Raw genomic sequence first — 72,089 nt, forward strand, 5'->3', positions numbered from 1 at the left:
AAGACAGGTGCATGGTGAGTCAAGAGGATAAAAGCTTGTTATGGCATAGGAGATTGGGGCATATAAATTTCAAGAATCTTGCCAAGCTCAGTAAAAGGGAAGTCGTGAGAGATCTTCCAAAGATTAAAAGGCCTTCAAATCATGTATGTGGTCCATGTCAAAAAGGTGAAGTGAGTTTGGAGTTTGTTCCCACAGAAAATCAAGTGGCTGATATCTTCACAAAACCACTGTCCAAACATAGTTTTGAGATTAAGAGTAAAGCTTGGGGTTGTGGCTCCAAGGGGGAGTAAGTGAGAAAATTCATAGAACATCATCTCTCCATAGGATAGGAAGGTGCGGTGGGCACTCCTATGGAAGAGTCTATGTAGGGGGAGCTCTATGGTAGGGGGAGCACAAAGCACCCTTTGTACTTGTTGTCAAAGGGGGAGAGAAAAGAGAAAAGGAAGTTGAGTTGCCAACAATTCCAAAGGGGGAGATTGTTCTTCCATTTGCCTAAAATGAAGGTGTTGTCATTGTTGGCAACTTAAGTGGGTTTTGATATGGTACAGCAACACACAAAAAGGTTCCGAGAGAAAGAATCCAATTCAAATAAAGAAAACTCAAGAATCCCGTTTTTGAGGGTATCTGTCCAGTTTTGATCAACCTCTTCATCGGATGGTCATCCAGTGTCCGATTGAGCCGATTTTTGGAGGAGAGCTTCACGACTTCTTGATATTCAAATCCAACGGTGGGATTGTTCATTGGAGATCTCTAAGTTAGTCCGATTGGTACGTCAAAACACTCCTTGTTTAAGTCAGATAGGAACTCTGAGTTTGACTCAAACTCTGAGTCCAGTTTTGATCAACCTCTTCATCGGATGGTCATCCAGTGTCCGATTGAGCTGATTTTTGGAGGAGAGCTTCAAGACTTCTTGATCTTCAAATCCAACGGTGGGATTCTTCATTGGAGATCTCAAAGTTAGTCCGATTTGTACGTTAAAACACTCATTGTTTAAGTCAGATAGGAACTCTGAGTTTGAATCAAACTCGAGTTAAATTAATCTATAAAAGGAGAGCAAAAGAGAAGGACGTTTTGAGGAGCTTGGGAATAGCGTGGAGGTCGAACCAGAAGACGTTGGTTGGCTATGGAGATCTGAAGCATGGGAATAAGAAGTCTTTTGTTTTGCTGAACAAGAAAGAAAGTGAAAGAGAAGAAAAGAGAAGAAGCAGAAGAAAAGAAGGGAACATGGTTGTATGGCTTTTTTAAAGAGAGAAAACTGAAAAAGATTGAAAAGAAAAAAAAAAAAAGAGTTGGAGAAAAAGAGAAACAAGTATTGTTACCATGCATCTTACACAAGTTGAGGTAACCCGTATTCACAAGTGATTGTCTATTATTTTCGAGGTTATGTTTAGTGATGAAGAATCTATCTCATGAATGTAATTTGGGGAACTTGAATTATTGATTTACATTGTGACCTAGCAAGTTGGAGCTTGTCTAGGGGGTTGGGGTTGGTGCCTTTGTCTGAATTGCATTTTAGACTATAACAGGGATTGGTGTTCCTGGACTGTTGTAGCAGTCAAAATAATGTGACCTAGCAAGTTGGAGCTTGTCTAGGGGGTTGGGGTTGGTGCCCTTGTCTGAATTGCATTTTAGACTAAAGTAGGGATTGGTGTTCCTGGACTGTTGTAGCAGTCAAAATATCTAAGAGTGTATTGAGTAATATACGAAACCCTAGGTTGGGTATTATTCCGTGGATGTAGGCAATTTGGCCGAACCACGTAAACTCTGGTGCATTGCGTTTTTGTTTATTTTTCTTTGTTGCACATATTGGAGTGCCTTGATTGCAGAGTGGTGGTACACGGCCTGGTGGCCCAAACACCATAAGGGGGATTTTGGAGGCCCCTGGGTCCCCCCCCCCCCGGGGCCAAGGCGAAAAAAAAAAAAAAAAAAAAAAGAAAAAAAAACTGTCTTGTAGACCCAACACATTATGGTGAATTTTGGAGGACATGGCCCCCCCCCCGCGGGGGAGGGGGGAAAAAAAAAAAAAAAAAAAAAAAAAAAACCTTGATTCATATATCATGAACAAATTCCTTTTCGAAAGCTTTGTTATGTACATCCATCTTGATAAACGAAAATTGACAGTGTTGAAATGTGTCGGTAACGGCACTTTCTTTAAGGTATTTAAACGCCCCGAATATTGCACATAGGTCTGGGTGCGTTTTCACCCGCAAGATCAATCAACCCCTCCATCATAAACAGTGCACCATGTAATTGATGGACTAAGGGAACATAAAGCTACATTCACCAATATGTTTTCTATGATATAATTTACAGAAAACCAATGTTTCTCAAGAAATGTTCGTGCGACCTGAATAACAATCCCCTCTCACCTTTATATAAGAGAGTAAAAAATATCACCACAGGTTATCTCCAATGGATATATCTCTTCCTTAAGGCATGCCTCATAGCCATCAAAGTAGCCTTCCAAAAGAGACACCTATTGGCCATTTAGGTGTCTTTTAGGAAAAGACCCAACCTTTAGAAAATTACATTTTTTGAATTTTCAAATAAAACTATGAAAGTTACAACAGATATTTGTTCTTATTCAATGAATGCAGGTAATTTATATGCTTGGAAAGGATCCACAATTCCAGAAAAGTATCATTGCAGAAAGTGCCCCTATGGTTAGAATTCCTTGATCTTATGATATGAAAATCTTTTATAGATGCGATGTTAGATTGATCTGTCTTCAACAAGAACTGAATGCTGCATTTATATAAATTCTCCTGTGGGATAATCCTGACCTTAGATGTTGGTTATCTTACTTGGGGGAGGGACATATTTATTTTTCTCAATGATGTTAGAGACATATAACTTTGTTTTCTTTTATTTTAGTTTGTACTTTATTGGGTCTATGAGGTGTACAAATATAAATCTTTCGAACTCCTGAGTTCCATGCTCAGTTTAGTTTTTCTTTTCTTGTTGGGAAGAAAAAAAATGATGCATTTATTTGGATATAAGGCGTTGAAACCATGTGCCTGTTTCATGCATCATTTACATGTCATGCCTGAAAAGGCGTTCACATGATACGATATCTTATATATCTAACTCTAAGCATTCAGACATTGCTCTAGTGCAGGTGCTTGTCAATCACAATACTGCTAGTGCTAGTGAAATCATGAGCAACTTCTCCATTCATTTGGGATTACTCCAGTCTTTTCTTACAAAATTAGACCTTAACCTGGTATCATTGTGTCAGGTGGTAACTGCTCTTCATGATAATTGCAGAGCTATTCTTGTAGGTGAAAGGACCTTTGGCAAGGTATGAATAACATGTCTGTAAATTATTGACTTTTGTGATATTTTTTTGAAATATTTTGTAATTTTAATAGCATTGTACTGTAGTCCTATGGTTCATACCCAATGGACACTAGAGTCATCAGGATTCATATGCAAATCCTACATTCCCAAAAGCTCATATCTGCATATCCTTCAACCTTGACTCTAGAAAGGGGTGTTCGTGAGGTCTTTAACCTTCCAATTCAGAGATCTAGCTTTGAGAACCATTAAGTTAATAGGAAAACTTTTGTGATGGGGGCATCAAACATCCGCTCATCACTCACTACTACTAGAGATGGAGGTGAACCCCTCAGAATCATTCGGCTTGGTTCGGTGAGGCATACAATGAGATTTACTAGAAAAGCGTCAGTTGGACCGTTGGAATTGTGGTCCACACCACACTTAATTTTTGTTACATTAGTTATGTTTGGGATTTCTGGGAGATTAGTTTATTGTAAGGATAGACTAGGAAATTTTCCTCTTACTCAGTTGGGATATTATTCCTTTTATTCCTGAGGGATATTTTAGGAAAGATCTTTATTTTTGTTTACTAAGAGCACCAGAGTTCGATCATTGGAAAAAAAAAATCAGAAAAAAGGAAAGTCAGAACACTACTGCAGCCCTCTCTCTTTCTGGCAGAAGTTCCTCCCCTTATCCCCGACAGTAAGTGCTTATTTTCTTCTTCTTTGTTGGTTCCTACCTGGAAAATTCCCTTACCCTTCTTGCTAGTCCTACTATTTTTCTCTCCAAAACCCTGTTCTTCTTTCCCCAATAATTATTTTTCTCATCTCCTACACCCTCGTGGCTGGTATTTTCCTGCACTGGTATTTTTCTGGGTTCCCCCTCTGCTTTTTATTTCTTTCTCTCTCTACCTGTCGACAGCCCCCTCCCTGCTGTGTCTTCTCGTTTACTCTTACTTCTGCATCCCTTCCTATCCTTTCCTGGCCCTCTTAGTAGTAGCAAAATTATTTTCTGCAAATTATTTTTATTTTCCAATCCCAGTTTTCTTATTTTTTTGCCTCCACAGTTGGTCCCTGTGGCAGTATTGTTTTCTGCCTGGTATTCTTTTTATGTTGCTCTGCCTTGTTACTTCTATCCACCTTGCTTTCCTTTATATATAGTAAACCCCTTGTTGTTTTGTTATTACTTAGGCTGCTGATTACATCATTGCAAGCTTTGTTAATTTGATTTCTTTTGGTGCTTGGGTAGTTGTTAGTGTTAGTTGGGTTGGGATTAAACTTCATTCTTTGGATGCAATCTTTTATCCTTTATTGAATGGAAAAATTAATCATTATAGCCTGCTGTAATTTTTATTACCTTGAATATAATGCCTCTAATCTCTTTGTGTGTGGATTAATCATTCATGAAATCTAATTTGTTTCCTTTTAGTCTTTATGATACTTGCATTTTTCTTATATTCCTTATTGCTGGGCAAAATCATATCATAGACATCTTTGCTGGAAGAGTGTAAGTGCTGTGCAATCCCCTCCCCTAACCCCTCCTAGTGTTTTTGTTAGCTTTGGATCCTGTTCATTGTAGAAAACCCTAGTTCCTAGGGCTGTCCTACATCATTTGGATATATTGAGGATCTGAAAGCATTGAAATATATCTAATTTGTAGGCTATATCCTAGGAAAGAAATGGGACTGCCAATTCATTGTGCTGGTTATTGATTGTTTAACATAGGAGCCAGAGTCTGATGTCGATGATGGAACTCTAGTTCATTGTACTATATTTAACTTTTCCAATTTGTTAAAACAAATTAACAGGGTATGATTCAGTCTATTTTGAACTCCATGATGGATCTGGTGTGGTTGTCACTGTTGGGAAGTATGTCACACCAAAGCACATCGACATCAATGGAAATGGAATAGAGCCTGATTTTCAAAGTATCCCAGGTAATAATATCTTTTGATTTGTTTACGGTTCAACCTAAATAGGAAATGTATAATCTGCGTTGGAGGATGGATCAAAACAACATGCTTTTCTGATATTTCTTTCACGGGTTGGAGGATGGATCACCCACTTTTAAATACATGATTGGTCTCAATTAATGTTAGGTAACACACTTGAATAAGCATGTTGTTTCATGTGCAACAGCTGTGTTCTAGACAATGGTTTCTTTAGATGTGTAAATCATGGTATAAAAGTAGAGAGAGATTGAGAATCAAAGGAGCCTCAATTGATTGAGGAATTCTACAATTACTTCTATATTTATAATATAGTTTCCTAATTACAATCAATTTCAAAACAAAGAAGAGTCAAATATGTATTCAAACCAACATAGCGCCTGGTGCTAAATCTCGAGCCCTACTTTTGTTTCCCAAATGACCTCTAACACCCCCTCAAGATGGAGAATAAACATCAAATATTCCCAGTTTGTTATAAATATGCCTCGCTTTTTTGTGATCATGAGCCCATGTTTAGGATCTCTCTTAAGGTATCTCAATATGTGCACAACTACATCCAAATGAGTGGTACAAGGGTTAGACAAGAATTGACTTACAACTAGAAAAACAATGTTAGGTAAAGTTGCAACCAAATATAGTTTTAACTTTCCAACCAATCTTGGATACTTCTCTCTCTCTCTCTCTCTCTCTCTCTCTCTCTCTCTCTCTCTCTTATATATATATATATATATATATATATATATATATATATATATATATATATATATTGTTGCTGGCTAGCTAGTGTATCCTTTATAGATTTAAAGCTAAAACCTCTGCTTTCATGCTTGTGCTTCATTTAAATAGCTCAGTCATTTATGAATTAGTGATGGGATATTTTATTTTTTATTCATCTTTAACTTTTTATGCATTGGAATTTGGAAGCATGTTAGATTAATTGGCAGTGTCATGGTGCTATCATAGTCTTTCTATGTTGTTAGCCATTGAGGTATACTTCTATTTACTAGGGTTTTGCATAAAAGGGTGCGAACTTGGTGCCAAAGGCTTCCACACAGGCAAAGGCCAATGGCAGCGTCCTACGCTGTTTTGATGCCTTGATCTCAGCTGATCTTAGCAACCACCATGGAAAGAAAAAGATTAATGGCGACAATGACTGATTATGATGACAAGATGGAGAAAAACGAGCTTCCTAAATCAGTAAGTAGTATTCTCGAGAATCTATCTCCAAATGATGCATATTCTTCTATACTCTTATTGTTTTATTTGATGGATGAATGAGTCAAAGAGCTTTGAGTTTACATTATGTTCAGAGGGATAACATCAACACGGCATGAGATCTTCAATGGAGGAAAATTGTTGTGAAATTATTTGGATACTAGCTTGCATGCTTACGAACTGATTGATGAAATGTTTGTCAAATCTATATTGTAGAACTTGGTTCAAATGTAAAGATTGACAATGGTATTTTGTGGAGGGTTTTTTTTTTTCATTGCTGATACTGAGTCCTTAGCTCAATATGGAAGAGCACCTGGAGATAAACCAGGGGATGGTGGTTCGATTCCACTGGGATTCGTACATTATTGTTCTTTTTTTATTTATTTGTTCATTTTCTTGGAGAACTAAATTGGGCAGAAGCATATTGAATTGTCATACCAAATTTTATTCTGATTCTCTGACTTGGTTTTGGATAAACTTGTAGACCTTATAAAGAGATCAGAAAAGATTAAGTACTTCCAGTTCATCTATATCTTCTGCCATCTATCATCTGAATCATCAGTCAATACATGTTTAGACTTCCAACTCTCTCTAATCATCTGAGTCTCTTGCTTCAATGAATCAAACATGGATTGTTTTTCATCTGTTTCAAATCCATTGAGACCAAAATTGGTCAAAATCCGAAATGACAAAGATATTTATAAATCTTTGGTATTTGAAGCTTCTGAATGAAAATTTCTGCATCAGATTCACAGTAAGCCCAAGAGGCAGAACCAGAATTGCTATCATTTGGCTCATAAACCGTATAGTCTGAACTCATTGGATCTTCTTGAACTTTGATAAAACACTGTAAAATGAAGGAGGTCTAAATGTTGAATGGAAAACTAATAATGAAAGCCCAAATGATATAAGCTTGACCCAAATCGTTCCAATTCCAAGTTCTCACTCTGATGCTTCTCTTACCTTTTTCTTAACTTCTTACAGGCTATCTTCAAAGCTGGATAATCAACAACGCCACCAATAGGAAGCATTCTCTGCTTCCCTCCAAGCATTCAAATCAGAAATCTCAATGTACTGGTTCCAATTTTTCTAATTTGTATTCCAAACCCAGATCACAAATCCTCACATCGTCTTGGGTTTAGCAATGTCTACGACTCCTTCCCAGCATAAACAGAGCATTTAGGAAACTCCTATTGATATGAACAATCCCATGAACACATGGTAGGTCCATGTGGCTGATGTATTTATGAAAGAGAGCTTGAATTTTTTAGAGCTCCTCAACTGCATGTCCTCCTCTCTTTCTCATCTGGGTCAAACGCACTTATCAATATCTCATGCTTTGAGGCTTTTGGAGAATTCACTTTCCTTGCAATGGAAACTCTGAAGGCAATTCAGCCCCATGGTTCCAGCAAAAAATGGGAAGAAGAGACTGGAGCTGGAGTGGAGGTAGTTAGGTGTTTCTCTAGGAAGAAATGCGTTCTCTGTCCAGCTATGACAATTATGAAAGTTACTGGCTTTTGGATATGTGGTGTTCTGGAATCAAGTCTATGTGGAGACATCAAGTCATGCTAAGCTGTCTGAACCTAATGATCAGAAGGCTAAAATGGTCTCATGGAGATAATAAAAGCCTAGCTCTTCTTTATTCTTCACCTTTTTTTGGGGGTTTCCTTCTGGTGGTGTCAGCTTTTCTGTGGTTCTTTCTTTCCTATTCTTTTTTTTTTAAGGAAAAAACAATAATTTATTCTGAAAGAGAGGGAGTGAGGAGTGAGTAATTTACTAACAGTTCATATTTATGAAATGCTTCATTTCTCCTAGCTAAAATTGTGTCATTATCTTTCAACTGTTCGCTTGAAGAGCTGCCTGAAAAACATCAAAACTCAATATAGATTATTAACATCCTGCAAGCCGCAAGAACATGCTCAGAGTAGCAAGTACTTGCATGTGAAACCAGAAAATATAGAACATTTATCCAAACTAAGTGCAAAGATCTTCATTGAAACTAGTAACTCCATTGAGATAGTATAAGTGATCCTGAACTATTGTAATAGCTCTTCTTCAAGACCCCAATAGTGCTTTTGAACCATAACCATGATCAAGAAATAAGAAAGAAATAAACATTACCAAAACAGAAAACAAAACCTATAATAGAAACTACTAACAAGCAAAACAATGAAGGGGGAAATCCTACTAAGCAGACTGTGATGCAGAACTTAAATTAAGACTTAAACTTTAGTCTTCAAAAAAGAACCCTGGTGGGATCGAACCATCATAACAGAGATAATATAGATTGTGATGCAGAACTTAAATTAAGACTTAAAATTTAGTCTTCAAAAAATGAACCTTGATGGGATCGAACCATCATAACCTAGATAGTATCTAGGTGCTCACCCAGTTGAGCTAAGGATTCACCTAAAATAGACACATGCTAGATCCATCCAAAAAACAGAATGTAATAAAAACCATGGATTGCATATCATGTCCAACTCCAATTTCTAATCAGTACAAGTATTAAACACAACAAATATGTGGAATTAAAGATGCAAAAACAATGACAATGAAACCATGGGTCTGAATTGTCAATCAAAATAAACAAAATACTATTGTCAATCTTTACATTTGAACCAAGTGGTACAAGTCATACATACAAGTCTTACAAACATTTCATCCGTAGGCATCCAAGTTGATGTAGGTTACATGGTTGATAAAGTTAGAAGTTTTTATTTTTTTTGTTTCATTGGTCATTTTCTTCCATTTATTTTATTCATAGTAGGAGTGATATAGGTCCCAAGCATGGAACGAACATTCGTTCGTTTCGCCGGGTTCGCCTGGCAGCGAACCCAGCGAAAGGGCGAAATATCGCCAAAATCTCGGCGATATTTCGCCAATCGCAATAACTTCATCTCTCTTCATTTAATGCTCTTTATTTAATGCTTTATCAAATACCAACTTTACATCTTTGCAAATTTCAGACTTACAGTCTCGGTGCAAATACCCATGTAAGTCTGTAAAGTTGAAAAAGTTAACAAATATAATATATGATATTTTACAAAAGTAAAAGCCGTGTCTTTCACTCTTTCTAACTCTCTCTCTCTCTCTCTCCCACTCTTCTTCAGTTTGTCCGTCCCTAACCTCTCCGGCGGGTGAAAGAGCTTGAAATGGAGTGTGAGACAAGTTCTTCCAACTCCCTAGCTCCGGATGCTGAGGCTGCTACTTCCTATGATCAGGTGGAAGAGCTTGAAATGGTACATAGAAAGAAGAGCTGCTGAAAAATCCATCTTTTGTTTTTGTTTTTTCAAATCTAATCTGATTTTGGTAGAGGCCCAACGGAGGATGAGAAGAGAAAAGAGAGGTATGAGGAGATTGGTCTGTTATTTATTGTAAATAGGTGGTTTTTTCTTCAGTAATCTAGTGTGTGACGAAGTTCTCCTTCTTCTCCGGCCATTTTCTTGCGATTTGCAGGAAAATCGTTGATTTTCCGGCGATATATGCGATTTCTCGGCGATATAAGTCAAATATCGTTTCGCCCCTTGGTATCATTTCGCCAGGGGGCGAAACTGGTGAAATTCACCGAAATAACTTTCCATGGTCCCAAGACCTACGACAGGTGGAAGCCTAATTTCCAAGGAAACCCCTAATTTTGCTGCCCAGCAGCACTGAAATTGTATAGTAGTACTCCGCAGTTGTTTTCAGTCTCAAACCTTTTTTTTTTGTCAGGTAAGGGTAATCTTGTAATTATTCCAATTTTAATTCAGGGGCAGTTTAGTCCTATATGCTTTCTATTTAAGTCACTAAGTCTGTCTTTTCTTTAGGTTGACTTGCAAATTGTAATAATCAGCCTCAGTTGGGAGTCTTAAGCAAAGGTCAGCTTTAAGACCAAATGTTAGTCCAAGTCTAAAATCTAAAATCAGTTTTAAGTCTTAATTAATTCTACTTACCTTGATAATGTTAATGAAATTCTCCCAGCTTTACTGCTATTATCTGAATCAGAGTGGTGTTTCAGCTTTGGTAAGGTATTTTCAAGGATCTTATAAAATGGTTCTTGGTGAAGACAAGCTGAGATTGTTCTTTTGTATGAGAATTCAGCCTACATCAGCACCCTTAATGCATCCAAAGTATCTAACAAGGCTTCCCCATCCAGATCCCATCCCCCTTCTCTCTTTCCCCTTAAAATTCTTTTTGAATCCCTGTACCCCATTCAATCATTCTTGGCCTAGAATTCAAGAAACACTATAAGAACCCAAACCAGCCAGCAAGATCCTTTCAAATTTCAACAACTCAACCCCCTCAGAGACTTGAACTTTTGAACCAAAACCCCTTCAATTGTGACCATCAAACCCTATATATTCAGATTCTTGATTTGAATCCCTGAGTCACTAAAATAAAAATAAAAAATTCTATACTTTGAAGGTTTACCATTAGAATTCAACCAAACTCGGTCAGCATCTCCTAGGGCTTACAACCCAGGTTTTGTTCAAGTTTCAGGCCAACAGAGAACCTTTAGTCCCCCGAACCCATCCCAAGGAATTTTTCCTTGCTCTCCCCATTTCAAGACTTCACATATTTGGTGTTGAAGCCTAACCAAATCACCTTGGAGTATTACCTAACCTACCCAAATGATATCAATGGGCAATTTTATATAAATTACCTCAAACTTCAGTCTCAAAGTCATCCTATTCTCCCAAAACCCAGTAGACCTCTCATAAGTCCTGGCTGCACCTAACCAAACCTAACCCTTTTGGCCTGGAGCTGTATCTAATACTTGATCTTGGTTAGGCCCGTAGCAAACCAACATTAAGGTTTGGCTCTTGTCTGCAGCATTTGAGTGTGTGAGTGTGAGTAGGATTAATTCTTTTGAGTCAACTTTAGGAATTTGAGTCTTTTAATATGTTATAGTACCCGCGTCAATCAGAGATGAATTGAGTCAGGAATGATAGTTTTCTCTTAAAAGTTTTGCTGCTATGGACTGTTGAGCAGTGCATAAGGGATTGTATCCCACACCTCTTATTTTCTCTTCTGTGAAACATAATCCAAAACAAATAGTTGGCTGCTGTTCAATGTCTTTTTAATGAATAAAATGCTAGAACATGGTCCTTTTGCAGGGTTAAACTTTTTTTGGTCCTGTGATAGTGTCACACTTTTAAATGTCTAGCTTGATACAGCTTTTCTGATAAGCTGCTATACTCATGTTGAATTTCAACTGCAGCTTTGGGTATTCCGGTCGGAATGTTTTTGGGAGAAACCATAAACTTAACATCTCTTTGGAAAGGGGACAAATTGATTCAATGTTTCGCATAAATTATCCAGACCCATGGATTGAAGGAGAGGAGAAACCAGAAACTTAACATCTCTTTGGAAACGGGACAAATTGATTCAATGTTTTGCATAAATTATCCAGACCCATGGATTGAAGGAGATGATAAACGTACATCTAGATCAATCATGATTCAGGTGACCTACAACTCCTATTCATGTCAAAATCATTATTAGATACATCTTTTATTTAGAGACATGGTAAGGAAAAGAAGGCTTAATGAAAAAAGAACAACTATGATTTATTCACCCGAAAGAGGGACAGCTGAGATTTAAAGAAGTTAAAAGTAATGTGAGTTTTCATGGCCTTCCTCATGCATCCTCATGCAGCATCACAAATTTGTGCCAATTTATGTAAGTTCAATAAGAAGATGTGGAAGATGTCACAATAGACTTGAATACAGTTAGAGAACAACTTCACCTTGTTCATTTGTTTCACATAGATACCTTGTTAGCATGATTTTTCACTGTAATGCATCCAAGTAGAGAGAGAGAGAGAGAGAGAGAGAGAGAGAGAGAGAGAGAGAGAGAAACAGTTAGAGGGTAACATCAAACAATAGAAGCCCAAAAGTACCTTAACAAACTCATACTATCTGCTGCATCTTCTGTTATGAAAGACTAGGCTGGTTGATTAGTATGGGTGCCGAAATCCCAAATCCCATCCAAACAAGTGTACCTATCCAACCATTGATGAAGGATGATATTTTTAATAATGCTATCCTCTACTGTCATGGATCCTCAGAATAATCAAACGTACCTTGGCTTATCTTTTTTCATACAGAAATAATCTTCATTAGATGCAGGGTACTTGGAATGCTGAAAAGGCGACCCTGCTTCCCCACAATCAACAAAAGACGGATTTGATGACACTAAATTTCTCTACAAGAAAGATAGAAAGAAATTCCCAAATTGTAGATTCAATACTATAATGCTGAAGACTGCAAACCCAAACCAATAATTTAAAGTCTTGTCAATTACTACGTAGTATATAAAAGAGCAGTTGTCAATAGCAATATAATCATCTTTGTAAAGGAAAAGCATTGGTAGGCTGCATCTGGTGGATGGGGCCAGAATATACCACAAACACTTTAAGCTCACCTTGCTGAGGACCCAACCGTTTATTTTAGGCACCATGACCAAACATGTACTTGCAGTTCTTATGCCTTCCTGGGGAGCTACTAGCATAATAAAGGTACTCCATTCAATATTGATAGATTTGTAAGGCAAGAAAAAAATTTAAAAGTTAACTAATAAGTTAAGAAAATCATCTTTTGAAACTATAAAAGCATATGGATAACACATACGTGAAGATTCAGAAGAGAAGAGGAGGGAAAAAAAGAAAGAAAAAAAAACAAGAACTCAATCCATGTCCCCATTATTTTAGCAGAAGTAAATGAAGAGACAAGAAGGAATTCCCTGTAATCTATAGAATTCAATATTACTACTAGCAATGAATCTTGATGGGATTGAACCATCAATCGCTAGAAAATACCTAGGTGCTCTTCCATTTAAGCTAAAGATTTACCTACAAAACACATGTTAGATCAATCAAAAGAAGTCTATATTACAAAAACCACCTATATAAATATATATACAGAAACCATATTAGAAAAATAAATCTCTTTCAATAATGATCATCCTACTATATTTCAGAATCACACTTTTTCTTTTTTTTTTTTCTTTTTTTGTTGTTGTTGTTGTGGAAGTTCCAATAGTTAGAATCATTTTTAGAAATCTGAAGATTAGTTTACACTCTCCTTGGCATACTCTAATAGGTTCTAGACTTCAAAAAACTCTCATTTTACTTGTACACATAGACACATTGTTATGGGATGCCATATAAAGAGAAAATGTATCTCTTAGGTGTTATTTCTTGATCTTGTAACGTTTACTTTACATTGAAATGAAAATGACATCACTTAAGAGTGTAAAATATAGTAGAACATTTCTCTCTATCCCTCCTTATAGTAATTTCCTATGTAATATCTTAAAATTAGACCACCTAGGATTACACCGTTTGTAAGTTTTTCGTTGCATTTAATGAATCTTTTCTTCTCACTAAAAATTAGAATTTGTTTTTGCTTCTCTCCCATTGTTTTCATCTGAGAATGGGTCCAGCAGAGTGAGCTTTGCAATAAACAAGGGTTTTTGAGTTCGCTTGTCCCATTGAGGCATTACATCGAACACTTCTATTGCTAGCCAGTAACCAACAACATTAGAAGATACAAATGTATCTCTTTAATTTGTTTTGGATTAAGCAGCAAAACAATTGAATGTGAAGATCGAGAATGAACAACAAACAACAAACTAACATTAATACACTTAATAGAAAAGAAAACAGGTTCAATATGTTTAATGAAAATAGGAAGCAAAAGAGTCGCTAGCAACCAAAAGAAGAAAATGATACCTGCCGGATTTGCAATAGCAATCCGGCTCTGCGTGTAGTGAGCGCAATGAAGAAGAAGAAAAGGAAGGGGTGGATGGGTTGGAACAATCTTAACCAGCAAAGAAAAAATTAGACACGTAAAATCTTACCATCTATCAATATTGAACTGATTGAAATCTTCGACAAGTTTTAAAACCCTACATTTGTTTATCCCGCAATTCCGGTATAATCTTGGTCGATTAGTAGTTGAGTCTACTATTTCGGAGAAAGAAGGTCTGATCACTACAACCTATTCAACAAAAACTTTAATCTTTTCTTCGATTTGAAGGACGCAGCACGTATACAGTCGAAGACCAAATGTAAAGCACTGTTTTGGCTACTTTTGTAATACCTAAACTTGTATTAGCTATTCTCGTTGACGTAAACTAACGGTGGTTAATTTTGTAAAAGTAAACCTACTAATGGTTAATCTCGTAATTTTCCCAGTAATCTTCCATAAAAGTAACAAAATACTGAAAATATAAAGTGGAAATAATAGGACATGGCCCCCACACATTAGAATGAACAAGAGAAAAAGGTTTGTCTACCAATTATTAACTTGAGACGGATAGCTTGTACAATGAAGCTTCCCAAACTGGCATTACTCACAAAGCAAAGAAGAAATGGAACTAAAGTGTTTATCCTCTAGAAAGTCATAGAACAATTGTAGGTGGTGGTTGTTAATTTATGAAAAGACAATAATTCAAAAGGAAACTCAAGGTAAGTACAAAACAGAAAACAAGTATAAAGTGGGGTGTGATTGGTAGTTCTTATCCCTTTAACATTGTCATGGGAACCATTGGTGAGTGTTACAATGGAAGAAGATGGGAAAAAAGATGAAAAGTTACTGAAGCACCAATAATATGTTTACATGTCCCTGAGTCAATGATCCAGGGACGGAATGCAGAAACACAGGTGATAGCATTAACTATCTTAACAAAGATGGCAATGGGAGGTGGAGACTGTAAGTGCCTGGAACTGGGAGAAGGTCCATATTCTTCATCACTCATTTTCATAGTCTTCCCTCAAATAGTGGAATGACAACAATGGATGACATACATAATGTAGTGTTTAGCAACCCGAGGTGACTTGCCATGAAGCTTCCAACAAAATCTCTATATATGTCCTGGTTTTTCACAATGATGACAACTCTCGACATTCTTTGTAGTTTCAGTGGATCTTTGAGTATTGGGGTTTCTACTTGATCCTTCATTCCCACGTTACGAGTACCTCCAAAACTTGACCCACCACTAGAGCCACTGTTTGGAGTAAAAGATGCCAATGCAACATTGTTGGAGGAACTAGACTCATCTGTATTTTCTTTAGACACACGAACTACATGGCAAAATGTTTCAAATAGTGAGGACACCATACCTCTTCCTAAAATCTGTGCTCGAACTGAGTTAAATTCCTTCCTAAGCCCTCCTAATAAACCCATAAATACCAGTTCTTCCCATTGATTTTGCATCTCAACAACAACCAATGAAATACATATAATAGAATTCAGTTATTCATACATTTTCTCATAGTCTGCAATTTATTGAGTCACAGATCTGTCCTTCTAATTAGACCTATAGAATTCTTGTGAAACCTCATAGATTCGGGAAATTTTATTCTCTCTAGATTACAAGACATATAGGTAGTCCCATAAATCCTTCATCGTGTCAATATGTGTAACAAAGTCAATAGTATTTCTCTCCATGGAGTTCAACATCTATCCTAAGATTTGGGCGTTTATGGTCTTTCATGTATCATTCCCAGTGGATGTAGTAAGATGGTCTTGTTGTCCACGACTAGTCAATTCAACCTGGACTATCTTTTCCATTGATAGAAATTGATAGCCCCTTCAAGTTATTGTTCAGAAATACGATGGGATGTTGATGCCATGATTTCAGTAATAGATTCTTAGGTTAAGATATGATCTAATCTTTCTCCTTGTCCAGACAAGAGACACTTTAATTGCAATAAAGTTAACCTTGAAATTAGATCAACATAAATATAGAACCAAACAACAACTTTGAACCTAACCAATAATAGAACTAAATCAGATCTAAACCAACAAAATCAATGACTGAAGCTAGCAAAATAGATTGAACCAACAGGTTTAAACCATCAAACTAAACTAAATAAACATATTGAATTCAACCTTAACACCTTCTCTTCACCAAATCCAAGAAAGTTTCTCCGCCATATTGCAGAGAAGTCCTCACCAAGAAAAAGGAAGAAATTCGGCACAACTTTGGCAACAATAATGCAAAAGGGAATCAAATACTTCTCCCCCTGAAGAAAAACATAAAGATTGTACGAACCTCTATCAAGACTTACTAAGAGTTGTGCCTCTTCACAATCGATCAAACTCAAACAATATTTTTCAACCAAGTTTTCTCATAAAGTTGCAGCGTGAGGTGTTGCTTCAAATATTTGATTAAACATCAACGAGAGTGCAGCATAAGGTGCTGCCCTCCCCCCCCCCCCCCCCCCTTTAACATTTGGAATCCTACTCCTACCAAGTGTGGTTCCTTCTCTTACTCTAGAAATAGTTTTTCTTTACCAATGATGTTTAGAATTGAAAAGTAAAGGAACACCTACAGCTCTGATACCATGTAAATTACGGTATAGCAGTAGAGTAAGAGAGACTGAGATGAAGAAGACAAAGGAAAAGGTTGTAGAAAAAAAATGAAGAAGAGGAAGAAAATTGACAATGAGAGGAGCCTTAATCAATTGAGGATCTCCATAAAATTACTTCTACATTTATAATATTGTTTCGTAATTACAATCAACTTCAAAACTAAGAAAGAAGAGTGCAATATGGACTCAAACCAATACCCTACTCGAGATTTAGTGTTGGCACTATTTCGAGCCCCACTTTTGTTTCCCAATGCCTCTAACAAGATTAATGAAGCCTTTTGAGTCTAGGTTACAATGCAAAAGGAATTAAAGCATTTAAAGTTGAATTGAGTGAGTTATAGCCCAAATAGGGGTCAAATTTCTTGTTGCTATCAAAATGCACAGGTCGATTAGATAGATCACCTATATTTCTAAATTTGTGAAAAGAGACCTTTTACCATATTTCTCCTCATAAGTGAGGACTTAAAACCTAAGTGGGAACTAGAATTGAAGAAACTTGTGAGCGGTGGACACTTATGAGCAGTGGAGGGTGGTTCAATAATATAAGTATCATTGAGATCCCTAGAAGAATGTTACTCAGGGTTGGAGGAGTGTGGTGGTGGTGTATAGGAACCAGTGTAGCAATTCTAACATGGAAAACATAGGCGCTAATTTAGGTAGGGAACTTGAAAGGGATCAATTTGCGACTTTGGTAGAGGAGGGACAATAGATACTTGGGCAACAAATTGAGGAGTCAAATTTACCAACCACAACCATCAATGCCAACTAGGCAATGTGAATGGAAATGGGAAAATTTCCAAGACAATAGGGATTTAAATTTAAATACCTCTGATGATATGGAGTAACGATAACTTACCAAGTATCACAAGTTAATGCTAGCTGGGCGACGTACGTGAATGGTAACGGGAGAATTTCTAGGAGGGTCAATAGGGAATTAAATTTGAATGTTTCCAGTTATATGGAAGAGGATCTTCATGAAAGTGCTCGAACTACTCATAATGAACTAAGAGTCTACTACATTCCAAATACTTTGACATGAGCTAGAGAAAGATCAAAGAAGAAGGTCCCATTTTAGCTAGACAAGGTTCTAGTCTTAGTACAACGCAGTTGGGCTGGGAAAATGTTTATCCAAATAAGATGAATGTACTTGATTTGACGAAGCTTGGTTGAAGAAGGGATGTTGGCAAAGACATGGTGCTCCACAGCCACTCAAAACCACCAGATATAGGTGACATGAACAATGGAGGAAGTGATTCAGATTATAGCACTGAATCAAATGACAATGTTGATTTAGATGATCAACCAAAGGATAGATCTGCCAACGTGCAAGTACAATTCAAAGACTCAAGAGTGAAGATGTACTTTGCTTGAAGACCATGCGTATGAATTAGGAAAGTACCAAAATGTAATTGCATGCATTTCCCAAGTTAGGATTTTCGTAGAATTAATCATATGGGAAAAGAGGACTATTGAGTCAGTCCTTAAAGATGTAGACGAAATTTCAAAATTATTTTTAGAAGCCCTAAAAATACCCAAAAATTGTCTACAAGAGGTCATGACATAAAATAGCCTTATTGACCGATAGCATCCTAGAAAGCACATTGTACATACTATGAGAGCCTCCTGGTCAACCACCAGCCCACGATCGAAGGTCTTGATTGACTGTGAATCGATCATTAAGATAGCTGGCCTCAACGTCTAGATTCTAATGGTTAGAACGGTCTAGTCAACGTAGAGTTAAAAAATACGATTGTTTTATTGTGTTGGAACCCCTTTTGGCTCAACCTTTGGGCTATAAAAATGGTACATTATGACTGTCAAAGAGGCATGAATGCCCAGGTGTTAAAAGCTCTCATTATTGTGCCTTTTCTCTAGCCACTTTGCCTCCTCAATATGCAAATGCCTTTAGAGATTCATTCCATTTTCTTGAAGAAGGCAGAAGTATTAATATGAAGGTAGAAGTTGAAGGTTGACGATGATTAATCACTGCATTCATCTTATACAAAGGGAAATGCCACCCATATATAAGGTATTTGTAGGTTTTTTCATTTTATTCTATTTATTTATTATTAGGTGCTCTTGCCTTGACCAAGAGGTTTGTAGGAGGTGTTGTGTCCCCACCACTACATTGAAAAGAGCATACAAGTGAAATCATTCTAGAGGTCTCGAAGAGAATGGATGTAGATTTGTTGGAATTGAACCAGTATAAATCTTTTATATTGTGTCTATTGCATCTTTATTTGTTTTAACTTTTAAATTGTTAATTAATTATAAAGACATGGCGATATCACTAGTTTCAGTCTATTCATTCCCCCTGCCCTCAAGGATGACTTTCACTACTAACCGGGTAGCAGCCAAGTTCTTCCCGCATCTTGCAGGCCAAAAAGATTTTTTTGGAAGATAGAAGTTTGAGTGTGACAAGAGTAGTAAGCTTTGTGGATTGCTAATGTAGACTAACCATGTTGTATGGGCATTAAATTGTTTTCTCTAATTATACAAATCACTATTCTACGAGTGCTTCTTCTTAAAGGTCATTAAATGTAAGTAAATAAGAATGTCTGCCAATAATCATCTTTCCAAGCGCAAAATATCCAGAATTCTTGCTGTCACTGGGTTGCTCAATTGGTAAGACCAACACCTCTTAGTGAAGAGGTTGTAGTTTTGATTATACCTAATAGTATATTATGTAATACTCCCATCCCCAATATATAGAACTTGCCTATTCCAAAAAATAAATATATACTAAATTCTTTTCAAGCCTTGGTCAATATTTATTCCACTAAAGGACTTTAGTTTCTGAAGTTCAGTGAAAGGAAAAGAATTTCCTTCCCAGGCTTCACTTAACAAGTTGAGCTTCTTCCTAGTTCATCACTCACGGGAAAAATCATCCTAAGATTTTGGAAACTTTTTACTATTTTAAATAAATTCTACCATCATGACCTATTATTCCATCGTAGAACATAAAATTGATTTGACTCTTCATGTTAATAATAGAAGTTGTGCTTTTGATCAAGATAGCAAAGTTCCGCAGTAGTGTTCTGTGCAGTTTTAAGCTTGGAAGGAGGATACTAGTGGAAACATGAAAATGGGAATAATCAGTCTAATATAAGTAGGACCTGAAATTGAGTAAAATCTTTAATGCCAAAGGATTAATGCTTGTATAAATTGGGATTTTACTTCAAAATTTCATCCGTGAATTGAAAGTAAGTTGGGTAGATTGGGTTTTAGATTGGCAAGTATATTCATAAGATCTATGAATTGAAGTCCAGACCTTTGATATACCTTTGAGTGGCCTTAATAGCAACGCCTTGTACTAACCTAAAATTGGGGCTATATTTTGGGAAGGATGCCACTTGAGCAAATAACCAAAATAAATGAGAACCCAACAGCTCTTCACTGACTGTTCGATCTCTCGTACTTTGTAAATAAAAAACACTTTCAACATCCAAGAAAATATTGCAAGATGATCTTAATCCCTTCCCAAAAAGGTCCCAAAAGTTAGCTTATCCAATTTCACATCACCTAGTTTTGTTTGACTTATGCTTTTGAATTATTCTTTTACCCCCTTGAGGAAGCAATTGCTTTTATATGTGTCTAGATATTCTTCAGGCATAACGAGGCAAACTTCAAGAGGATGAAGAAAAATCAAGGAGAATTAATGTTTATGTTTCTACAGAATAAAACCCATATAGATCCTACAATGTCTGTAATACCTCTACTTCTCTCATCTTCAATGAAATCAACATTTACAATTAATACCATAGACAAACGGATGAATTAACTGAAACCAGTGGGTGTTTGAATTGATGCACAAAGTATTGCACAAAAACTTAATGAAGAAAAAGTCCACATTCTACAGTCAATGTCTAATTGATGTATTAGATGTATTAAGAGATCGAAGAGAGATCAATCTAGTATTAGAAACATAGAGGTAGAAATAGACCAAAAAAGTCTCAATAAATGAACAAGAGTTGTGTTTCCATGAAACCTATGTCTACTATTTTTACTAGATAACAAGCTATTTTGTGGTGGATCTGACAGTGTTTTATATATTGCACATGCACAAAGGAGCCGGAATTGGAAGCAAAGACAGTTGGGGAACCTAATGGGATATTATCCACAAAATAGTTCATATCCATCCCTTAAATTAAGTTGTGAATGAAACGTATCATGGAAATAACAATCCTACTCACTCGTAATCCTTATCATATTAGCGAAAGAAAAATATTGTCTTGAGTTTGAATGCAAGCGTCAATATAGACACTGACACAAGAACTTGAATGGTCAATCAAATAAACTGTAGAACACACACAACTTACCAAACAAAATGCTCAGGCTGATTAAAATGGCTATCCCACTTGTCCCAATTTGATTCAAGATCTGAATTGACAAAAATTAGTTGTAGAAGTGACTAAAAAGTATATGTTACAAACCATAAAAAGTTCCAATTAACCATTGCAGGAGATTAAGAAAGAATAGAAGTTCTTCAAGGGTACACTATAAATATTTCACTGGCAGCAATTATCTTGTCCACGGTATGTATCTTGAAGTGGATTATCCTCGTCACACCCATGCACTCAAATGGGCTGGGTAAATGATGTTGAATGCCCCCCATTGGATCACAAACGCAGTACCATAACCAGACACCTCATTCGCAACACAAGTCCTAGGCAAGAGAATTAAGGATTTAAACAACTTGCACTATCAAATACTTACAGAGTTGTAATGGTAACTAATTACTTGATCCCATACAAGTTCCAAATTAAACAAGATAACACAATCCAAATGGAAGTAGCAAAGAATTTATAATTAACATTGTCTTGATATACTGTAAAACTCCTAGTCCACTAGATGACTTTTGTGTAAGCATGAATGGCATGCACACAAGGCACTATGGTCAGCATCCAACTGCTCAGCAGCCCCAACACCACCATCCACTCCACAATCCTGAGTAACTTGCTCCACATGGACTCCTACATCTATACCATCATGTTAAAAAATAAATAAATAAAAAAAAAAAAAACGAGGTGAGCTATGAGAGGCACAAACACATCCAAATACATGAGCAAGCTACAACCTACGACAACCCCTTGGGGGTTTGTCTTCATTCATCATCTCATATCACATCAACCAGGGGTTATTGGATCTAGCCTTCGCTTTTCCTTTACCTCAATTGGGTTATTGCAGTCATTTGGCTCCAATGCTTCAAAGTAGATCAACTGAGTGATTAAGGGATTCAGTCTCCACTCTTGCTCACATCAACTAGTAGGTTCAAGGGATTTGTTTTGAACTCTCGGTCACATCAACTGATAGGTTCAAGTGATTTAGCTTGCTCATACTTATAACAACAGAAAAGTAAATCAACCAGGGATTTGGGACTAGCATGTGTTAGGGGTCTCTATTAGCCATGCATCTATATGGGTTATGCATCCATCATGATCAAATGCAACAAAGTGTGTACTCTACTTCCCCCACACCCTTGCATGAACATATCCAACAAATCTTAATTCATAGGTCAAGTCTTACCTTTAGATCCATAACTAGCTTCATGATCAAAATACAAAGTTCATCATACTGGAATTCAATAGACGGGATATAACTTGTTTAAATACAACCGCGCGTCCTCATAAATTCATACCCATCCCAATCCCATGTGTTTCAATGCATGCATGCCTGGAGTAGAACTTAATCAAAGTATTCATCAATAAAATCATTAGTAACATTAGAACAAAATAATTCACAAGAGATCATTAACCTAATTCTAGCACACAACCCCTCACTTGAAGTGACGGTCAATGTAGATTGGGTTTCAAGTGTTCAAAATCGCAGCACAATTAAAACCTTGGACCTATAAATGCATCAGATATTAAACAAAAGCACCCTTAGGACCTAAGGAATAAAATCAAAAAAGTATAGGACCTAGCCCACATACTTGTAGTAGAAATCTATTTCACAATTTCGGTCAAGAGATTCTACCCTATTTTGTGCACCAAAACCTTAAAATATATTATAAATATATCCCAAGTGCCTAGATTCATTTAAATTCTACACCTAGTAGAAAGACAACTCCAAAACCTATACTTGACGACTTTTCAATTTTTTCTGATTTATCGTATCACAGAGTACATACTTAAAAACTCAGCCTAAAAAATCCAAATTAAAATTCATTATACAACTTCAAATATGATTTTTACAAATACCAGGCGTGGAATACAGTTTCAGCTCGTTAGTCTGTTTTGTGGTTATTTTTCATCCTATCAAATGAGATTAGAAGGATCCAACTTTGGTGGAGATATTCTTCTATGAGTCTATTCAAAATGTTTCATAATTAATCCATGTGAATTTGGAGATATACTCGTTGTCTCGATTTGACAGAACTAGTCCACAACTGACAACAGTTAAACCCTAGCTTCACCCCCTTGCTTAGTCTAGTAATCTTAAAACTAATAGATACCAATCTAACCATACCTCAATTATTCTCATTCCCTTCTGATTTTTCTCCTCCCATTTAGAGGAGTGCATATCCAATCCCCACATTTATACCTTGGCTTCCACCCTAGTTCTAGACTTGATGTAAGAAATTCTAGGGCTTGAAATCAAATCCGATTGAAATTTGTGGAATTGATAGGAGAATAAAGAAGAAGTGAGCATTACTTGAACCCATATGTTCTTTTGCTTGAATACAACAGCCCTAGGTGACCGTGCAGAAATATAGTACCCTTCCTTAAATCTCCTTACTTTCAAGATCTTCCTTCCTCTTTCTCTTCTCTCAAATTAACCCAATTTTTTGAGTTGGGGGGGGGGGGGGGAGAGAGGTTAGTTAGGCCTCTTTTCCATGTTTTAACTCCAATTCAAAGGATGTGGATAAGGACCGGACAAAATCAACAAACTTGTAGCAAAAATCTATTTCACAATGTTGGTTCATAGATTCTACCCAATTTTGTGCACCAAAACCCTAAAATACGTTGATAAATATATCCAGGACTCAAAAAAATTCCTAAATTACCCATAAGGCAACTTATAGGAATAAATGGGTAGTTAGGTATTATATTCCCCTAACCTTATAGGAATTTCATTCTCGAAATTCAATATGTCTATAATCCAAATCATCTGAAGCATCAACAGTTCCCCCACAAAACAACTTCTCAGTTTTCATATGGGTATTATAATCCCTTTCAAATATAGGTGATAAATATGAATGCATGTGATCAATATCACAATGAATGTAGTATTAAACAAAAACAATGTATAAGTAAGCCTAGATATAAATATATGGAGAATTGATCTAGAGCCATGCAGCATGACCAATCTTCGTGCTGAAATTTTGATTTGACCCTAGTTTGGTTATGTAGTAGGTTTTTGGTGGAAGTGCTTTTGGCATAGTGGTGACAATTTTCTATATAGATGCACTATGACCAAGGAGGTTTTCGATTCAAACCTCCATCCCTCCACATCCCCCCCTTCCCCCCAATCCCATGGTTTATGAGTCTCCAATCCTTGTGACTAGTTTGATGATTACCAAAAGAAAAATGAAGCAAGTTTGTCATGATTCTGTTTTGTCCTAGGTTTGGTGTCCTTATTCATTCTGATAAACAGGAACCTTTACACTAGAGGATTAATTTATGAGTGGGGATTTTATTCAAAATTCTATTTGTGAATATAAGATAAAACAAAAAATAACAAGTAAAGAATGGACTCATTATTATAAATAAAGTTATTGAATATTTTCAAACAAATCCTGAAATTCAAAGCAACCCGTTATCCAATAAAGACCTAAGGTTCCTAATAATAAACCAAAATCTCCTACAAGATTAGTTACAAACGCTTTTTGACAAGCATTTGCCGCAATGGACCGTGTGAACCAAAAACCTATTAAAAGATAGGAACATACTCCAACTAATTCCCAAAAAATATAAATTTGAATTAAATTTCAACTAGTAACTGATCCCAACATAGAAGCATTGGAAAAACTCATATAAGTAAAAAACTTAAATATCCTTGATCATGTGATATATAAAGATAAACCATTTAGAATAGATTTAGATTGGTAGTTGAATGCAGTAAGTCTGTGAAACAGAGTCCTGGCCTAAGTATTCCTTTGATTGATTGAAATGCAAGCAACATCTTAATTGGCACAAATGCAGCCGATCAAAATTGACCTCAAAGAGCAGCTTTGCGCCGACTAGTCTCACTTTCTTGTCCTTTTCCAAATGAAATTTTTCTAGGATCTGATTTCCAGATAGACTTTTACACTTCTTTTCAGGGAAATAAACCAGAACTAAAAAGTCGATGAGTCATCATCCGAAATCAATGCTTAATCAGACATAAAAACAAACAAACAAACAATACACTACACGTTGAGAGAGTAGTACCTTCCCATGGATACTCTGTTTCTGATATGCCAACAGCCAGGAATTTCTCTTGTGATCCATCCATAGTCTTCTGCATACGAACCATTTAGCTTGAAGAATTTCTTTCAATATCTAGATAACTCAAATTTTTGGGCAGATCCAGTAATCTTGGAATGATTGGGCATCTTACTATCGTCAATGTTCGCAAGGACTCCAATCTGCTGAGGCTTGGGATATGGGTTAACTTCTTACAGTACACAATCTGCAATTCCCGTAGCTCTTTCAACCTTGAAAGACCAGCAGGTAATCTTTCTAATGATTCGGCATCAATTATCTGTAACTCTTGTAAGCATTCATAGCACTCAAGGTGTTCAATCTCGGACAGTACGGGACATTCAATGATCTCTAATTTCCTCAAGCTTTTCGAATCCTGCAGGTATGGTATTTTTGTCAATGATGTGCAGTTCTCTACCTTCAACGCCTCCAGAGAATCCATCCCCTTACCTTCAAAATCAGATATGACTTGATTCCTGGACAGCTTTAAAGTCCTCAGAGATTTTGAGCCCCTCAGTTTTGGTATCTTCTTTAAACTCTTACAGCCTTTAATATTGAAGTCCACCAGGGAATCCAATTTCTCGTCGAAACCTTCAATTTCTTCTAGGCTGCTGCAATGACCAAGATCTAATATCTGTAACTTCCTCAAGCCTTCTGGCGAACTTGATACTGTTACCAATGAGCAGCAATAGCTGGCAAAAAGTCTGGTCAAACTCGAGGGAAGAGCAGAGACATCTAGGAGTGAAGTGCAGTGTGAAACATCCAATATCCGTAACTCTTTCAACTTTGAAAGATCAGCAGGTAATCTTTCTAATGATTTCGCATTAAATATCCGTAACTCTTGTAAGCATTCATAGTACTCAAGGTGCTCAATCTCGGACAGTACGGGACATCCAATGATCTTTAATTTCCTCAAGCTTTTCGAATCTCGCAGGTATGGTATTTTTCTCAATGATTTGCAGTCCTTTACCTCCAACACCTCCAGAGAATCCATCCCCTCCCCTTCAAAATCAGATATGAAGCGATTCCCATACAGCTCTAAAGTCGTCAAATATTTCAGATATTTCGAGCCCCTCAGTTTTGGTATTTTCCTTAAGGATACACAGCCTTCAGTCCTGAAGTCCACCAGGGAATCCAATTTCTCGTCGAAACCTTCAATTTCTTCTAGGCTGCTGCAATGACCAAGATCTAATATCTGTAAATTCCTCAAGCCTTCTGGCGTACTTGATAGTGTTACCAATGAGCAGCAATAGCTGGCACAAAGTCTGGTCAAACTCGAGGGAAGAGCAGAGACATCTAGGAGTGAAGTGCAGTGTGAAACATCAAGGCTAGTCAAAGTTGAGGGAAGACCTGAGACGGTTTTAAGTAATGTAACATGATGACAAATCAAGCATTTCAGACGTGAAGGAAGTTCTGAAAGGGACTCAAGTCGGTTGCAGTAACTTATATCAAGCGTCGTCAAACCTAAGAACTCCAACCTCTCAAAACCACAAATCTCACTTAGATTGTCGTAGTCTTCAATATATAGATTACTCAAATTGTTGGGCAGATCGGGCATTCTTGGAATGAGTGGGCATCCTGCTATCGACAATTCTCGCAGGGACTCCAATTTGCTGAGGCCTGGAATATGGGTTAACTTCCAACAGTTGTTAATCTTCAATATCCGCAACTCTTTCAACCTTGAAAGATCAGCAGGTAATCTCTCTATTGATGTGGCAAAATTTATCCTGAACTCTTGTATGCATTCATAGTACTCAACGTGCTCAATCTCGGACAGTACAAAACATCGGTTGATCTCTAATTTCCTCAAGCTTTTCGAATCTCGCAGGTATGGTATTTTTCTCAATGATTTGCAGTCCTCTACCTCCAACGCCTCCAGAGAATCCATCCCCTCTCCTTCAAAATCTGATATCAAGTGATTCCCGAGCAGCTTTAAAGTCCTCAGATATTTCGAGCCCCTCAGTTTTGGTATCTTCTTTAATCTTGCACAGCCTCCGATGTTGAAGTCCACCAGGGAATCCAATTTCTCGTCGACGCCTTCAATTTCTTCTAGGCTGCTGTAACCAAGATCTAATCTCTGTAAATTCCTCAAGCCTCCTTTTGTACTTGATAGTGTTGCCAATGAATTGCAATAACTGGCACAAAGTCTTGTCAAACTCAAGGGAAGAACTGAGATATCTCGAAGTGCATGAAGAGCAGTTTGAAACATTAAGGCTAGTCAAACTTGAGGGAAGACCTGTGATGATTTTAAGTAAAGTAACATGATGACAAATCAAGCATTTCAGACTTGAAGGAAGATCTGGAAGGGACTCAAGTCGGTTGCAGTCACTTATATCAAGCGTCGTCAAGGAGGTCATGCAACCCAATTTCTCCGGCAGCTCTTGTAGAGTGTAGCATCCATTTAATTTGAGACTTTCGAGAGAAGTCAACCGACAAAGTTCATCTGGGAGCTCCACCAGACTAGAGCAACATCCCACTAAATCGAGCCTTTTGAGTGACGTCAACTGGGAAATTTCCCTAGGCAGATCTTTCAGATAAGAGCAGTGACTCATATCTAATATGATCAAGTTCTTGAGATAATAAATGGATTTATCAATCTCCTCCAAGTCACGACAATCTTGAAGAATCAATACCTCCAGGAGTATATTCCTTGAAACATCAGGAGTTCTAGATAATTCATGACAACTCGTGAGATTTAAAACTTTCAGACAGACAGCCACCTACAAAATTGCATTTATGTAATAATTAGCTCGAGAAGGGCAAAATAGAGAATTTGTTTATTTATTCATTTTTTCCCCTGCAAGATTTTGCTATTAACAAATTACATGAAGTAAAAATTATTTCCTCCAAACCTTAATGTGCTCCCAGCCAATCCATTCGTCTGACATTTCAGAATAGGATAGATCAAGAATAAACAACTTTTTTGGATGGAAGTTGGGCAATCGATATTCAGACGGACGAAATGCTCTCCAAAAAAGCCATCTTAATTTTGAAAAAGAATTAGTGATGTTCTCAGGAGAATTTCTTTCAGATAACTTTCTTTTAAGAAAAGATGCATCATCAATATGAAGTAATCTCAGTTCTGTCATTGAAGCAATTCCTTCACTCGAAATTAGATTATCTTGTCGAACGTGGAGTCCTTTAACAGTACTTGTTCCCTACAATAACAACCTCAATTAAGTAAGAATAAAAGAACCTAATTCACAAAACTCCTCAAAAAGATTGAAAAAAAAAATTATTCAAAACCTACCTTTAGTGTATCGAGTACATCAATGGCTTCTTCCTCAGACCATATTCGAGAACGTTTTCCCAGTTCGAGTTCATTTTCTTGATAAACAATATGTCTTCCAAAATCCCGAAGCTGATCATGCATCCTTAGCTTATTATATTCATCGATCGTAAGCAACGACCTTGCACAGAGAGTACGAAGCCCCACTCGTGCAGAAAAGCCACACCCTTCCCAAAAGTAACATGTAGTGTCTTTATTCATTCCAATAAAATGACAAGCAACATCAAGAAAAATTTGTTTCTCCTCAGCATCTAACTCATCATAACTTACTTTCAAGCTTTTTATGACTTCAGTATTGGGAATTTTTTGCAATTTCTTTAGCACCTCTTCCCATTCTGATCTTTCCCTAAAATATAAAGATGAGCCTATAACTTTAAGAGCCAAGGGAAGACCTCCAGTAGTTTTTACAACCTTTGTTGAGAGATCCGAATAATCTATTGGAGGTTGGTCAGTTCCAAATGCATAACGGCTGAAAAGGACAAGTGAATCATTTAACTCCATTACTTGGGGTTCATAAATCTTAGGTTCCCGGGCAACTATGATATCCTTATTTCTAATTGTGATAATGACCCTACTTCCAATACCAAACGATTCACCATCCTCAACCAAAAACTTTACTTGATCGCTTTTATCCACATCATCAAGCACAATGAGAACCTTTCCATTGTAGAATCTTTGTTTGATCAATGAAATCCCAACAAACTTATCAGTAATATTATTTTTTTCTTGACCCAAGATATTAGTGATAAGTTGGTTTTGCACATATTCAATCCTATGTTTTTGAGCCTTCTCTCGAACATCTTCAATGAATCTATACTCTTCAAAATGACTGAAGATCTCACTGTAAACAACCCTAGCAATTGTTGTTTTTCCAATGCCGCCAGGACCATGGACCCATATAAATTTCCGGTCCTCAGATTCAATGTGTAAAAGCTTTAACATTGTTTCCTTATGAGATTGAATACCAACTAGGTTGTTAGAAGCAATGGGAAGTCTCTTTTGTAATGCAATCTGAACTGTTTTAACAACTTCATGTATTAACTTCCCTTCATACCTGCAGAGTTGAAACAAAAATAATGATAACAAAATGATTTGATGAATGAGACATATTACGAAACAAATTATGAATACTTCATGGAGTGAAACAGTAAGTGGATAAATATTTGCATCTTGTATGCATCTATTTTTGCATTGATTCTCCATCAAAATTGTCCATAATGTTCTAGTTATAGCACTTTTTGTTGGAATTTTAATTTATTTTTAAATTATGAGATTCAAAATATTTCATACATTTTATAATGAAGGGTTAGAGGTGATGTTATTCCCTTTAGATGCCTAAATAGTCAATGGGTAGTCTATGGAAAGTCTTGTTTCAATGACTTCAAACAATACTTAAGGGAAAAAGACATGGCTTGGGAGGTACCTTGTAGAGATACACCTTTGTAGGTGTCTCTTTCTCTTCTATATAAAGAAAGGAGTTGATCCCTAGTAACCGAAAAACCATTAATTTTAAAACTAATATTAGTCTCTTGGTTTCTGTCGATATGTGTGCTTTGTCATGGGTTTGTGAGTACTACCTTCGGATGTTCTTTGCATGTAGATTCCTTTGGAGTGCATGCCATTGGAATTAGAATTAAGAAGTTGTTGTATCTTGGAGGTGAGGATGCCAAAGTCAAATCCAATTTGCACTATAGGAGGGTTCAAATACCTTGAGGAAAAATACTGTTTCGTATGCCTCAACTCACCCTGTACGAGTTCTTGTTGTTGTTATTGTATTGTTTCTTTTGCGACAAATGGATACATAGTGGTGTTATCATTTTCTTCTTCAACCTCTACAAGGCTGTTATAGATTGCATCAATCAGCTAACTGTTATTTTGTTAATTCTCTGTCTTATACTTACTGTCCATGTGTCTTTTTTGCAACACTTTTCCAAGGGTTGCAGTAGGCTAAAACTCTCCATGTAACTGGTCATTCTATTGTTTCAAACTACCAGCTTTGGGATTAGTTAATCCCATCTCCTACTAGGTCGTGGCTGATATATTCAATGTATCTTTTGTTGACAATTTCAAGACATCCACCTTAATATTTTTACCTTGAGTTTGTTATTCATGTACTTATCTTGGAGTTACAACCAAAAATTAATATCCATTGTAACTCAAGATAAAGAGAGATTTATAATTCTGTACTTCAGTTCTCTAGCAAATAGAGCAGCAAGCAACTAAAGCAAATAAAACACACAATATGTCAAAATTGATGGCCCCTACCCTGATATATATTAAAAATTATTAAAATTCGTATCAATATGAAAGGGGAACTGCAAGACAAGAAGCTTTTCTTCCTTAGTGCATTCAAGAAATTGAGGTTCATGTAATTTATTCAAGTGACCCTAATTTGTGAACCATTGTGATGCGTCCAAAATCTGCTTAGCCCTTAGATCACCACGTAATAATGACCTGCAAAACAATCGTCAGATGTGGCCCGACCGTGGGGGTCGGGAGTCCACCTCCAATGGCTAAGTCAGTTAATGAACTGATCACAAAGGCTCTAACTAGTTGCAGAGCTAAAGTAAGAATACGATAATTGGGAATACGATTTAGATACCTTCTTCGTTCGTTGGTTCTGTCTTATATAGAGTTTACCTTTGAATCCCGTTCGTTGAACTCGTATGTGTTTTCTTCTGGTGACCGTCAGATCAAGACGGTTAGACCCGTTAGTGGGGTTATGGATAACTTGCCTTGATTGCATGATCCTGATGCTATGGTCGCGGCAGTTATCCGAGTTGGCATGATCGTCCACTTCTGTGAGTGCAAATAACCGTTTCTTTGATGAGTTATTCATCCCAAGAATCTTGGACTTGTGCTTGTTTGCTGATCGTGTTAGGTTTCTTCCTGAACATGCAATCTTCAAACCCGGTTCGGTCGAACCTAAATCGGTCGGTTCGTCCCTGACCGGGGTTAAGGGTTGAACCAAGGACGGACCCAGTTCAACGACATTTTTCCCGTATCACGAGCCCCTCAGACCAAGTGTTCGGGAACACCGAGGGCTTGGTTTGATTTAAACCGAATGTGAAAACCGAACAAGGAATCCAAACGATTGCTTGTTCTCATAAATGTCAAGTCACATTTAATGTTGTTGCATCACCACTCTCCTCGAGTTACGCGAAAGTTTTCAGCTTTCCTGCAAGAGTCGCCACGTGTCTGTGACAACTGAAACCATCATTCCTTTTAACTCAAAACGACGGTTCCTCAAAACGTCAGCTTTGATTCGATTCATTTACGCCTTTTCGAATCGTCGCCCGATCACGATCGTTAATCTGAATTGATCTTGATCATACACGTGCCCACTGGCTGGCTTATTTAAAAACCGCTTGTTGCTTTTTCAAATTTCATTCTTGTCTGCAACTCAAAAACTCGTCATCGTCTTCTCTGTGCCCTAACTGCCTTTCTACTTCCAAGCTTCTTACTCCGGCGAACAAGTAAGTTTAGTAACTTTCTTGCCATCTTTGCTTGCTTTAGTTACTCTTTTCACTTTCGCTTTTGTTTCTTTTCTGATTTAAAAGTCACAGCCAGACTTTCTTTGTAATGGGAAGTGATAAAACTTCTGACAATGGCTCCCCTAAACGTTATGCCGATCAGGGCATTTTTGGTGGCGAGACCACTGTCTCTGCTTCTGTCGAACAATCGTACAATGAAGAACATAAACTAACTGAGGCCTGGCGTGAGTTTGATGAGGTTAGCCAAAAGAAAGAGATTGAGGTTCTGACCCTTCCTCTCTATTCCAAACCATCTAAACCTTCGAAGGCTCCTGCCAAGGCCCCTCGGCAATCTAAAAGATCCAAAGAAGACCCGAGTTCTTTCGTTTCTAAATATACCGATGCCGAGTTGACTCCGGCATTCCAACACTTTAATTTCCCTCTGATTACTTTCTTCGACTTCCCAATTCTGATGAGAGAACCAACTTGAACCTTTCTGACGAATTCTCGTTGTATCTGGACACTCTAGAAAGTGGAGTCCGGTTTCCCTTTTTTAATCATTTGTTTTATGCCATTTTAAATCACTGGGAGATTTGTCCCGGAATGCTTCTCCCCAATAGCTGGCGTCATATTGTTGGCTTCCTTGGTTTGTGCTTCGAACTTAGCATCAAACCTTCTCTTGCTCTTTTTGTACATTTTATGCTTTGTCTCAATCCAACCCTCTGGGTTGGGTTTTTTTATCCAAGCGTAACAAGACTGAGCTTGTATGGTCGGGCAGTATCCTAACCAAAGGTACATGTCCTTCCAATCATAAAGGGTGGTGTGAATGGTACTTTTTCTGCCGAGCACCCCAAAAAGATTTGAACTTCCCGATCGGTTGGAATCAGCTTGATTCATATACCGACACTAATTGCGTTCTTTCGTTGAACGACGCCGAACAAGCCGCTGCCAAAAAGATCAAGTAAATTCCGTGGTTCCAAGAGATTCACGGTTTGGAGATGGAATACACAGCTGTCCTTTAGTACTGGGGGCTGGCTAAGTGTGAGCTTTCTGATCTTTATGTTTTTCCCGATCATTATATCACTTCCTCGAGGTCTCTAACTCGATCTTTTTTGCAGTGCCTCCAAGAGTCAACCCAGAGGGCATCTGAGCCAATGCGATCAAGGGAGTTGAGGCCGCAGAGAAAAGATCTCCTCAAACAGTAACAGAGGCTTAGAGGGCTACTGGTGAGAAAACTCTCCCCCAACCCGAAGCTGCCCACTCAGAGCTTAAGAATAGCAAGACCCGTGGGTGAAGGCTCGGGGAAAGGAAAGAAGCCTACCGAGGAGGATGAGGTCATCCCCCCTCTTGTCCGAACCAACAGGAGGCATGACCCGATCGACGCCACTGTCCCGAAGAAGCAAAAGAAGACTCAGGGATCGGAGGAGGTCTTTGTTCCCCAATGGACTTTGAGCGCGTCCAATCGAGTTACGATGGATCCTGAGAAAGCCTCCCAGTGGAGTTCGCTTTGTCTGATGCCAGTTGTCCTTCAAGCCTTTGAGTCCCTCAGTGACGATGCATTTGTTCGTACTTCTACCAGGTAAATGTCTTCTCTGGTTTGCTAACTTCTTGGTTACCGTATCCTTCAGAGTTTTTTGACAATTCCATCTTATTAGGATTGTTGTGGAGAACTTTTATCAACAAATAGAGGCCTTGAACTGAGTGGGCCGCAGTTTCTCACGACTTCAATATTATGAGGAGCAGATGAGGTTGGCGGACTCAAATTTTGCCCGATTGAAGAAAGAAATGGCCGCGCTCGAAGAGGAAAATGCCTCGGTCGGACGTCTTAAGAAAGATCTTAATCTGGCCAATAGCCGCATTGGAGCCTTAACTCATGAGTCAAAGAAGTTTGAAGGGATTGCTGCTGATCTTCACAAGAGGGTCGAAGCTCGACCAAAGAAAAAGAAGATCCTTCAGACGATGATCATTCCCTCCAAGCCCGAACATCTCTCCCAGGATCTTCTTAAGGCTTGTGTTCGAAAATACTTGAACAGCGTCCCCTTTAGCAAACTGATGATCCCCTACAACACTCAGGCCTATCGGGAGGGACATAATGATGTGTGGGAGGCCATTCTTTCGGATACTCCTTCGTTTGACACTACTTCTTTCAAGAAGGTTTGTCACTTTGAAGTTTTTGATAAGCTGAAGATACCTCTTCCCCAGTGGGCCCAAGAAGATGATGATCCCTATTCGTCTGATCCTGATCTTGAGGCCTACCTTAGTGACTCTCCACCCCTTCTTGAGATTGAGGTAGTCGGCGAGAATCAGAACCCTTGGGAGTAGAGCTCAGCTGCAGATCCTTCAGCCACTCCGATTCATCAACCAGCACCAGAATGAAAAATCTCCTCTTTTCTTTCTTTCTTTCTTTCTCTTTTTTTTTTTTTTTCATCGGATATAGCTCGCACCCCCTTCAGGAGCCTTGTTGAATCTTGACAAATAGCCACGTTCGAGATAAGCTTTGGCCTCGTCGTTCGAAAGTCTCATTCGGTGTAGAACCGATGCTCCGTTCAAGGGTCTCATTTGGTTTCCCGAGGCCCTATTTCGGGAAACTTGAAGTTTCCTTACTATTACGATCAATTCCTGTCCTTTTTCATTTACGAATGCTGCATTCGACATGATCCTTCTGGAGAAAACCAAACGTTTTTCTCGTAATTATTTCTGGGTTTACCTTCCCAAGAAATTATTTCTGTTCCATCGCATTTATTGCAAATGGGCGACGGTTCGTTTCTCGAGCTGCGCTCCTTCGTAACTAGTGTTTATCTTGCCACGTGGAAGCTTGCGATGGCTCTGTTATTTCGAATTCAAAAGGTCATTAGTTTGTAGCCATTGATCTGGGATCCGGTGATCGGTACTCGAACCGCCACTCTTTTTGGCCCTTGATTTGCTTGAGTCACGTCTCTTCGTATCACCTCAATGAGCTATTTAAACCCCTTCGACGTGCTTCAACACCTTACTTGCATCCTTTACGAATGTTGCAACACTAGAACCCTGCAAATTTCTTCTTCCTAATGCTCATAACCCTTGTTTCTCTTGTTCGAGGATTCGTCGTTTGAAGATTTGCAGCAAGGCTTTGAACGAGTAAGTTCTTCCTTCACTCATCCTTTTCTTTCTGGTTTTCTATTCTTTTCTCCCTGATGAACTCTGAAGTAAAACACTTTGGATCATTGCTTCATTTTCATCTTTTTGGCGCTGGAATCTTTGTTTTTGACGTCAAAAAGTATTTCTGATCATATTTGGGAGAGAAGACCAATCACTTTGGTCTGGGTTTCCTTCTTGTTTTCCCTGGATACTTATAGGGTTTTAGGCCCTGCATTCTGACAAGTGCGCTTGTTCCTTCTTTGCAGTGCCTCCAAGGTTTAATCCGAATGTTGTTCGGGCAAAGGCTACCAAGAAGACTTCCTCAGCAGAGAAAAATGTTGTCAAGTCTGGAAAGGTAGACGCTGCTCCTTCCGAAGTTCAGATTTCGAAGGCACCAGCCGTCGTCTCGTTAGCATCTTCCTCAAAGAGAATGGTCATTCGGCCTGAGGAGGAAAGTGTGGCTCCCTCTCCTGTCGTCCTGATCCCGGAAGTCACAGTTGTTGCCTCATTGGCATCTTCCTCCAAGGTTCCCTTGGGCATGGAGGCCCCTACCCCGATGGTGGAGGATTGGGTTGTTTTTGAGGAAGCCGAGGGCATTGCTTCTAAGAAAAAATGTCCTCATTCTGATGATGACATATATAGGTCTGACTTTGTGACAGGCAACTTTGACAAGGCATTGGAGTGGTACACCTTCGCCTAGATGCCCACCGAGAGCAGAGCCTTCAACATTGTTCCCGATGAGGCCTTCATGAACTCATTAGTAATGTGAGTATTGTTTTCCCCCTTGCTTTCTTTTTGGAGTATCTTCATTCTTTCAGTAACTCTCATAATGTCACAGGAGTACCACTGATAATTTCCACAAACAAGTGGAGTCAGCTTTCCTGATTGGGAAACTGCAGTCCGATCTTTTAAAGCTTCGTGAGGAAGTCAAAGCCAAAGACGCTGAGATCGAACGCCTTTGGGACAGGCTCTGGGAAGTAGCCCGAGTGAAGAACACGGAGATCGGGCAGCTTTCCTCTTCTCTAGATGTTGCTAACGTGAGCATTCGCAAACTAGAGCGAGAAGTAGAAAGTCTCTCGGGAGCACTGAAGGAATCCGAGACTAAGGCTATTGAACCTAAAAGGCAGGTAGCTCCTTCTTTACCCGAAAACACTCCCGTCGAGGTCCGGAGGGCTTGCATCTTCAAATACTTGCATAGTAAGCCTTTTGATGATCTATTGGATATCTATCATTTGCAGGCTTACCGGGAAGGGCAGAATGAAGTCTGGAAGTCGATCCTGAAGAGGGATCCAAGCTTTGACACGGCTCCTCACTAGCTGCACTGCCATCCCGAAGTATTTGGAGAATTGTGACTCCCCCTTCCCGATTGGGCCAAAGACATGGAAGATTTGCCGACTGAGGACCCGGATATATTGCTATATCTTAATGATTCTCCCCCTTTGACCCCTTTCAAGGACTTGGCCTACAGAGAGGCTATCCCGAACGTCAACCAGGCTGCAGATCAAGCTTAGTATCGGTTGAAAAGGGCAAAGAGGGTGAAGCCTAAAGCTCGGCATTCCTCTCGTTCTTCATTCTTCTTGCTTTTACTTGGGGGAAGCTTATGTAACTCTTCGCAATCTTCCCCGGAAAAGCTCGATGAAGGGTATGGGGTTGCAGAGTCTTCCTCAAGCTTTTGTAGGTGGGAGCTTTCGGAACTCTTCACAATCATCCCCAGAAAAGCTAGATGGAATTGCGGAATTTCTCCCGATTCTCCTTTGACAAATGGAGGCTACTTTGGTTTTTCTTCCCAACTCTGTTTCAACACAACAAGAGCTGCTTCAATTTTTCTTCTTGACTCTGTGTTGACAACAGGAAGCTGTTTCGGTTTTTCTTCCCGACTCTCCTTCGACAAATGGAAGCTTACGGAACTCTTCGCAATCACTGATGATGATACTTAGAATTAATTGTTTTTCGACCGAATGAAGATTTGACCTTGACAACTGTTATCTCATATGTATTCTTTCTGAGGAGAACTTTTTTATGTTGTAAAGGTCGGCCCCTTCTGGTCGTTAAAGAAATAAAGAATTGACTTTATCCGTATATTTTGTCGAGCACTGGAGATGTCGCTCGGGTCTCTCACCAAAGTCTTCTTTTGAGCAACTCCTTAGAATCTTTCTTCTTATTTAGTCGAAGCTTTTGCTTTGGAAGGTCTTAGTCGGTCAGAACCAAAGCCTTTACTTAGAGATTTCTAAGAATTCCACTAAGCTTTCGAAGGTCCCACTCGGGTTTTAAGCCAATGCCTTTATTTAGAGAATCTTGAAAATTCTACTAAGCTTTCGAATGTCCCACTCGGGTTTTAAACCGATGCCTTTACTTAGAGAATCCTAAAAATTCTACTAAGTGTCCAAAGGTCCCACTCGGGTTTTAAACCGATGCATTTACTTAGGGATTCTTGAGAATTCCACTAAGCGTTTGAAGGTCCCACTCGGGTTTTAAACTGATGCCTCTTGAAAGTCTCACTCGGGTTTTAAACCGATGCCTTTACTTAGGGATTCCTTAGAATTCCACTAAACGTTCGGAGGTCCCATTCGGGTTTTACACCGATGCCCCTTGAAGGTCTCACTTTGGTTTTAAACCGATGCCTTTACTTAGGCATTCCTGAGAATTCCACTAAGCGTTTGAAGGTCCCACTCGGGTTTTAAACCGATGCCTCTTGAAGGTCTCACTCGGGTTTTAAACCGAAGCCTTTTGATTCATCATCATCGTTCAAGTACAGATATGTAGTAGCCCCCAATCAAAAGATTTGTTGTTTGAAACTTGAAATTGCATTGAATGAGCAAAAGACTACATCAGAAATGAAAATGGTAAATCTTTAAGGATAGTACTTCTTCAAGTGCCTTGCATTCCACGATCGGTCAAGTTCTTTCCCGGTGGCCATATTCTTTAGCTTGTATGCTCCCAAACCGAGCGGCTTGACTATCATGTACGATCCTTCCCAAGAGGGATCCAGCTTCTTTTGATTACGAGGATCTGAAGCCAACGTGTTCCTTAGAACTAAGTCTCCCGATCGATATTGGCGACGTCGAACTCGAGAGTTATAATGTGATGCTATTCTTCGCTGGTACTGCTGAGTTCGGGCAATTGCTTTTGTTCGAACTTCATCCAGCAAGTCGAGACTGTCTAGTAGACCTTGTTCATTTGCTTTTTCCTCGGACTCTCTTTCTCATAGTGTTCCCGCCATTACTTCCACCGATGCCAGTGCTTTAGATCCATACGCCAGTTTGAATGGAGTTTCTCTGGTTGGGGTTCGAACCGTGGTTCGGTACACCCAAAGAACATTTTGTAGTTCTTCGACCCACAAAGCTTTGTCCGACTCGAGTCTCTTCTTTATTCCTTCTAACAACGTTCGGTTCATGACTTCCACCTAACTGTTGCTCTGTGGATATGCCACTGATGACATTCGGTGCTCTATCTGATAGGTGCTGCAGAATTGATCGAATTGGGGATCGTCAAATTGTGTTCCGTGATCGGTAACAATGACCTTTGTCATCCCGAATCTATAGATTATAGATTCCAAAATGAACTTCTCCACCTTTTTCTCAGTGATTGTTGCCAGAGCGCTTGCCTCTACCCACTTCGTAAAATAATCAATCGCCACCATAAGATATTCCCGTCCGCCAGATGCCTTGGTGAATTTTCCCATAATATCGATTCCCCACATTGCAAACGGGATAGGATCGAGAATTGACGTCAGGGTTTCGGCTAGCTTTTTTGATACCGTTGCATGAATTTGACAATTGTTGCAAGCACGAACATACTTCATTGCAGCTTCTTGCAACATTGGCCAATATAGCCCGAGCCTCAGGATTTTGTGAGCTGGGGCCCGACCGCCCATGTGCACCCCACAAATTCCTTCATGAACCTAGGCCAAAGCGGTTCTTAATCCTTCAGGGCCCAAGCATCTCAGGAGTGGACCAGCATAACTTCTTCGGTACAACCTTCCATTCTGCATAGTAAATCTCGATGCTCATACCCAAATCCTCCAGGCCTCCTTCGCGTCTTCCGGTAATTTGTCATCCCGAAGATACTCTACGATTGGGTCCATCCAGCAGCGCTTAGCTTCAATATAAGATATTTCCTTTTCTTGATTGCTCGGAAGGGCTAGCTCCTCTATATAAACCAAAGGGTTGAGCCTCTTTTCCTTGGCGTTAGCCAATCTTGAGAGTTCGTCCGCCATTGTATTCTCCTTCCTTGGGATCTGACACACCTTCAGATCTTTGAATTCTTTTTGTAATGCCCACACAATTTCTTAATACTTCTGTAATCGGGGCTCCTTAATGTTGTACTCTCCTTGCACCTGATTAACTATCAACTGCAAATCACTGTATATAGTGACGTGAGCTATCACTAGAGCTTTTGCCAAGTGGAGTCCGGCTATCAAGGCTTCATATTCGGCATCATTGTTGCTCTCTTCAAATGCAAATCTTAATGCATACCGAATGATAAAACCTGCTGGACTCTTAAGTACAATATCTGCTCCAGCTCCATGTTTATTGCTTGAACCGTCAACATATACCTCCCACATGGTTGGAATACTCGGTTCGGTTTCTTCTTCCATTGGAGTCGTGGTTTCCAAGACAAAATCTGCTAATGCCTGAGCCTTGATTGTTGTACAAGATTTGAAATTCACTTGAAATTCACCAAGCTCAACCGACCATGCCACCATCCTTCCTGACAAATCAGGCTTATGAAGAACTTTTTTCAAAGGAAAATTTGTTAATACCTCTATCGGGTGTGCCTAGAAGTATGGTCGTAGTTTCCTAGCCGCAATCATCAGAGCCAAAGCCTGCTTCTTAATTTGGGAATACCACGTCTCTGCATCATGGAGCACATGGCTAACATAATAGATAGGCCATTGCTTCCTTTCCTTCTCCTGAACGAGAACTGCGCTTACAGCCGAGGGTGAAGTGGCTAGATAGACCTACAAAGTCTCTCCTTTCAATAGAGGTGGCTTACCAAGAGTTTCTTTCAAACTCTTGAATGCCTTTTGGCATTCGTCCGTCCATCAGGCTTCCTTGCTTCTCCTTAAATCCTTCAAGGCTTTGAAGAAAGGGAGGCACTTTTCTCATTACTGCGAGCGCAGCTACTCTTCATATCAAGCATTGCATGTCTCGAACAGTTTTTGGAGGTTCCATGTGAATCAAAGCTTGTATTTTGGCTGGATTAGCCTCTATACCTCTTTGAGATACCATGAAACCCAAGAACTTCCCCGAAGATATGCCGAACATGGATTTCTCCGGGTTCAGCTTCATTTGGTATTTTCGTACACCGAAAATACCTCTGCGAGATCTGCAATGTGCCCCGATCGTGCGATGCCCTTGACCAACATATCGTCTACATAAGCTTCCATTTTCTTCCCGATCAAGTCTTTGAAAATTTTGTTCACTGCTCTCTGATAGGTTGCTCCAACGTTCTTTAAGCCGAACAGCATAACCTTGTAATAGAAACTTTTACGATCGGTCATGAAGGCAATAAACTTCTCATCCTCCTGATTCATAAGAATCTGGTTGTATCCCGAATATGCATCCATGAAACTCAGAGTCTCATATCCTGTTGTAGTGTCAATCAATAGATTTATCCGAGGCAATGGAAAACAGTCTTTTGGGCAAGATTTGTTGAGGTTTGTGTAGTCAGTACACATCCTCCACTTTCCATTGGCCTTCTTGACCATTACCACATTAGCCAACCAGGTCAGGCATTCAATAGGTTCAATGAATCCCGAATTCTTCAACTTCTCAACCTCGCTTTTGACAGCCTCATGCTTTTCGATTGAAAAGTTTCTTCTTCTTTGGATCACTGGCTTGGCTTGCGGATCTATCCAAAGCTTGTGTTCTACTACTTGCCGATCTATTCCAGGCATGTCTTCAGCAGACCATGCGAATACATCTCTGTTTTCCCAAAGGAAAATCTTCAATTCTCACTTGAACTTCTCCAGCTACTCGGATCCAATATGAGTCGTTTTCTTTTCATCCTTGGGATCCAGCTGGATTTGTTCCAATTTCTCTACTGGCTTAGGTCTTTGCATCTCTTCCTCATCCCGATCGTCACGTATCTCAATCGGTAATGTCGTGGCCTTCTTCGGGCCCTCCTTGTCCTTCAAATAAGCTACGTAACACTGTCGGGAGATTCTCTGATCAGAAGACATGTGGCCAATTCCCTTATCAGTGGGGAACTTGATCTTCATGTGCTTCATTGAGACCACCGCTCCTAACTTTGTCAAGGATGGTCTGCCAAGTATAACATTATACGCTGGAAGCTCTCGAACCACCAGGAAATTCACCCGAATGGTAGTTTCCTTGGGAAAATTCCTGACCGAAAGATCCAAGTTGAACCGATCCTTCGCCACCACTGACGATCCAGCAAATCCATACAAATGTGTGGATGATGGCTCTATCAAGTCCTCTTCGATCTTCAGTTTCTGATAAGCTTCGTAAGACAAAAGATCTGCGGAAGAGACGGTATCAACCAACACTCTGTGCACTTCCCGACGTCCGATCTCCACCTTGATGACTAGGGCATCATCATGAGGTGTGCAAATACCTGCTCATCTAGGTTCTCAATCTCCATAGTAACTTTGTTAAATCTTTTCAGGTACTCCCGAATTGATTCATTCTTCCCTTGCTTGATACTAAACAGAGTTTCCTCCATCTTTTTGATCTGGATTCCACTCTGGAAATCACCAATGAATTTTCGCTCCAATTCCTCAAAATTGGCAATTTTTCCCGAAGGAAGATTTGAAAACCACTTCGCGCCGCACCCAGTCAAAGATGAACCGAACACCCTGCAAAGGATTTCGTATGAATTACCAACCACAACCATAGTTTGTTGATAATAGCTGATATGGGCGACAGGATCTCCCGAACCATCGAATGAAGAGAAATTTGGGAGCCGGAAATTGTGAGGAAACACAAATCCAGCAATTGTCTCAACGAAAGGGGTCTTCCTAATGACCGAATAGATGTCATCGGCCATCTTCCCTCGGGAGAGAAATCCCAAATGATGTGTCCAAAATCTGCTCAGCCCTTAGATCACATAAGAATGACCTGCAAAAAAATCGTCAGATGTGGCCCAACCATGGGGGTCGGGAGTCCACCTCTGATGGCTAAGTCAGTTAATGAACTGATCACAAAGGCTCTGACTAGTTGCAGAGCTAAAGTAAGAATACGATAACTGGGAATACGATTCAGATACCTTCTTCGTTCGTTGGTTTGTTATATCTTATATAGAGTTTACCTTTGAATCCCATTCATTGAACTCGTACGTGCTTTCTTCTGGTGACCGTCAAATCAAGACGGTTAGACCCATTAGTGGGGTTATGGATAACTTGCCTTGATTGCACGATCCTGATGCTACAGTCGTGGCAGTTATCCGAGTTGGCACGATCATCCACTTTTGTGAGTGCAAATAACCGTTTCTTTGACGAGTTATTCATCCCAAGAATCTTGGACTTGTGCTTGTTTGCTGATCGTGTTAGGTTTCTTCCTGAACACGCCATCTTCGAACCCGGTTCGGTCGAACCTAAATCGGTCGATTAGTCCCCGACTGAGGTTAAGGGTTGATGCTACGGTCGTGGCAGTTATCCGAGTTGGCACAATCGTCCACTTCTGTGAGTGCAAATAATCGTTTCTTTGATGAGTTATTCATCCCGAGAATCTTGGACTTGTGCTTGTTTGCTGATCGTGTTAGGTTTCTTCCTGAACACGCCATCTTCGAACCCGGTTCGGTCGAACCTAAATCGGTCGGTTAGTCCCCGACTGAGGTTAAGGGTTGGACCAAGGACAGACCCGGTTCAACGATATTTTTCTCGTATCACATTATCTCTGGATATCTGTGTTCCGAGCGTTCGATTTCAGTGGATGAATAGTCCTTCACTTTGTGTCCCATTGCTCATGTCCAGTACTTTTCATCATTGGTAAGTTCTTTTCTCCTTTCCTTTATGTTTCTGCAAGATGTCCCATAGCCATGACAGTAGGACCTTTGATGAATCTGGAAGTCAAGGTCCTTGTGGGGAGAAATCATCATATTAATGAAGGGGATGACCTAGAAAGTCAAGGTCCTTGGGGGAGAAATCATCACATTGATGAAGGGGATGACCTAGAAGACATCATGTCAATTAGTTGGAGGTCCCTATGTGCCTTAGATAGATAGTGACAATCATGTTACGGCTTCAGTTAGAGTCACCACAGGCCAAAGTGTCATAGATAATGAAGATGAACCTAGATGATGAAGATGAATCTGAGGTATGGCCAATGACCAAACTCTCTTCAATGCCCATACCTCCAAACCAGAGTAGTATGATTTCAAACTCATTTAAGAGTACTGGATGGCCTCAAGGATCAACATTACTTTGCTACCGATGTTGTGTTTAGGTTACCTAGACCAATGAGGCCCGGACAGGGAAGTAGTCATGTACAACCATGGCCTCATTGAAGGGGTGTAAACCCCATTACTTCTTGTACACACTGCCTAACATCAACTTCTAGACATAGTGGGTGGAGCATTTGACTTAGTCGCTGGAGGCATCGAACACCATTCCCTTGTTAGTCCACTATGACTTGGAGACCCTGGAACGGGTCCAAACTGCTAGGGAGCAAGGAGAGTTCAACTTGAACTTGTTAGAAGTGGACATCATTCTTTGACAAAACAACCTTCTCACCGGAGGTAACCTTCCTTCAGACAAAAACTTATGTGTGTTGATTGCCGATCACTGAAATTATGTATTTACGTTTAATATTTTGTAGTGGAAGGAGGTCGAACATGTAGGGCTCAAGCTACAATCAACATGGTCAAAGGAGAAAGGAAGAGAAAATTTACCGTCTCGAGAAGGACCAAAAGGAAGGAAATGGCCTCCTCTTGTAAGGTTAAAGAAGTTTCCTGTCCAGCCCAGATGCTAAGGGTGGAGAAGGGGGTGAACTGCCAAAGGCCTATGTGCTTGAAGCCCCTACAACAGTTGATCAAGGACAAGAAGAAAATTAGGTTCAAGAGGCGAAGGTGATGACTGTCAACGCTGATAGCCTCCCCTTGAATGAAGTGTTTAGACATATAGAAATGGAGAGTTCTTCCTGTGCACAAACTGCTGTTGTTGCTGAAGAGTTTGTCTTAGGAGGTCTACTTACCTTCCATAGGGCACGTTCATGGAACTTTAGCCCAAGGCTATTCAAGGAGTGGGTCTTCCAGTGGAGCTAGAGACTTAGCCCCCAAGATAATGCCCTCGAGAGCCTTGCTACTGCCCACCTCTGGGGCTAGGATTGTCGAATCCTTGATGATTGGGAAAGGACCAATGAGTTGTCTAACCAAGAATTCTTAGCTTTAGCTTATGAGTAACTACTTCTTCACACTATGATCCTGTTTCATTTGAGGTTAATTTTCTATATTTTTGTTCGGTGAGATTTGCTGGCATGTTAGCTCAACTTGGCCACCAAAGCCTTAACCCCAAATTCTCACCTCATTTGACATGCCAAGGAGTACGCGTGGTCTTTGGAGGCTAAGGACAAGTACGTTACTTGCCTTCAAGCTAACCTCAATGGATTATTTAGTGAAATCGACAAGACCAAGGAAAGAAGCATCAGTTTAGATTGTGAGAAACACAATGCTGATGACTGAGACGGATGATGTTGTCATCGTTCGTCTGAAAGGGCGGTTAGGAGTTGGTGAAGGCACATGCAAAGTTGGAGTTGGTGAAAGTCGACCTAAACAAGATGAAGGCCGAACAAGATGAGGCACTAAACCAAGCCTCATTGGATGTCGTGACCTTCTTCAAGAAATTTAAGCCATTAAAACTACAACATTGTTAAGGTGGTTGGCAAGGCAGTTGTTGATGGCCAAAAATTTCAACTGGGACCCCTTTCTCAACACTGAGGAGATTGAGGAGTTCGATCCAATGTATAAGATCAGCTTGTCCCGGTACCTCTAGCCTAGTGTGATCTTTAGGACTTTAATAATGAGGTCAATGATCTTCTAAGTTCTACCAATGAGTTCAGTAGAGAGATGAAACAGATTATGGAGGGTCACGCATAGAAGAAACGAGAGCAGGGGCCTAGGGAGCAGCAAGGAGACACTTATCTTTTCCTAAGTATTAGTGATCAAGATTTAACCTAAAGATGTATGGAACTTTTTCTCTTTTATTATGAATATATGTTATCAGGCTTTGGCCCTAGAATGTATGATTTACTCTTTTTTTCTCAAGGATAGCCGCCTATCTCCTTTTCACTCGAAAGGCCGGCATTCCTCCCTGAGACATGGGAGTTTGATATCTCAGTCATCTTCTGCCCTTTATAGGCATCCAGCGAGGATTCGAGGAAAAGGGAAAAAGGGGAAAGCTACTGATCTTTTTGTTAGGCTCTTCCCACAGACGGTGCCAAATGTTGGTGTAAAACATATATTCTTAGCTCATTCAGCTTGATTTTGTCCCAGCTCGCCCTTGATCCAATTTGTGACCCTGAGACAAAACCAAACATGAGAGTGGACCACCTCTGAGGACGGGTAGCCACCTCCGAAGATTAAGTCAATCCAGATAATGGAAGCTGAAATTTCTCCCCATGAATGGATCTCCCTGAGGAGTGAAGAGAAGAAATTTTGTTCCATGCTATGAGGAGATTAAAATTCTCTTACTTGTTCATGTGTTCTCTGGGAATAGATAGTTTGTTTGCACCTTTCATGGTAGAAGGTGGTTCACAGCCTTTAGATGGGAATCTCTCTTAGTGGAAGGTGAAGATGTCAAGCTTGAGAGACAAGCGTGATGACATGGCTATCTTGTTGTCAAGTAGTCTTGTCAATGAATAAGCTGTGAAATCCCACCTAATCCTAACCTTGCTGCTGTGTCGAATGCATACCTACCATATATATTGTTTGATTTATTCTCTGTCGTATGAGTTGCCTAGTTTCATTTGGTAGAAGTTTACCTCGAAGCTGATCTTTTCCCCCCTTCTATTTCTTCTTGTGCCTTCTATTTTTCTTTTGATGAGAGGGTGATCTTAAGTCATTCCCATGATTGATTCTTCTATTCCTGTTGTTGTAAAGTGGATCTCCATACACTCTATAACCTTGTAAATTCTCCACATGATGATTTCGAAGAGAAATCAAGTGTGATCTTCATGATTTGTTACTCCTTCTAATTGTTTCAAGACTTCAAGCTTTTCATCTCCTATTCTTCAATCAAAGATTAGTAATCTCCCTTATGTTGTATTGATCTACTCTTACTATGTTTTATTCTTTGTGATTGAGACTATGAAGAAGATGTTGCATCCTTGCAACCATCTCTTCTACTATCTCCTTTCATTCTTAAGGTTTTATGATCTTCATATTGATCTTCGCCATGATCCTTGTGAAATCTTCATGAAGCCATGATCATATTTTCGATTTGATTTCAAAGCATGTTAGATTTATTCCTTGTTTTCTTACAAAAGACTTACTGTTATTTGTTTTTCGTTTATTTTTGGGAGAAGAAAGTCAAGGTAAAAGCGATGTATCTCCATCTCTTTCAAAAGCCTAGTACTCTCCCAATTTCAAGGACGAAATTATTTTAAGGGGGGGGGAATGTGAAATCCAGCCCAAACCTAGCTAGGACACCCTATTTGTTTTGGGTGAAGAAAGACTTGTTTGATGTTAGACCCTGAAGTTGGACCTTGATTTCAGTGTTATTACCTTGAAAACCTTAGGGAGTCATGTCCGATCTTTCCCTTAGTGTAGATCCATATCCCGAAATGATGGAAGTTGTCCTTGTGGGCCCTCTTTATGGAAGACATGGTGTTTGACCCGAAACCCATGGATATGGTTGATGGTGCTCCATACTTGGATGCATTGTCAGTGATTGTTTTGAATCTGCTGCCTGAAGAAGATGAGCTTAGTTGGTGGACCTAATGAACTCTCGTGCACAATCTGAAGGTATTTCCCAAAACTAGACTTCTTGATTGACTTGTAGGAGAAAACTCCACTCAATTTGACCCCGTATAGCCCTTCGAATCCTTGTCCGAAGTTGCTATTCTTGTCCGTGACCGTGGCCATCCAACTAGCTGATCTGACCGGCCGACCAACCAGCCAGTCGACCAGCAGTTGTTAACTTCGAAAATAACAAAAATCTTGACTATTTTGACCCTACCTTTTTGGAACTCGTGAATGAAGGTCTACACTAATCATTGGCACTCCAGAGAATGAGGAGTGACATTCCCTAGGCCATCTCTTGGTGTTTGTGAAGATTATTGGCTCTAATCATTGGCATTTCATCTCAGTCACTTCTTCAAGGTATGGATTCTCTTCTTCTTCTTCTTCTAATCTACTCAATCTCATATTAATTACTACTCTTGGGACCATGGCTGAAGTGCTGCAACCTTGCAAACACTTGGCCATGAGCTTCCCCTTTCATTTCCATCAATCTCACTTCATTCTTGCTATGATATCCTTCATTTATGATTGCTTACATTGCAATTCCATGATTCCTTTCATTTCAATCTATTCTTTGATTCAAAACTGATGTGTAGATGTATGGTAGGTCCGATTTACTATGGAGTCATGATTCTAAATCAGTTCTTATCATACCCTTAATTGATTCCCCATCATTTCTTGCAATTGCAATCAATTCCAATTCAATACTTGATGTTTAGCATATAGAACATAGGGTTTCAATTTGGGTATTCGCAACTGGACCATTGGATCGTGATAATATTTAGTGTGTAGTGTCCTCATATTGCCATAATCATGCTCTCCAAGTTTCGGATCGATCGGAGCACCGAAAGATTAGTTTCGGGCCAAATTTCCATTTCAGCCCGTTACTGTTTACTCTGGTCGACTGCCTGGTCGACTGACCAGTAGACCAGCTAGTCGACCAAGATATGACAGCAACTCTGTCCTTGGCCGATTTGTTTCGTTTGACCTCCGATTCGATTGTTTTCTTCTCTAATGTTGCTTATGTGTTGTCTAGGGTACAAAGACTGACTTTTGGGCTATTCTTGGTATTATTTCCGACTCGATTAAGGTAAGGATGGTTATCGCCATAAATATATAGGCTATGTGCTTATGTCTTGACGCTTATAATTTAATGAACATAGCCTCTTAATTGCTTTTGAATATCATAGGACTACTATACATGTTTTAGAACAGTAGTATTGTGATTTCATATACTCTTGTTATAATGAATTATTATTCTTGCTACTTGTATATATGATGGATCATTTCAATGTTATGATTTAACTTCTATTATGACGATGTATCAAATGTATGCAATATGAGGGACTTGAGTATGTGATTGCTTAGGTATAACTTGGGATTTGGGGAGTGTCCTATTGATGCTTCTGTCCTTGGGCATCGGAGGGAATAGTATGGGATGTTCTCCGAAGATGCCTATCGACACTTTCCCGGGTTATTGGATGACATACATAGGATTGTCTAGTTGTTTGGCTAGGATGTCCCTGTCGTATCAAACCCGAATTGGAAGGGCATTGAGACCGAAGGACCCGTGGTAGGGTATGGTTTGATGGATGCTCAAGACCGGTAACCAACCCGTGAGAGGACATAAACCATACTACGGATACCCAAAAGGGGTCATTTATTGGTAGGGTTGCAAATAGCTAGACTTGGGCTCACGGGCGCTCAAAACCGGTAACCAACCCGTGAGAGGACATGAGAGCTTCCTATTTACTATTTGTGGATGACCAATAGGGTTGATAAGTCTGTAATCCGGGATTACGCTGACTCTAGTGTGAAGGATACCGGAAAGGATCGTCCGGGGCGAGGAATGGACGTATCTGGATCTGAGTTGATATGACTGATTAGATGACTTGCATTGGGCTAGGCTTTACCCTGACATGCGCCAATACTTATACCAAATGGTGATGTGAGAGAGTGGTGACCGAATCCCCTACCATGGTTTGAGAGGACTTTACCCAACTACCACGGCAGACCCAAGATACGGAATGGGTTGAGGGGGAGTGACTGACGACCCAAAGAAGTATGGTGCTATGACTTAAAGCATGTCTACCTTAGAGACCAGCATTCATAGAGTTAGAACCATACTTGCATCATGTGTTTCATATCATACTGCATCATGTTATGGCTTGTATCATATGGCTTATGTTTTATGGAATGACTGCCTTGCTGAGTTCTTTTGAACTCACTCCTTTTTGCAACATATTTTGTTAGACTTTTCTACAGGTACTACTACTGTTGACTGTGATTGTCAACTCTCTGAAGACCAAGTTGGTGACTCGTACCACACTGGTTGCGGTGAACAAACTGATAAAGACTAGCAGTCCGAGACTGATATTTATCAGGAGCAGATTCGGCTTGGCTTAGTTTCTTATGATTTTGTTATTTAGGAAACATTGTATAAGCTAGAAGAAACTGTAATTTAGTTGCTTACCTTTTCTTTCCCTTTTTTTGAGAACCGGTTGTAACCTTTACTTTTATTCGATCTACCTTCCGTTGTTGTTGTAGAGTGGGTTTCCGCCTCCTTTCACATTTCAATTATTTATTTTATTGGTATCTTTTCCGCACTCTGATGTTCCTTGTGATTCTTCTGATATTCTTTCCTTAACTTTTATTATTAAATTACTTGAAAACTATGAATTGTTCTTGCTTTTGATTAAGTTATTATGCTAAGTTGTTATGATCGTTCCTAAACTTGATCTTTTGGGCTGTGGATCACTCCACCGAGTATTCCAGATAGTATCCCCTGGGTGGATGTGACATAAGCGGCCAGTGTCATCTTTGACACGACAGCAGCCCACGGTTGCCAGGACAAAGGAATAGTAGGCTCTTGGCTCAAGGGAGGCTCTAAATTGATCAAATGCTTCCATATCCGCAGTAGGATATCATAGATTTTCCGTCCGCATTAAATGCTGGAAGGGACATTGTGGGACCTTCTACCTTCGTTGGGAAGTCCTCTAGGATTAGAAATTCCTCATTCCCTTTCGCCAAGCTTCTCAGGGTCATCACTTTCTCAAGAAGTGCGTTTTCCCGAAAAGCCTTTATTGATCCATCCGGTTCGGTTGTGGTCCTCAAACTCTGGTCCATACGTCGATCTCCTGGTTCAAAGCTTTTGGTTGATAACATTAGCCCCTTAGGCTTTATGATGATTTCTTTGTCATAAAGAATGTTTGGCTTAGACTTCGACGTTCCTGGAGTTGAGGCGTATTAGGAAGCTGAAATAGCTTCTTCGAAAGCAATAAAACATCTCTTTTGCGATTTCCAAAATATGGATAAACTTGCATCTTTAATGTAGGCATCATCAGCTGACAGTTGTGCCGGTGAATCACGTCATCCTCAATAAAGTGCACGTTGTTCAGTATGCTTATTTCATCACCACGTGTATCGTTAGCAGTAACTTCCCTAGGGAGTTGGAATGTTAATGCGGGAAGATTCTCCATTCGAAAGAAACCTGAACGTCGCTTTTGGCTCCAAAAGCCTTTATAAATTGAACCTTTATCACTTCTTCTTCTTCTTACTATTCCTCCAGTAAGCTCCAAATCGCAGAAGTTTCAAAGTCTTCTTCCGCCTTGTAAGTTGCTTCAATCCGTAGAAAGAAAAATGGGTAGAAAAACTGTAAGGAGAACTAACCCCTTTACCAAGACCTCATCAAATCCTCAAGAGGAAGTGGGGAAGGAAGAAAATCCCCTACTTAGAGTTGGCAGTCTTCCTCCACCTTCTCCTTCCCCCGAAGTTGTCTCTGGTTCATCGGTTCGCCACTCAGACAAAGCGAGGCCTCTGATCGTGCCATTGAAGACGGTAAGGCATCTGAGGCACTGTCTCGACCTCTTTCTTCAGTTAGGCATAAAACTAGATCAGGACCCTCTGACTACCCCAGCTTCTTTCATCTTCATCATGTCACGTTGATGAAAACAACTTTTAGGATTTTCGAAGAGTTTCCTGTAAGGTTGCCCGGTCCCAACGAGAGAGCAAACTTGCTAAGGGAGGGAGAGATCCCTCTCTATTTTGACTCCATGTTGGGCTGTTTACGCCTTCCGTTATGTCCTTTCATCAAGCAGACCCTAGAGTACTATGGCCTCAATTCAAGGATGTTAGCCCCAAACGGTTGGAGGTACCTCATAGGTTTCATGGGGAGTTGCCATCACCTCAACATAGGTTGCAACTTGACTATGTTTCAATGTGTTTCCTCTGTCAGAGCCTTATGGAGAGTGGGAAGGTACAGCTTTAGCAAGCGGGGTACCTCTTCTCTCAAGTTCACAATCCTGGAAGCTGCTTCGCTTCACAAAAGCTATAAGAGGTGGAAAGATAGGTACATTGCCTATAAGATCCCTCCTGAGTGTGCTTCTTCCTCCTGGCCTCTCCTCTCAAAGAGTGATATCAAGAAATTAAATTGCAAATCACTCTTGAGTAAAAGGGAGAAGTGTTGTTACAATCTTCTTGTTAAAGGAAAGGGGGACCCAGTTCACGGCCGGTAAATGGACTTCGAAGCTTCTCTGTTGCTTTGGGGGGGTAATGGTTGGTGAGCCCCCTAGTCCTTATCAAGTCTGGTGTAGATCCGATTCTTTTTGTTTCTTTTCTGAGCACTAAAAAGTCTTGCCTTTTGCAGTTCCTGACATGCCCTTGAATAGGGATGATCTTCTTCAATACCACATAATGGGGGGAACCGTAGCTAGACTAGAGCAAGAAAAGCCCAAGGAAATAAAGATTGGAACTTCCACTCCCCCTGCTGGGCTTCCCAGTCCTATAGCCAAGGTCCCCCTAGACTTTGAATTGATGACCATGGAAGAAATTATTCAAGAAGTAAAGGGGGAGGCCGACAAGTCAGTAGTGAGGAAAGATGAGTCACAAGTCAATGTATCTAGTGGAGGCAGCCCTCGAGAGGTTATTCCAAGGGGAGAGGAAGCAGTGGAGGAAAGCCGTAAATAGCTTGCATCTCCTCCCCTGACCAGAGGAAAGGAAAAATGATGAACGCTAGCCAAATCGAAAAAGGCTCTAGGGATGTCGCTATGGCAACTCTTGGGAATCCTCTTCCTGGAATCTCCATTAGCGAAAGATCCTCTCGAAGTATCATTTCCAAAACCAGCAAGTCTAGCCCACAACCAAGGACCTTAGTGTCTTGTTTTTCAGAAGTTTGTGAAGACATTCAATCTATTGGAGTTTCTTTTCCAACAACAGCAATTCCAGAGGGAACATCAGCACTAGCAGCACCAATAGCAACAGCACTGCCAACAGCAGTACCACTAACAGCAGCACCACTAATAGTGATAGCTCTACCAGCAATAATAGCAACAGCAGCAACGTCACCACCAGTATCAACAGCACCAGCGGCACCGCCTTCCAAGTCGAAGGCCTCAATTACCCAGAAGTCTGAGATTCTTGTGAGGTTTCCAAAGCCTTTTTCTTTTGCAAAGGCGAGGGCATCAGGAGAGACAGCCAAAACAAAGAAGTGGATCACTAAGTGTGTGAATCATTCGTGCGTGAGTTTTCCAAAATTAGAGGTGGCTCCCATCTCTCTCTCTCCCTCTCTCCTAGAAACGCAGGAAAGAAGTTCCTTGCTTTAGATCTCTTGACCATCCTTTCCACACAGCATTTGGGTTGTGGAATTTGTTCCCTTTCCTAGTGATTGTGGAATCACACCGGTGGAGCTTTGGTGGAGGAACGAGGACATGGATCCAGATTACTTCCGCTGCAGATATTCTATATTTAGGAAAGCGAATCCAGGTAAGGATCTTTCCCCATCAATTATGGAATTGAAAATTATATGGAATATAACCTACACATTTATTCCTCTGGTCATCAGCATCACATAATTGAAATGACTAATATGCTCCATTGGAGTATAGGTCGTCGATTTCCTTGTAAGCTAACATATGCATCCACGCATTAATATCTCACACCCGTAGGCTAATCTCTACATCATTTTGGATGTTACAATTGCTAGTTGCTTTCTCAATGCCAGTCACGTCTGCTCCCCAGAGTGGTCGTCTATGTCGACCCAGTGATCACTGACTTGGTTAGGGAGCATTCTACCAGTTCGCTTGGGGAGATCTTTCATCACTCTCATTCATATTATTGGTCTTTGGAAGATTTTGCTGGGACTCTCTTCTGCTACTAGTCGATGCTTGCAACTAGTCCCTTCTTTCGATCCTATGGGATCTAGAGCACAATCAGTCCTTTCGCACTCACAACTTAGGGATTCTACATCGTAACCAATGATAAACCAAGGAGGAGGAACCCCCTAGTTTCCCACTAAGTCTATAGATGGTAAATAAGCTAATAGTGTTATTCCAGTCCATCTTGCCACACCCACAAAATGCAAGTTCGCCTACAACATCTCATTAGTTTCAAGGATCAAGCACCACAAGTTCGACAATTGCACAATCACCTATGGAGGACTTTATTGTTGTTTCTAAGTGGCCTCCTCAAGAATCTGATTTGTCTCAAGGGGTGCAATTTCCAAGTCCTTAGTCAGATGGTTCTCTTAGGAGTGTTGCTTTCATTTGGAGTTAGAGAGAGAAAGAGGAGGCAGTTACAAATCTTTTCTTGACTTCCTTTACTTCACAGGGAGAGCACACTATGCACCGTCTTACCCCTTAGATGTGAAGTTGCTTGTGTGCTTAGTAGCACTTATCACGGATTTTCACTTTGATTCCCAAAGATGGCACCAAATGTTGCTACTGAATCTAATCTTTGTGCTAAACCAGTTGAACCTTAATTAGCCTGGAATGAGCTTGCCAAGATAAAAGCACAATCAAAGCGGGTTGATCATGCTGACCGGTGGGCAGCCTCTAATGCTTGGATTTGATTAGACAAAGAAGCAACGCCACCCCTAATTGGGGCTTTAGAGTCTGGACAATAAGAAGAGTAGGCCACATGTACAGGAAATCAAAAGACTAGAGTACAAATTTTTTAGCATCAAATGGGGGGTTGGTGTAATTCTACTCAACCTAACAAGGGGACGTGCAATTAATTTATCCTATTTAGTTATCCATTACTCAAGTAATCTGCAATGTAGGACTGAATTTGGTGGATGCAGGTCTGACATGGAGGCATCAAACAGGATTGGGCACTTATGCATATTCGAACTTGATGGGAAGATTTGTCAAACAAGAGGTGTTGGTTGCGTGCTTTTGGATCAATTAGTCAAACTATCCAATGACGCACTTAATATGATGTGAGGGGCCATCTCCATTGTGTTGTTCAGTCATGACTCATCTGGAGATGGGAGCAATCATCAGCTTTTAGTTACAGAGTCCTGTCATAGGGCCAATCCTCTTCAGCTTGCATTGTCCGACGATCAATTAAACTCCAATTTGAACCATTCATAACCCATTCTCTAGATGTTCATTCGTCATCGGTACCTCAAGCCATCAATTTAGCAACTGGACTGGCCAGTCCAATTTGGCATAATAGGTCCAGCCCATGTTATTGGCTACAACCACTAGGATCTGATTCTATTGTTCAAGAAGCTCAAATAGCTTCTGATCATATGCATATTGCTTTTGTTCTTCTTAGGTTTCACGCCATTGTTAGAAATTTCAAGTTTCAAGATGAAACTAAAGAAATGCGAACAATCTCACCGGGAGGGCGAAGACGATACAAAGTTATGCAAGGAGGACAACTGAAAGCTATCTCTTTAACCTCTTTGATTTGCTCTATCTTCTAAAGGTTGTGACAAACCATATGTCTTCTTTGAAACCTTGCTTCAATGATGCCCCTAGTTCAAAGGAAGGGAACAAAAGATGGAAGGAAGGGACATGGTGGAGAGGGGGATTTTAAAATGAAACATGAAATTAGTTCGTTCCCCGCAAAATTTTGCTCATAATTGATAATATTCTCTATCGGTTTTGGGAATGTTTTTCTATTCTTTTAATTAAAAACAAGTTTCAAAATGGTTGCCAAAGAACCCCCCTCCCTATAATAAATAAATTAAAAAAAAAAATAAAAAAAAAATAAAAAAAAAAAAAAAAAAGAAGAAGAAAGAAAGAAAGGAAGAAGAAGAAGAAGAGAGAATTTGTCAGAAAAAGAAGCAATACAAATGATACCCAAAGCCAACGCAGAGCTGTTCTAGTGGTTGAAACCGACACCTCTTAGTGAAGAGGTCATGGGTTCGACTCTTGTTAAGGCATATTAATATCCCCATCCCCAACTTAATAAAGTCCATTTGTACAAAAAAAAATGATACCCAAATGAGTCAAATCACAAAGGCGAACCTAATGAAACTTTGCTTTTAACTTCATTAATTAAGCCTAGGTGAAGAACAATCATCCAAGCCATAGCAATACTTAGATATACAAAAATGCCTTGATGCAAAGTTAAAGGTTCACTGTAGTAATCATAGGTCAAGTCTAAGAAAACACATGGTCAAGTTTTAAAAAACACCTTTATGTGGAATGAGAGGTAACACTGCATAAGTTACATACGCACGCTATTCCTAAGGACTCGCACTTGGCATGGGACTTGTTATAACTTGTAAACCTCAATCTATTTTATCCCTTACCAAAAAAAAAAAAAAAAAAAAAAAAAAAAAAACCTTTATACTTGAATTCAAAATATAAAATTTTGAGATTGAACCCATCGTCCATGAAAACCGAGACCCATAACAAAAGTAAGAGAACAATTCAACACAAAAAGAACTTAAATGTCTTCTGATATGCACATAACCTATTAAAAATATTAATTACAGCAACAAATTTTCTAGAGACTTACTAAATTGAAAAATCGAAAACAAATCCGTGCAAAATTGAAATTAAACTCTCTCTTTTTTTTCTATTTATTTTCTTATAACTGTACATCTAGTCAATTTTAACTTAAATGAAAAATCTAAAAATAGAAATATGTTAATGCTGCTGGGTTAAGAGCATAAAATAAGATATAAAGTAAAATTGCATTGTTGTAACTAATAATTCATCTTTATCAAAAATAAAAGGCGCTTTTTTACTTATTTTCTTACTAGTATATCCAACTTGATTACTTAACTTATGGTGAGAAAATGAGAAGCAACTACAAACTAAACCTTTAACACTAAGGAATCAATAAAATGGAAGTGTCGTGTTGGACTTACATGTGCTCCTTCAAATGCCATCCATCTAGTTCTCCAATCTCTTTTAGAGCTTTTTTCCATCGCTGCACGGTTGGCTTTTTGTAACTCTTTTGGTGTTTCTCAAAGATTTTTGCATTTATTTCTACTAAACGCTTCTGGTAATTGTTGAGGCGCATTTTGTATTCCCTAGAGGCTTTTGCATCGAATTTTTTCTTGTTTCGTACATCTCTTGGTTCAATTTTGTAGAAAATGGGAAAGACCATCTGATTCTTTGTTTTCTTGCACTCTAGTATCTTGACCAGTTCATTGAGACACCATTTGCTAGAAGTATAACGCTTCGAGAAGATGGGAATAGAGATTTTTGACTCTTCGATTGCAGCGATTAGCTCCTGACCAATCTCATATCCTTTGCGGAGTTCATTTTCATCTCTGAAAGTTTGAACTCCAGCTCCAATCAAAGTATGGTAAAGATAATCAGCGAAATTAGTACGAACATCTTCACCATGAAAACTCAAGAACACATCATAACGCCAACTTTCAGACGATGAAGAAGCAGAGGCGGAGGAGGTCGCCATTCGATCGATCCTTTCAAATGTGAACGCTGGGTATTCAGAATTGTGATGATCTGTTTCAACCAAAATAACATTCCAATACTTTTGAAGGGAGGACCCAATAGAGCAAACGACAAAATCACACAGCTGTTTTAAATTTTTAATACTTTTGAAGGGACCCAATAGAAATTGCATTGCAACTTTCAAATAGAGAAGATTTAAACAATAAAAGGGAGAACCTAAGTAAAACCACGGGACATCCCTCAAAATCTAGAAAACCTCACAAAACCCCCTTCTGCAAAAGTTTTTGCTTGAATCGTGAAAATCAAATTATTCCTTTTTGATATGACCACATTACAGGGTCGTGCTTGTGTGGTTCGTACGCAGGTGCTGGAGGTGCATACAAGAATAAAAACACTATTATAATTTATACCCATTTTGTTAGGGCCTGTTTGGTTACATGAATCTAGAGATTTCAAATCTCTGGATTCATGAATCTGAGAATTATACCCGTTTGGTTATAAAAATCTCTAGATTCATGAAATCTACAGATTCACGTTTTTAGTGTAAAAAGGTAAATCTGTAGATTTATGGGTAAGGGGTGAAATCCAGAGATTTCAAAAAAGCTATACAATTGTACATTCACAAAAATCATGTCGATCAAATAAATTTTTAGGATGAATTCACAGATTTCATTCTGCAACCAAACACTTAATTTTATAAATTATAACTCCATAGATTTGAAGTCTATAGATTTGAAATCTCTAGATATTTGAAATCTCCAGACTCATGTAACCAAACAGGCCCTTAGATTGTATCACTTTATATCGACCCAAGTTATTATTATCCCTTACCCCCAAAAAAAAGTTATTATTATCCCTTCTTATGTTGGCTAATGTAATTGATAGTATCCAGTGTACCTAAGTTTACCATTAGAGGGGTGTTCAATAGGTAACAATCGGCGCCTTTTAATGAAGAGGTCACAAATTCGACACTTCCTCTAGTATATGTAATAGTCCCCATTCTTAATATAAAATTTACAAGTATTGATTCATTAGTGTTTGCATTGGTTTTGGTACCATTTAGGATTTCTAAGTATTGAATTGGAGTGAGGATGTGGTCTCACCAACTTTTTAATTGTCCAGTAAAACCTGCTACAAGAAATAATAATAATAATAATAATAATAATAATAATAATAATAATATTATTATTATTATATACCAAAAACTAAAAAGAACCAAATTTATTATTGTCAAAATCTTATCACTGCTACTACAAGATAACCATCAAACGAATTGAAGGGTTGACTCAATCAATGGTTAGGGTCATCGTCGCCATGGTGATGGGTTAGGGTTGCACAGGTGAGAGAGATCGACTATAGAGTTTAAGGGATGAGGTTGTAGCATGGTTTCTAGCATGGGAGGACCTTAATTTAGACTAATTCTGCTATTTTTTCTAGTTTTTACATTAATTCCTTTAATTTTTTCAGTTTTTTCTCTTTGAGCCCCCCCTCAATATTGAAAACAACTTTTAAAGATAAAATAATGGGTATAAATGACATTTCTAATTAAAAACTAACTCCTCAATCCCTATTTATTCTCCCCTCTCTTCTCTCTCATCTTTTCTTCCTGTTTATTTTCTTCTCTTTCTATAAACATGGTTAAAGGAAATTTTTGAAAAAAAAATAAAATAAAATTATTCTTAGGTATTCAAAATATCATTCCTAATTAGAAACCAACTCCTCAATCCCTATTATTCTCTTATATCTCCCCTCTCCTCTCTCCTCTTTTTTTCCTATTTATTCTCTTTACTTTCTTTCTTCCTATTTATTCTCTTCCGTTTCTATAAACGTGGGTTAAGAAAATTTGGGAAAAAATCTACTCCACAATTGGGTTGAAGTCATGTGTATTATTATAAATAATATTGATTGTGGATATCCATCACCCCTTAATAGACAATACTTCCAATTGAAGATCTCAACCACCTCAGCATACAATCTTGGTGATTCACATTCCCATCTTAATTGAAGATTACAGTGATCTCAACATACAATGTTGGCAGTCAATATTTCCATTTTATGCACCTTCTATCTTGGGTGGCAATCTATCTTTCCATATCAAGAATATCTTATTGTGTGTAAGAATCATATATTGTATTTCTTTGTAAACTCTGATATTTCCATATCAGAGTAGATGTTCCTTCTACTATAAATATGTAATGCACTCAACTGAATGGACTAGTTCTGATTGAACTCATCTTGTCTTTCTTCTTTGTATTTAATATCTTCTTTATTTTATAACACGTTATCAGCACGAATCCGCTTGAAGTAATTGTGAACGACTCCGTTCGAAATATTGAGTTTTGAGAAGAAAGACAGCAGACTATGTATCATTATGTTTTCTATTCCAAAGTGAAAAGAATGATCGATCTCCTCGCACGTTTTTATAAATAATAGAGTTTACCTTGTCCATCTTGAAATGTAAGTGTATAATGATAAAAATGTATGTGTTTTATTGAATATAAGAATCAAACAAATAATAAGATATTAGATTTCCTTAACAATTGTGATTTGTCATTAACAATTGATTTTATTTATTATATATAATTGTTGCTAGCTTTGCACCACAAATATTATTAAATGCACCTGAAGTTGCAAGATTTGAAACTGTAAATGAATACAGTTCTATAGATGCACATGAAGTTGCAAGATTTGAAACTGTAAATGAGTACAGTTCTGCAGATGCACTTGAAGTTGCAAGATTTGAAACTGTAAATGAGTTCTGCAGATGCACATAAAGTTGCAAGATTTGAAACTGTAAATGAATACAATTCTATAGATGCACATGAAGTTGCAAGATTTGAAACTGTAAATGAGTACAGTTCTACAGATGCTCATGAAGTTGCAAGATTTAAAACTACAAGATTTAAAACTGTAAATAAATACAGTTCTGTAGTTTTGAAATTAATTCTCTATTGAAATTATAAGGAGAAAATATTATTCATGAAAATATGCCAGCAAATTTTCAAGTTTCAGATTTATTGTTACAATAATAATATTGTAAAAAGAGTTTTAAGAAATACTCTGAATGATATCATGCCTATTTGTGGCTAAGTAAAATAATGAACTATTAATGAAAAGTCATGAAGCTCGTCTTATTGGTTCTGTTCCATTTCCTGAAGTGAATGCAGCAATTCATGATATGCCTAAAAGAAGGCAAAATTAAAATTATGGTCATGACTGTGGAAGAAAATGAGGCAAAAGATGGAATAATTATTGTCATTATTATGAAAATAAATAAGAAAATAATAAGGATTCTCAATATAACAATTCAAGAAATAAAGATAATATTTGTTACCGATGTGGTATGAAAGCTATTAGACATGTATCTGTCATACTCCACAATATTTAATTAAGCTTTCTCAAGCCTTAATTAAAGAAATAAAAATAATGTGGAGATAAATTGAATTTTCCAAAATCATGATACTTGAACAATTTTTGCCTATAAAAGGAATGATTTTGATGGCCTCACAGATACTACATATCTAGATGCTGCAAACTTCTTTGAAGATAATAGTTGAAGATTTGATTATGTTAGTCGAGTTCAAATAAAAATAAAAATAATATTATATTAGTTTGTAATTCATTTATCTTCAAATCTCATCTCATATGTTAGTTTATCTTAAATTTAATATTTTTCTTCTATAATTTTTTTATTGACTTCCTATATATCTTTTGATTTATTTTGTTTCATTTTGATGAAAAATGTGAATATTCTCTTATATGCTACGACGCATATTATTCTTAGAAGAAAAAAAAATTATCTTATTTGATGATGCGGAAGCCAATGTTCATATAATAATCGATAGTACAACATTGATTGGAAGCTCCGGAAGAGCTAATCTATTATTATCTGGGAGATGAAATAAGTTATAAATAATTCATTATTTTGTAATAAGTCTCAAAGAAACTTATTAAGTTTCGGAGCTATTTGCCAAAACGATTATCAGATTGAGACTAGAAATAATGATAAAAGTAAATATCTATACACCACTACAAAAGTGTTGGATATTTTCTCCTAATTTATACTACATGAATATTCGCATGGTTGAAACACATGCTTGGGTAAATCAAATGAACATTGATTCTAATAATTTTATTATTTGGCATGACCGGTTGAACCATCCCGGATCAAGTATGATGCGAAAAATTATTGAAAATTCAATTGTCATCAATTGAAGAATCAGAATATTCTTCAATTAAATGAATTTTCTTGTGTTGTTTGTTCTGAAGAGAAATTTATTATTGGATATTCACCAGCTAAAATTAAGATTGAACATTCTAAGTTTTTGAAAAGTATACAGGGTGAAATATATGGGCTCATTCACCCATCATGTGGACCATTCATATAATATACGATTTGAGTATATGCATCTATAAAATGGTCACATGCATGTTCATTATGAATTCGCAATTTGATATTTGCGAGATTGTTGCTCAAATTAGATTAAGAGCACAATTTATGGATTATAAGATAAAGACAGTTTGTTTTGATAATGTTGGTGAATTTACATCTCAGGCTTTATGATTATTGTATAACAACTGAAATCACAGTTGAATAGCCTGTTGCTCATATTTATATTTAAAATGGTTTGGTAAAATTATTTATTAGATATCTCCAATTAATAGCTAAACCATTGTTTATGAGAACAAAGCATCATTTGTACGCATCAGGCCAAAAGGTTGTCATAAATTCTCCCTATTACAATTGACTTATGGTCAGAAGCAAAATATTTATCATCTTAAAATTTTTTAGATGTGCTGCTTATGTTCTAATTGCTCCACCACAGCGCACAAAAATGAGTTCCCAAATAAAGTTGAGAATATATGTTGGATATGAATCTCCTTATGTAATTCACTATATTATCAATGATAGAAGATTTATTTAATGAATTAGTTTTTCCAACATGAGGGGGAGAGAATAAACAGTTGGAAAAAGAGATTGATTGTATGCATTATCATTATCTCATTAGATCCTCGCACTGAACAATGTGAACTTGAAGTTCAAAGGATAATGCAATAAATATTATGAATCAACTGCCATATTTGCTGACCTATTAAGAGTTATTAAATCTCATATTCTAGCTGTAAATGCTCCAATTAGAATTGATGTCCCAGCAAGACAATCTATCAGTGCAAATGAAATTAAACCACATTTAAAACGTGGAAGATCAATCGGTTCCAAGGATAAGATCCTAGAAAAGGAAAGGAACAAATGATCAAGATGGTCATAATATGGAGACAATTGATTATGAAGATCTTGAAAACATAACTTTCTATAAAACCCCAGAAGAAGTTCAGGTACCTGAAAATAATGAAGAGATCTCGATTAGTTATGTCATTGCAGGAAAAAGATCGAACCGAAAAGATAAAGTTGTCAACAACATTTTTGCATATTATGTTATTGTTGAAATAATACAACAAGACGAGGATCTTGAACATAAATTTGTTGATGAATATAAATCAAGAAATGATTGGCCAAAATGTAGAGACGCAATTCAAACAGAATTGAATTCGCTTGAAAAATAATGTTTTTGGACCTGTAGTCCAACATCTAAAAGTATAAAGCCAGTGGGGTACAAATGAGTTTTCGTGCGAAAAATGAAATTGTGATATATAAAGCATGAATTATGGCACAAGAATTTTCGCAGAGGCCTGGCATTGATTACATGGAAACATGTTCTTTTGTGGTGGGTGCAATCACCTTCAGATATCTTATTAATCTGGCAGTATATGAAAATTTTGACATGCGTCTAATGGATATTATTACAGCCTATTTATATGGCTCACTCGAGTGTGAAATATATATGAAAATCCCTGAAGGATTCAAAATGCCTAAAGCACATAAAAATTCCTAGGAAGTTTGTTCAATAAGGCTTCAAAGATTATCAATGTATATATGGTATAATCTCCTTAGTGGATATTTACTAAAGGATAAGTATAAAAATGATCCAATTTATTACTGTGCCTTTATTAAAGGATATGGATCTAATTTTAGTAAGTGTATATAATGATGATTTAGATATCACTGGAACTCCTGAAGAGCTTCCAAAAGCAGTATACTTGAAGAAAAAATTTGAAATGAAAGATCTTGGAGAGACAAAGTATTGATCATTTGACGAATAGAATATTCGTTCATCAATTAACTTTTATAGAGAAGGTTTTGAAGCAATTTTACATGGATAAAATATATCCATTGAGTACTCCAATGGTTGTGAGATTGCTCAATATTAAGAAAGATTCATTTCAACCCTAAGAAAACAATTGAGAATTTCTTGATCCTGAAGTACCATATCTTAGTGCAATTGGGGCATTAATGTATCTTGCTGATAATACACAATCAGATGTAGCATTTTCTATAAGTGTATTAGTAAGATTTATCTCTTCTCCAATACGAAGACACTGAAATGTTATAAAACATATATTTCAGTATATTCGAAAAATTATTGACATGATATTATTTTATGAATGTTGATATCAACTTATTTGTTATGCAGATGCAAGATTTTTATATGATCTATATACAATTAGATCTTAAACAGGTTATTTATTCACAAGTGAATGTTAGCTATTTTATATTTGGTTTAGATCAATGATACAACACATTCAGGAAGCATGCAACCTTCTACTAGAAGAAGGGGTTTGAGCAATATTATATGAAGATTATGTTGCATGCATAGCTCAATTGAAGGGATGATACATCAAAGGAGATAGAACGATATATATTTCACCGAAATTCTTCTTCACTCATAATCTTCAACAAAATGGTGAAATGGATGTTCATTGAATTCGTGCAATTGATAATTTGACAGACTTATTTACTGAGGCATTGCTTACTTCAAAGTTTAAAAAGCTGGTAAATGATATTGAAATATGCGTATTCAAAGATATTCAATGATGTTATCATCAGGGGGAGTAAAATACGTACTGCACTCTTTTTCTGGTCACCAAGGTTTTGCCCCACTGGGTTTTCCTGGCAAGGTTTTTAATGAGGCAGCTACCAATACGTATTATTTAGATATGTATACTCTTTTTTTTCACTAAGATTTTTTCCTACAGGGTTTTTTCTTAGTAAGGTTTTAACGAGGTACATTATCTATTGATGGACATCAAAGGGGGAGTGTTATAAATAATATTGATTGTGGATATTCATCACCCCCTAATAGACAATACTTCCAATTGAAGATCTCAACCACCTCAGCATACAATCTTGGTGATTCACATTCCTATCTTAATTGAAGATTACAGTGATTTCAACACACAATGTTGGCAGTCAATATGTCCATTCTATGCACCTTCTATCTTGGGTGGCAATCTATCTTTCCATATCAAGAATATCTTATTGTGTGTAAGAATCATATATTGTATTTCTTTGTAGATCTGATATTTTCAAATCAGAGTAGATGTTCCTTCTACTATAAATATGTAATGCACTCAACTGAATGGACTAGTTCTGATTGAACTCATCTTGTCTTTCTTCTTTGTATTTAATATCTTCTTTATTTTATAACATGTATAACTTTTTTTTGTATTGTTGCTTTAATTTACCTATATTTTGTCAGAAAAAAATCATTATTAATAATTTACCTTTTTTTCAAAATATGTGTGGGTCCATAAAATATATGTGAGCATATTCCTTAATATAATAAAATAATTTAAAAGTAGAATCCCCAATGAGTCTTATAAGGGCCCACACAATATGTGTGGCAAAAAAATATTAGTGCTCCCCAATGGGAAGGTAATCTAGCTTTCATTCTTCGGCTCCCCTAATATTAAATCCTGGGTCAGCCCCTGATTTCTAGAATAGATGTTCAAATTTCTAATAGATAGAGATAACAATGCCACCTTTTTCTCCAAAAAAAAAAAAAAAAAAAAAAAACAAGAAAAGAGAACCACAAGAAGGCGTCCTTGGCTTTGAGGCATTGGAGTGACAATGTAGCTAGGCTGTGTGGCCTTTGTCGCCCAATGCATCACAGCCAAAACAAATGCAACAATCAACCAAAATGTGTTTTTCAATCCTTCATTTTCTTAATTTTGGAAATTGAAGATCTTTCTTCACCCATCTCTTGTAAGTGAGATTTTAAAGAGGAAAAAGGAAATAAAGAAAGGTGAATATTGTGGGGGGGGGGGTATATTGATCATTTACATATGGTTTATAAGGAATTTATTAAGAATCACATTTTAAGGTTGATAAATCAATGATGATGTGAAGTGGTGGGGTGGGGAGGGGGAGTTGTAACGTTTTGGTTTTGACCAGATTGTGGTCAGATCCTCTATCCCCAACTCACCATGCCCCACACTTTCTTACTTGACACGAGTAGACTTGCACAATATCAACACCACATTCATGTGAATGTGAAGCCATACAAGCACGATCAGGTTAGGGGGCAAGAAATCTCAATCCATGGTGTTTCCATAAAAATGGAAGCACTCATGTAAGAAACTCAATTTTTCTTCCCTTCTTAATTACTTTCTAATATTAATGTAATGTAAAAACAAATCACAATATCAGGTTCGTCCCTTATCAATAAACTATTTTTAAAAAATTAAAAATATCAAGTGAAAATGAAGGAACCAATCAAGTGAAAAGAATATCAACTTGCCGACCAAGTAATTATTGCCATAATCTTACTTAGTTTCATTAATAGGATTTTTTTTTTGTCCTTTTATGAAGGGTTAACACGATTTACATTGGTATCCTATTCTTGGCTTAAGAAACTTGTTTTTTAAATTAAAAAGATATAATAGGTCCTCCACACAATTAGAGAAAGTATTCTTACCTTTTAAATAAATAAGATAATGAAAGGATCTAATTGACATTTTGATTTATTGTGGGATGATGTCTTAATTAAAAATAAATATTGGAGTAGCAATGCTATTTTTTTAAAAGAAACTTCTCGGAAGCATCACCCACAATTGATTGTCACGTTTAATATAATTTATGAAATATTTAAATGTAAAAATTTTCAACTCACCAACCACCTAATGTGTGTCAACATCATCATACGTTTTCCCCAACTTGCATGTTAAAGATAATTTTGAAAATTAAATAATTAAAATAATTAAAATAATTAAAATAATTAAAATAATTAAAATAATTAAAATAATTAAAATAATTAAAATAATATTTTAATGAAAGATACTGACGGATTGAACTAACGTGTCAGTCCAATTTTAGGATGTTTATTTTATTTATTTACTTATTTTTTTGAAAGATGTCCATGTTTATGAAACATATTTTGAAAAAATTCTTGTCAAATATAAAAAGGAATGTTAATACAAGGAAATTCTTGTCAAATATAAAAAGGAATGTTAATACAAGGCATTAAGGGTGTCAGAGCAATTCTTTCTAAGTAATATATTAAAATGGCCTATTAATATTTTGGTTTATATTGTGAAATGATACGAATATTAAGAGCAGTTCTCAGAGTAGCAATGTTAATTTTTAATTTTTTTATCGCTGAAAAGGGTTGAACCTACGACCTCTACTCTGATAAATGAAATTTCCAACCATTCTACTAACCCTCCATAGCCATCTTAGAAGCATCGACAATAAGTGATTGTTTGTGACGTTTATTGTCATTTAGTGTAATATTTAAGTGTGAACATTATTCAATTCATTGCCCATGTGCCTCGGTATCATCGCCTGTTTCATTTTCTTGCATGTGAAAGGGGCAAAGATTCCTCCATCACTTTGGAAATCTAATAATGGGATGTAATGATGTACAGTTCAAACTAAATAATAAATTAGAGGTTCAGTGCTCTAGTTTCGATCTTCATTTGAAAAGAAAACTCCTAGATTTTGAGCCTTGATATCAAAGCCAAATCCCAAATTAATGGATTATATTAAGATTAATTATATATAAAGATCCACTTGTAATTAATTACATCTATTATAGTTAGATAAATTTTAATTACAAAAATATCTTTATTGTTATGGAAGGTAGTTAAATGATGATGTCATCTTCGAAATACCAGTTACTTTTACAATCTCAATTTTACATTCCTTATTCTATTCTCTCGTCTTTTCTATTATATATGTATACAACAAGCATAATGGTACAATTATAGCGAAAAAGGAGAAGAAGAAGTAGTGTAATTGTTCAGTTAGAGAGAAAGAATCCATGTATCTTGTTTTTAATTTTTTGGGTTATAAAAGGCTAATTTTCATTTGAATCATTTATACAGAAGGTTGCCACAACAGTGCCAAAAGCACATCCACGACTCAAGTAATTTTTTGATTAAGAAAAACCATTTTATATCTGTCAGATATTATTGAAAAAAGACTAATTAAAAATATAGAGTCATTTTTGTGACCAAGATCCTCTTATACAGTTTTGATTTATTTTATTTATCTTACCCTAATTTTGAAGAAAGTTATAAGGTAACAGCAATTTGGTATTTTATAATTATTTAATTAAATATGTAACTAACTGAAGAAAAGAAATTAAAAATGCATAAAGACATGTTGATCATAAAAATATAAGTGTAGCCTTTGTTGGATCTTTTATGCCTTGATTTTTTTAGACACCATAGAAAAGACAAATATGAAACGTCACTATTTTGGATTAAGATATTAACCTGATTTAAAAAAAAAAATATATATATATATATATATATATATATATATATATATATATATATATATATATATATATATATATATATATATATATATATATATATATATATATATATATATATATATATATATATATATATATATATATATATATATATATATATATATATATATATATATATAAAAAGGGGGTCAAACTTCATGAATCCATTACCTCAAAAAAACATGATTTGAGGTTATCAATCCAAATATTGTGCGATAACACAATACAAAGAAAAGAAAAAAATATTAAAATAAATCTTTTTTATTTTTTGAAAAACAAATGTAAATTTCTAATTTAGGTGCATCTCATTAATTAGAAGATAGAGATTTCTTTAGGTATCAAGTGGTATGATGGTGTTTTTTTTTTTTTAACATAGATTCTACCACTTTCTTTCTTTTAATATTACTAATTCTTGTGGAAAAAAAAGAGTAACTAATCTTTTAATGTGTTTTTTTAACATTTGTAACACTTTGTATAAGGATATTTTTTATTATTATTTTGGTAGGAATTTGTATAAATATTCCGTAGTTCAAATACTTGAATACTTATTTACTTAATGTAATAAGATTCACAGATTCTTATTGTTCACTCAGAAAATTGTGATCCTTTCAAAGTGTGAATGTTGGGTATGATGATTATATTTATCACCAAATCAGTCTTTATATCAGCCTAATCATCGTGTCTAAAATTGACTATTTGAATGAATAGGAATTGACCCTAAAAATTGAGCCTACACCTATTCAACAAGTCAAATGGTGAGAGCAAGCTGACCATGTGGATCAAATAGCCAACTTTAATGATCAAGTTAGTACATGAAAGCAACATCTTCCACCCAACAGACGGGGTACTTTAAGCCCTTGACAAAGTAGTTGTAAAGCCAGATAAGAAGATGAACTTACATGAATTGAGTGGGAAGAATCCAATTACCCTTGGAGAATATAGGCCTATGATTTATGTAGTATAATTCTTCTGTCTGATTGGTTCTTTCCTTAGCAGATGAGTCATCCATGTTTGCTTGATCCCGAAATTCTTGATTATGTGCATCATGATTCTCAGCTTTTTCCCTTTCCAATTATGGCATTAGTATGTTCGAGTTTTGGCCTTTTGTATCTGACGATAATGGTTCGTTCCTAATCTCACATCAACATTTTTCGGGGATGTGGGATTGAGCTCCCTTGTGGACTTGGTTTAGCAGATTATGTGAAACCCAGCCCAAACCTAGTCCGGGCCACCCTATTTGTTTTGGGTGAAGAAATACTTGTTTGATATTAAACCTTGATGTTTGACCTTGTTTTCAGTGTTACTATTTTTGAAAACCTTAAGAAGTCATGTCAGACCTTTCCCTTAGGGTAGATCCTTGTCTCGAAGTAAAGGAAGAGGTCTCTATGTGCCCTCTTTGTAGAAGACATGGTATTTGACCCGAAACCCTTGGATTTGGTTGATGGTGCTCCATACTTGGATGCATTGTTAGTGTTAGTTAAGAATCTGCAGCCTAAAGAAGATGAACTTAGTTGGTGGACTTAATGAACTCCCGTGCTCAATCTGAAGGTATTTCTAGAAACTAGACTTCTTACTTGTAAGACAAAACCCCACTCAATTTGACCCCGTATAGTCCTCCGAAGTTGCTGTTCTTGTTTGGTCGTCGACCAGCCAACGATCGTTAAGCAAAGGATTATAAGCCCCAAAAAATCTGGTTTTTTGGTCATTTTGGGTTCTATTTGAAGGGGATTTCGTGGCTTAAGCCCTATTCTATTGCTGGGACTCTCTTGGGATGTGGGAAGGCTCCTCTTAGGCTCCTCCTTGGTTTGGGTGATGATCTTCTACAAGGATCATTGTTCCTCTTCTCTAATTTCATCTTCAATGTATGCTTTCTCTCATTCTCTCTCTAATCTACTTCTACCTCACATTATTCTTGTTGTTGGGACTATAAAGAAGGTGCTGCAACCTTGCAACCACCTATTCTATTGTCTCTTTTGATTTGCCTAAACCTCATTTGCATTCTATCAATCCTATGTTCCCTATACATGATCCCTAACCTTGCATTCTTATGATTTTCTTCATAACATCATGATTTCATCTCCTAAACTGATTTGCTATAGTATGCTAGGTCTGATTTCTTGTTAGTAATTGATTCTAATCTATTGTTCATCATTCCCTTAATTGATTCTACGAATTCCCTTGCATTTGCAATCAATTTCATTGAAAACTATGATTCTAGCATATAGAAATTAGGGTTTCAAATTGGGGATTTTCAATTGGGCCATTGGAGCATGCTAATATTTGTTGTATAGCGTTCTTATACTGCTATAATCAATCCATCAAAGTTTCAGATCGATCCGAGCCCCGGAAGATCGGTTTCTGGCCAAATCTCCATTGCTGCCCGTTACTGTTCCTTTTGGTCAACTAGTCAATTGACCAGTCAGTCGACCAAAGGAAAACAGCAACTCTGTCTTTGCTCGATTTGCTCCGTTTGATCTGCGATTTGATTGTTTCATTCTCTAATGTTGCATGTATGTTGTCTAGGGTTCAAGTACTAAGTTGGGGACTATTCTAAGTGATCTTTGGGATTTGTTTCGACTCGATTAAGCTAAGGACGGTTATGACCATAATTACATGGATTATGTGAATTATGCCTCTATGTTTGAAATTCGATAGATTCACCTTAATTGTTGTATTTCTAACATCATAGGACTGCTGTATGTACTTTAAGACAGTAGTAACATGTTTATATATATATTCATTGATTATTGTGACTATTCGTTCTTGTTAATTACATATATGATTGATCACGTTATGTTATATATCCTTCTATATGAAGAACTACCATTGGTGTATGATATGATGGAATTGAGAATGTGGTTGCATAGGTATGATTTGGGATTGGGGAATGTCCTAGTGACATTTTTGTCTTTGGACATCGGAGGGAATAATATGGGATGTTCTCCGAAGATGCCCATCGATGCTTTCCCGAATTATTGGATGACATACATAGGACTTGTTTAGATGTATGACTAGGATGTCCCTGTCGTATCAGACTCGAATCGGAAGGGCATTGAGACCGAACAACCTGTGGTAGTAGTATGGATTTGTGGGGCGCTCAAGACTGGTAACCATCCCGTGAGAGGACATAGATCGCATTGCGGATACCCGAAATGGGCCATTCATTGGTAGGGTTGCAAATAGCTATACTTGGGCTCACGGGTGCTCGAAGATCGGTGAGTCATATTCGTGAGAGGATGTGAGAGCTTCCTATCTAATATTTGTGGATGACCAATAGGGTTGATGAGTCCGGTAAGTAATATCCGTGACTCTAGTGTGAAGGATACCGGAAAGGATCGCCCGGGGCGAGGAATGGATGTATCTGGATCTGACATGATATGACTAAGTAGATGACTAGCATTGGGCTAGGCTTTACCGTGACATGCGCCAATACTTATACCACTAGTGATGTGAGAGAGCAGTGACTTAAACCCCAGCCATGGATTGTCCGAGAGGGATGCAGGACTCAAGTACCTCCGGAGAACCCAAGATACCTTAAATGGTTGAGGGAAGAGTGGCTTGAGACCTACTCAAAGAAGTATGGTGCTATGACTTAAAGCATGTCTACTTATAGAAACTAGCATACATAGAGTTAGTTTCATACTTGCATCATTTGTCTCATATCATCTTGCATCATGTTATGTTTTGTATCATGTATCTGTGTTATTATGGAATAACTGCCTTGCTGAGTTCTTTTGGACTCACTCCTTTTTGCAATATCTTTTGTTAGACTTATCTGCAGGTATTACTACTGTTGACTATGATGGTCAACACTATGAAGACCAAATTGATGACTCATACACTACTGATCATGGTGACTACGTTGGTGAAGACTATCAGTACGAGACTGATATTCGTAATTGAGGATTCAGAATTGTCTAGTTTCATATGACTATGTTATTGAGGAAACATTGTATAAGTTAGAAGAAACTGTAACTTAGATGTTTACCTTTTTCTTTCCTTTTTTTTGAGAACCGGTTATAACCTTTACTTTTATTCTATCTACCTTCCGCTGTTGTTGTAGAATGGGTTCCCCCTTCTTTTCACAATTTGACTATTTATTTTATTGGTATCATTTCCGCACTCTGATGTTCTTTGTGATCCTTCTGAGACCTTTTCTCGACTTTCTTTATTAAATTATTTGAATACAAAGATTTGTTCTTGCTTTTGATTATATTATAATGCTAAGTGGATATGATCGTTCCTAAACTTGATCTTTTGGGCTGTGGATCACTCCACCGAGTAATCCAGATAGGGTACCCCCTGGGTGGATGTGACAGATTAGGCCACCAATTTGGGACCGTACAAATATTTGTACAACGTGAGTCCCTTAATCCATTGGGTCCCCACATCGTGGTGGGGCCAATGAAGTGCTCCAATGCATGAGTGTCATGAAGTGCAGTTGTTGTCAGGAATTTCTAATCAAAGAACATTGGTTCTAATTCGGTTTTAACATAAAATTCCAAATTATCCCAAACAAAGGATATATGCAATGTTATTATTTATTTATTGGTTGGGGGGGGGGGTTGAAAAATGTGCAAGGCTCGTTGTTGCAGATTTGGTGTTCATGGATGGAATTTTGAGGGAGGAAATAAATTGGGTGTGGGTGTTTTAGGGTAAAGAAGGGTTTTGATGGGGTCTTGGGGATGGGGAACTTGCTTGCAAGCATTTTTGAATATCTAGGACATTCCTCTCCTATTCTTAGTAATATGGAGTCTTTTCGGA

General features: G+C 37.8%; 1 pseudogene across 1 annotated transcript; it reads right to left on the reverse strand.

Moving 5' to 3' along the window:
- Positions 1-20,883: 20,883 nt before the first annotated feature.
- Positions 20,884-56,702, reverse strand: LOC148999309 (disease resistance protein RPS6-like; annotated as a pseudogene). Its single transcript, XR_016170976.1, has 5 exons — positions 56,112-56,702; positions 28,461-29,553; positions 28,063-28,368; positions 25,178-27,930; positions 20,884-21,471 (listed from the first exon to the last, which is right to left on the reverse strand). The product of XR_016170976.1 is annotated as a disease resistance protein RPS6-like (transcript).
- Positions 56,703-72,089: the final 15,387 nt, after the last annotated feature.

Source organism: Hakea prostrata, unplaced genomic scaffold (genome assembly GCF_041222555.1).
Source record: "Hakea prostrata isolate BN-2017 unplaced genomic scaffold, UWA_Hpros_2 contig_16, whole genome shotgun sequence".
NCBI lineage: Eukaryota > Viridiplantae > Streptophyta > Magnoliopsida > Proteales > Proteaceae > Hakea > Hakea prostrata.